This window comes from Mixophyes fleayi, chromosome 5, assembly GCF_038048845.1.
Source record: "Mixophyes fleayi isolate aMixFle1 chromosome 5, aMixFle1.hap1, whole genome shotgun sequence".
Classification (NCBI taxonomy): domain Eukaryota; kingdom Metazoa; phylum Chordata; class Amphibia; order Anura; family Limnodynastidae; genus Mixophyes; species Mixophyes fleayi.
The window spans coordinates 274,975,715-275,047,803 of record NC_134406.1 but is presented as its reverse complement, the minus strand read 5'-3'; the positions used below and the strand labels follow the sequence as shown (position 1 = coordinate 275,047,803).

The following is a 72,089-nucleotide window of genomic DNA, read 5'->3' as shown; positions in this document are numbered from 1 at the left end:
ATTGCCCTTGTTGGATGAAAGCACAGACTGTGTGTAAGGAAATTGTGGAAATTGACTGCACACATACATAGCATTTCTGTTCCCGAATGGGTAGACAGCAGCAACATTTGTAAGGTATGTAAGAAATTTTAGAAACATCTTTTAAATTGGACTGAAAGTCGATCAAAATCATCCACAACTTGATTTATCCGTGATCCAGAACATTTTAGATTTGTAATATATTCCCTAAGAGAGGTATATTCTCCTGGGCCTATTAAGGCACCCAGTCACCCGGAGGCAATCAGAGAAGTTTCATGACCGCTGGCTGAAGTCTTTGCAGGACTTCCTCGGCTAGCTGTTGGCCATGTTGAGCCCCTTAATCAGGGATGAGAGTTGGTCTTATGTGAGTTAGCTTTTATGGGTTAAGAAATGGGTGTCCACTGTTCTTCTCCAGCTTTAGCCAGACCTCCCGGAGTCTCTCTCCGCAGGGCGCACTGTGGCCACCATCCATGATGCAGGTTTTCAATTCAGTGGGGATGTGAAGCCCAGCTGAGGCCACACCACCGGAAACAAGAGCGGGTTTAAAAGAAGGAGCCCGGCTGCCCTACAGGCTTCCACCTTCTACATTCTGACCAGGGGGTTAGGATTCCTGTTCTTCTGGGATTATGGTGAAGATTGTATCTGTGAAAACATCAGCGGCCAAATGCAGAAGGATACGGGCTTGGTCCCTGCCTTGTGGTGGGCAGTGAACAGTGTGGTTTGGTGGCCGAAACAGCGCTCCAGGGGGACAATGACTATAGCCCCGATATGGTCTGTCGACCATATAGCCCCGGAATATAGCCCTGGACTATAGCCCTTATATAGGGAAGTCTAGTACGCTCTGAGTAACTTTTAAATCAAAGACGGTGCCGCGCCAGTCAGCAATATCAGTCGGCACTTTCTGCCCTGTAGTGGGAGCAAACGATACAAGAAACCCAAGACTTGAATTGGCAGCATCGGCATTGGAACACCACGTTTTAACGGTCCATGGCTTACGTTAGTCGGCCCTTTCCAACCCCTGTTCTGTCTCTCAATTCGTAGGAAGTTATACGTGTCATTTTTCGTTGAGACATGAATTGCGTTCAATGACGTAATGTCCGTTTATGGGTGCGCACTAAGCTATTTCAATCAAGACATATCTAGTAGGATCGGTTCCAGATTAAGCCCCTTCTTAAGGTCTGGGGGCAGCCAAGTACCTGTGAGCATCTATCGCTCTAAGGAAAAGGAAGCTGCTAAAGACTGTCTGATTCCTGGACACCTGACATCCGGCATCACGTTATGTGAGTGAGGGGAAATTATCACCTTTATTTCTTGTGTCACTTTGTTCATTCTCATTATTTAATTACATTGCTTTTTCGTACATATAAATGTGCACTCCATTGTACAATGTGCTTAGGTATCCAATTTAAATTATAAGATGGGCAAAAATCAAGATATTTTGGTGTTCCTAAAGGAGCACTGTACTTTGGATGTACTTCTGAATATCTATCCACAAGACAAGGTCACGGTTCTGCATGTGGGTACAGGATCCGGCTCATTACGGAATTTTGTGCCGTCTTAATGCACTAAACCATCGCCGCACCCATATAAAAAGACAGGAGTAATAAATCAAACAGAGTAACGTGACATAATGACAGAGGAAACGAGCAGATCCACATTTTTCTGAATTTGAAAATAACCCTTTGTGTTACATAGATTTGAAAGAATGTAATGACATAGAAGGAAATATGAACATTATTTTGGAGTCTTTCTATATCTCCAATCTTTCTTTGCTCAAAGATTGACCATATAACTATTATATGGGCGTTACGGTGCTCAGTCAGTGTATAGTAAGATAAATATTTAGTTTATTTTGTTGTGTTTTAATGTCTCCCATACTTAGTACATCATTTATATTCTCCATATCGCAGGATAAATGTGCTATACAAGGTTCAGTTTTCATTGTCCTCTGCTCACACCTAAAGAATAACAACCGATATAGACAGCGAACACCATAGTTGTTGCCATTCCACAACCTCTTCAATAAAAGGAGAAACATTCAAATTAAAGTGACATTGTGGAACAGCACTTGTTCTAAATGAATATGTTAGGAGCAAATGTTCTTACATTGTAATAATAAAACACTGTACTAAGGTAGAAAGTTTTGAATAATCTTTTTTTAAGAACTAATTGTAAACAAGAGGCAACAGTATAACACAGCAATAATTATAATACTTTTAATTTTCTATGCACCACTGTTCGATGAATTGTATTCTGCTAGATTTTAATTCTATGTAGCAGGAGATCTAATCATATTACTTATACTTGTGGAACTTGAATAATTGGATGAAGTTGGCTAAATTGATTAATATTGTTTTGCCGTGCGATTGCCATTAGTATGCTATGGTTAATAACGCAATCGCACAGGTATACAACACACACTTAGATTAGTAAATAGTAAACATTTATTAAAGTTCCAATCCATTTATTCATTTATTAGTATTAGAGATTATTTATACATATATAATACTACAGTAAAGGTAATTATGGGTCAGGTCCTCAAAAATGTGTGGAGTTTGGTCTCGTATCAATCTATATTTTACCAGCAGAAATCCTGTGTTACTTGTGTGCGAACCCTAGTTATAAATAATATCACTGTTTCATACACCAAATAACCAGTACACAGGGGTCATAAAACCAGTTATACAGATCTAGAGGCGGAGCCTGAGGAAAGGACATCGGGCAGTTTGAAGAACAATGACCAGAGGAATCCACCAATATCACATCGAGTACCTGAGAGTACAAGAACCTTCGACCTATGAATGAAGACCTTACACCTGTAACTATGTATCTCTGTGATGTAGTTACTTTTACGACTGTACAGTGTATAAATTGATGAGCTCTGTGTTTGGACCCCAGAGTGTTCTGACTGAAGTTTGAGTTGGTGCCAACTGCCGCTTGCGTAGTGTATTCAGTTATACTTTCCTGTATCTTGTTATACCTTTTATACATCATCGTGGTTTGCTGGAATCCTGCTTAATCTTATGTTATTAAATCTCTTTGTGCTTTGGAACCACATTCATCGCATCGGACAATATTTATTGGCTATGACAATACGAACATAACATACTAATAAAATGTAAGTTTTAAGACAATCATTTTGTGTTCAAAGTAAAATTATTTGCACAAAATAATTATGCTCATACATTTTACTAAAACATTTAAAAAAGTGAACCTACAATTAATTAATTTATAATCCTTTAATTTAATACATATTAAATCCTAAGCATAACTGATCTAGTGATCTATGTAATCCCAACTTACAAATTACAGTCTACTAATCACTAATCTATTGTCACCAATAAACTGTGTTGGATATGAATTGTATATTAGCTAAATGATTTGACTTTGTTAAATGTTAATGATAATTAAGACAGGTATTTCCACATTTCTGGCAATGTTTACCATACATTGTGGACACTGATTTCAAATTAACAGACACCATATATTAGTTAATTAGGGAGTGACTCTCGATCTCCTCAATCCACAGCATGCAGTCATCCTGAAGAATGGATAACAGTTACTGTCAGATGTCTGCCTGGATGACTCAAATAGTTTATCCCAATTATGTTTAAGAATGGAATCTGTGGAATGAGCGATCATAATACAAATAATTGAGACAACATGATTAATTACTGTAATTTTCAAAACAAAACACACATTGGCGTTCACTTCTAATTGTGTGGCGATTTTGTGAACATTCCATTACTGTACTCCGTCTTGGTCGTCCTCGCTTCCCAAGGACTTATTTTATGTGATATCTTAAGGTGACATTTGTTCTTTCTGTTTAGTCCTAGAAATATACATTCTCAGTATATGTCCCTATCTGATACCAGCAAGATACAATTCCCAAGCAGTACACTATATTCCGTAATTCATCAACCTAGGCAACTATTTATTTCTTTATTTCTTAAGGTTTTATTGAAAGTTTTCAGTTACAATAAGTACAAGGTAAAAAGTCATTATAATACACAAAGAAGTAACAGAACAATGTGTGTACAAACTTGAGGATTTTTTTTCAGTGTCTGTGTCAAATGCTAGTAAGTTTTATGCTTTATAAATTGTTTAGCTTTTTGAAACTTTATTCAGTTCTGGGACAGAGTAACAATTTCAGTAAAAGTAATCCTATGGGCTCCGACAGGTCAAAAATAGATTTCACAAAGTGTTTCATTTTGGTCATTGGTTGGATAAACCCACCGCTTGAGCGCTCTACCACGAGACGCCTCAACAGTCTGGAGAGCTCTGGGGAAATTCTCCATCTAATCTTTTAATTCACCATTTGTATTAGCAATTTTCTTGATACATGTACCTCTGTGCACATCCTATAAGAGGTCATAAACCTATAACCAGTAAGGATCAGATGAACTCATATGTACATGTCATATATAAGAAGCCAAAAAGAAAAAGTTAAAGCAAAAAAAACCAACAAATAAAATGTTATCGGCAACAATAACTAGAGTTAGACCAAGAGATCTCAACTCTTCAGTTTCACAAGAAAAGTGGAAAAGAGAACAAAGAATAGGAAAGTTCCATAGATGCAAAACTAGACACTGGATGAACTCAGGTCTTTAGAAGTAGATCTTTGTATAGACTCAGTGCTTCCTACTTGACCGATAATATGAATAAAATGTCATCGGGGGAGACTTCCAAGCAACGCTGGTGAAACCCGTTGAGTGAAATTCCCCATCTCCCTCTTTCAGAGATATCAAGTAGTAAGAATACATTGGTGACCTTGGTATGACACCAGCACACGCTAAGCATCGCGGCCCTGAGGAATGATTATTCTGAACCAATGGTCGGCCATCTTGTGTCCATCCATCGCTCCTATCCTCTCGTTTTCTTCTGCTTTTGTCTCCTGTCTCATGTCCTGAATTCGCTTTATTTATATTATTCTGTAGTAAAATAAATTATAATATATTTAAATAAAATGGTAATAAAACAGCAGTAGAATAAGCAAAATAAATCTGAATTAAAAAAAAAATCAGAAAAGTGTCACTTCTGAGTTGCTACCATCTCATTCCTGTCCTGTCAATGAGCTTGGTGCTTCATGTGACATAATACTGCTTGAATATAAAATAAGGAGAATTGTCATCCTTTATCTCAGCTTTAAACCAGTAACAGGAAATCACTACTGTATAGATCTTCAGAATGTAACCCATAACCACTTCAAACGCACCCTCTTATGAAAAGGAGACAAGACAACCAGCATGGGTGATGGTTAGGGCACAATTCTTCTTGCCATACAATATAGCTGTCACTATTATTCAATGATTAATCAACAACAACACAATATATACATATATTCAGTTGATGCCAACCACTGATTTATCAATAGCCATAATAATCCAACCACTAGATTAACATTCCCTGATCGGCAAGAATATTGCTTCCGGCTATGACATGAGAAAGAATATAGAGGAGACACGTATCTTACTTTGTATCCAAGGTGAGAACCCACCTCTTTCATCCAGTTTAATAACCTACACCGTGGCCCCACAAAGCTCCCAGCTGGCTAAACCTTACCACCCCCTCTAATCTCAGTGAACCCCCATTAAGGTGCACAGCACAGAATGATTTTAACTTTAACATCCTGAGCTATTCACAACTAAACAAATCCAAAATTTGTCAAAAAGTATTACAGGAACCACTCAGTTCAGTATATAGAGAATCAACTTTACATCCTGCATTAGTGGCTACATATGTTAGTACAAAATAGACTATTTTTCAACATTAAACACTAGAAGACAAAATTCAGCATTTTCAGAATATAGTGCCTGTGATAGAACAACAATAAAAAGTCATATTTCCTAATCTGGTTTATAGTGATTGCATTTAAAAGTTTAATGACCTTATGGAGTTTCACTGTATATTTATCTCACAATCTATGTTATATGATATAAATGCTGCCATTTTTTTCATTTAAAATATACAATTTTGTTTTATATTAAAGTCTTTCTCGCCTCTTCCAATCAGGCTTCTGCCCCCAACATTCCACTGAAACTGCTCTCACAAGAGTGACCAATGATCTACTAACTGCAAAATCTAATGTTACATTCTCCATACTCATTCTCCTGGGCCTCTCTGCTGCTATTGACACTGTTGATCGCCCTCTTCTCCTACACACCCTTCACTCCATTGGCCTTCATGACACAGTTCTTTCCTGGTTCTCTTCCAACCTATAGAACCGCTCCTTTAGTGTTTCAACCTCTGGCACATCCTCCCCTCCACTCTCAATATCTGTTGGGGTCCCACAAGGCTCTGTTCTTGGCCCTTTACTTTTTCATTGTACACCTCTTCTCTTGGAGCACTAATTCGCTCATTCAGCCTGTAATACCACCTCTATGCTGATGACACCCAAATCTATATCTCTTCCCGTGACCTCTGTCCTTCTTTACTATCTTGTGTAACCAACTGTCTTTCTGCTATCTTCACATGGATGTCCCAACGCTACCTAAAGCTCAACATGTCCAAAACAGAGCTTATTATCTTCCCTCCTGCCAGAGTCACCACCTGCCCTCAAATCTCCCTCACTGTCAATAACACCACAATTTCCTCAGTCTCCCAAGCCCGCTGCTTTGGTGTCACACTTAACTCCGCCCTCTGCTTTATTCCTCACATCCAGACTCTCTCCTAGTTCTGTTGACTCCATAAAACCATTGCCAGAATACGCCCTTTTCTTACCTAACATGCTACCAAAACTCTTATCCATTCTCTCATCACCTCCCATCTTGACTATTGCAACCTCCTGTTATCTGACATTCCTGACACCCATATGTCCACACTTCAATCAATCCTAAATTCTGCTGTAAGACTGATCTTCCACTCTCACCACTCCACATCTGCTGCACCACTTTGTAAATCCCTACACTGGCTCTCTGTGTCCTTCAGAATCAGATTCAAATTACTCACATTTACCTACAAAGCCCTCAACACCACCACCACTGCATACATCTCAAATCTCATATCAAAATACTCTCCCTCCTGTCCTCTTAGATCTATCTCTGACCTACATCTTGTCTCGTCTCTGGTAACGACCTCTCACTCCCGTCTACAAGACTTCTCCAGTGTGATTGAGCGTGGTAGGTAATTTCATAAGTGGGGAGCCACTTATGGAATTACCTACCATGCTCAATCACACTTTCCCACAGCCTTCAAACCTTTAGATGCTCTTTGAAAACCCAGCTCTTGTTTAAAGGGGACCTTATCCCCGATAACACTATTCACACTAATGCACCCTCACAACTTTCCCAATCTCCACTCTGAGCCACACTCACTCCTCTTGTTTCAGCTGTGCCCTCTTCCAGAATATAAGCTCTCTAATGAGCATGGTGCTCAACCCTTTGATTTCATGTCTGCATTCATTCTGTCTACCTTGTATTTCCCTGTTTTATGTATGTACAGTTTTCCCTACTGTACGGCGCTTTGGAGCACTGTGGCGCCTTTACAAATCTATGACAATAATAATAATAGTATTACAATGTATTTTTTTTCTGGTGGGCATAAAACTACAATAATGTTGTCATGTTTCCTAGTAATGGCTGAGGCATTTTTCAGGACCCATGACAAAGAGTTTGGAGGCTGATTCTTCCCTCTCCCTTTTTGGGCCATAAGAGTTCCAGTGCTTCTTATGGTCAAACAAAAATGTCACTTAGTCCTCATTATGTGCTTTTGAATTGAAGGTCAGAATTTTTGGAAAGCAACTTAAGCTTTACATACACAATGTTAACAAAATGAGGATGAGACAATCCCTTCAGAACTAGCAATGTGAAAATGGCTGATACAGTTTATGATCTTACCTCAGGCATTGTTGTACGAGGTTCCATACTGTTCCACGGGTGTTCCTGGGGTGGACCAGTAGATGGGGAACGTTGCACCTGTCTTTCCATGGTGTCTTTTCCTAGAGTTATGCTGAAGCTTCTAGGTTTGTGCTTTATATACAGTGTGTCCTTCCTCAATCACCCTGCTGTGATCCTCAGCTCCTCTTCATGCCAGCTACATAAAAATAACTCCACTGCCTTATAGACATGTCTATAAATGCCTCAGCTTTTGTGCAGCACGTTAACTGGCTTTTAATTATATTGTAGCTTACTTAAGGAATTTCTCAATGAACAAAACCATGATTTTACTTTTATAGTGAGATATATGCTAATATACTTTGTATCTGTTACACGTGGCACAATGTGATACAATGCAATAAGCAATTTCAAACATTCAAAAATACGCATATAAAAGTGTCCTTGTTATGACAGACATAAAATGTTGTACATGTGAGATATGAGTTTGTGAGTGTTAGTGGCTGCTTCATATAACATGACTAGTTTATTAGGTTTAGTAGTTCTTAACGTAACACCCCCTCACTCCGGCCCTGAGACGGGTGTTGCAGATGTGTTGTGTGTGCGTTACTGACTTCTTCTCTCTCGCTGGCTCATGCCTCCACGCAGGGATGTGTGTAACTTGTCCGACTAGCGGACGGCTTAGGAGACCCCCTGGAATCCACAAAGACCTTTTAGGAATAACACAACGCAACAAATATATAAAAACACCCAGGTGCATTTATTAAAGGGAAAAGATTATCGGAAAATAGATGTAAATTTAACCGGAGTAAAAATATAAATGGTTTGATATATACAGAATGCAATATACAGTTTAATCTCCAATCAACCAATTTGTCACAATAGCAATGCAAATAGACAAATACACTTAAACCAACAATTTACCAATCATGTTACTAACTACGTCAACTCTCAATATTCAGATTACATATCCTTACAGTCCTGGCATTCTGACAGTCACATAGGGCTTTAACTAGGGCTGTGCGATAGGGACGACCGCCCAGGGCGCAACGCTGAAGGGGGGAGCAGTTTATAAATATTTTAGGTTAATTTGGTTAAAATTAAAGGCTAGTGAGCGGCAGTTTTGTTTCTCGCCCCAGGCGCTAAAATTTTAAGTTACTGCTCTGCAGTCACAACTATCTTGACCTGGTTGCCTGTCAGTAATGTGGCAGAATGGCATTATATACAATATCAAGCAGCAGATAAAGTAGAATAGAATTAACTGGAATGAGACTGGATTCAATCGGATTTAATTAGATTAGTACTCAATGGGGTTATACCCCCCTCACAAACTGACAGATTAAATTTGCAGCCTCTTAAAGACAATTATTGTGCCTGCTATGAGTAAAAGGTGGACTGAATGTCATCCCAGCTCAGTCACTAAATGCTGGGACATAATTGTGCATAGAGGAATACGCACAATATTATTAGAGCATGAGATTACAGTGTGCACCATTCTCACTCTCCCACCAGAAACCTCACACTGGCTGATTAATACACACAACTCTGTACCAGTTAGGAGCATTGGGCCCCTTTGGAGCATTTGGTTGGTGACCTTGAATCAATGAACTTGGCAGCAAGTACTTAGTACTTTCAATGAATATCTTTAACATTCCACCAGAAGAGAAACCACTTAGAGGTTGACCGTGTCCTTGTATGAAGATCAAGAGTAATACAGCAATTACCTAACTCAGAAACAGAATGGATCTACACTTATGTCTCAGTCTCTATAGTACATTGGTGTATATGTGTGTATGAACTGTGAGCACACTTCTGTGTCACCATAGAGGTACGACTGTAATCTGCAGGGAAAAGACCTCCTCTTGCTGTTCTTTCTTCTCACCCGCCATTCACCCAGGACAGGAGGCTCCCTCTCTAGCCAGGGACTAGCTTTGAATGCCCACAGCAATAGATCTTCACTGGGCTTCCCTGGAGGTCTACTGGCAGAGATCACTTGTAAAACATGTCCCTCATTCAGAGCAATCTCCATACCTGTCTGCAGACTGAGACTCTCTCTCCAGCCCTCCTCTCTGGCTGGACTCCATGGAGCTGGGATGTTCTAGGGTGGTCCCATTTATCCCCTGTCCCCCAACGTGGAAGTGTCCTTGGTAACCGAACAGCCTGCTGGAAGGAGCCATGACTCACGGTGGTAAATGGGATCAGGGCCTGGAATGAGCGGAAAAAAACCCCTGGGGTTTTGGATCATGTGCCTTTGTGACATTCAAAAATATTATGAGAGAATGGTCAACATAATATTTGTGGGATTGGAAAAAGTAAGGATCAATTTAAATCAATTTTTATCTATTTATTACTTTGTTCTGTTTTAAACTCTTAGTTGCTACTGGGAATCAGATCTATGCAAAATGGACTAATCTATGTCATAGATCATGTGTAATAGTGTTGGAGCAATTGGAAAGGCAGGGGCGCACGCAGGGGGGGTTTCTGAGTCTCCAGAAACCCCCCCCCCCCCTCCGCAGATCAGTCAGGCAAAAGCATGTGTTAAAACATGCCAAAGATTTTTTCTATTACAGCACCGCCGCGACGCTTCTGTCACAGCGCCGCCGCGACGCTTCTGTCACAGCGCCGCGGCTGCTGTATAACCCCCGTTCGGCGAGAAGGAGCTGCTGCGCATGCGCGAGCGCAGCAGCTCCTCCCTTGAATACCCGGCATCACTGGCTGGCTTCCCTGGGGCACGGTAGGGCTTGATGTTTCAAGCGCTATTTCAATTATTAAATAATAAAAGCGCTTCAGATACTGGCCACAATTAATCTGATGTACTGTTTTATTAATAGACCAAAGACTCCATTTCTGGGCAGCCTGCAGGTTATACAGAGCTGTGTGATTATATATATAAATATTGTATTATAGGATTAAAAAAGTAGAGGAATCCTATAACACAATATTTATATATAATCACACAGCTCTGTATAACCTGCAGGCTGCCCAGAAATGGAGTCTTTGGTCTTTTAATAAAACAGTACATCAGATTGATTGTGGCCAGTATCTGATTTCACCCTGTAACCCAATAACAAATCTATTTAAATATATATATATATATATATATATATAAATATTTATATATATATATATATATATATATATATATTATATATAGTCCAAACGTGTGTCATGTTATAAATGTTTTTTGTTTGTTTTTGTTGTTCGTTTTTTTTCATATACATTAGCAATGTTAGTTTTAATGTGTGTTATCAATGCTATTTTGATGTGCGGTACCATTGCTAGTTTTAATATGGAGTTTCAATACTCATTTTAATGAAGGGTTTAGATTGTTTTAATGTACAGTATTTTAGCGTGTGGTAGGAATGATTTTTTTATGCTTTATTTTGCTTTGTTCCGAATTCAACTATTTGGAAACCCCCACTTAAAAACCCTGCGTTTGCCCCTGAAAGGACTGAGCACAGAATGATTTACAGCACTGCCATCGCCTAACTGATGTGTGATACACTTTTCATTTTCAAATAGTTGACATCTATTCGCTTCCAGCGCCCTCATTCTACTTTGATATTGTCAGAACTTCATTGTCTTGACTTCGCCCCCTCAGCTGAAGTTCCTGGTGATGTCAAAATATTTAGCAGACGCTCATAAAGTAGCTGAATATCTAAAGTCCACAAAAGATGGAGTCCAAGCTAATATCAACTAGTACAATAAATGATTACTAAAATAAAATGCGGTAGTGCAACAGGACAAATAAGTCTATAGATGTACAGTTTACAATAGTAACTATATACATACTGCTAAGAGAATAATCAACTTCCCATATTTGTTGATCCTTCTCTATGTTCTCGGGAACCCTCCTTCTCCTTCACCCAAATTCATGTCCGATATGTCAGTCTGGGATGATGAAATGTGTGTTGATTTGTGGTGCTAAATTGCTACAAATAATAGTCATTCTATTTATTTATTTGTTAACCTCTATCTTTATAGCACCAACATACTCCGTAGCGCTTTATAATTGGAAAAAGACACAGCAATAAAACAAGACCTGGGGGTAAATGTATCAAAGTGCGATTTTGCAATTCCAGCGATTTTCTCGGGGGAGTTGAAACTCACCGATGTATGAAGCTGAGATTTCATGCAAAATCGCCAGAGTTCTGCTTCTGTCAAAATCGCTACTTGCAAAATCGCCAGAGATCAAACTCACCTCTGCCTGCCACTGCAGCTATACAGCTCTCAAATGTATGAAGCTGCGAGTTAGCAAACTCAGGAGAGTTTGCTTCAAAACACGCCAGATACAACACGCTGCCTGATAGCAGCGTGTTGTACAAACACATCACTGTTACCCTGCCCTGGTAGTGTTAAAATGGTAAAAAATCGATAAAAGTTGAAAAAAAAAAAAGCGTGGGATCCCCCCGCTATTCCAGCTTAACCCTAGCACTGCCTGACTAGTGCTGGTCCCGTGAAAATCGGGGAAAAATTTTGCGTGGGGTCCCCCCGATTTTCACTTTACCAGCACTAGGCAAACCAGCCAGGGTTGGCGGCACTATAGCAGGGGGACACGCGGCAGGGGTCCCCTGCCATAATGACTAACCAACCCTAGACTGTTCAGCGCTGGGCTGGATTCCCTAGGGAGTGGGGTCCGCCGAAAAAACGAGCGGGCCCCTTCCCCTAGACACAACCAGCCCAGTGCTGATAGCACTAGGGCTCTTCCTACTACCCCTGGGCTGTGGGTAGTAAGGTAATACGGCGAAAAAGTATAAAAAAAATAAACAGACGCCATTTTGTTTTGTGGAACTACAAGTCCCAGCCAGCCAGGTTGCAAAAAACAGTGTGGCCATGCTGGTGCTTGTATAACTACAAGCACCAGCATACCCACGGCAGCCAGGGCATGTTGGCACTTGGAGAACCACAAGTGCCAACATGCCCTGACATCCCTGGCTTGCTGGGACCTGTAGTTCCACAAAAAAAAAGTTAAATAAATAACAACACCCTTGTAAATGCCACACATATTTATTAAAAATAAAAACCCCACAATAAATACACTAACCACCCTCATTAAAACCACATCTATTTATTAAAAATAAAAACACCCCAAATACTCACCAAAGATGTCTTCTTTCTTCTTCCAATAGTCTGTGCTTGCCCCAGTCCCAGCAAATTATACTTCCAAAAATGATTGCTTGTCCAATATCTTCATTGCTCGGCCAGGAGGGCCCCATATTTGTAAGATCCCGAATCTTTGTTCTTGATTGTAGAAAAATAAAAAAAGTCTTTACCCGACGCAAACACCTCCTACTAGGTAGGAGGTCCTAACCGCAATGAACTTACGTTCATTGCGTAAGCTATAACTACAGTATTATGTGATTTTCCCACGCTAGTGGGGGAATCACATAATACTGTACCTGGAGCTTACGCAAGTAACGTAGCTCATTGCGCATGTGCAACGTTACTTGCGTAAGCTGTATTTACTGTATTACCGCCATTTAAACACGCTGGCAAACTCGCACTTTGATACATTTACCCCCTGGTATCAACGGAGCGAAAAAGTGGTAAAAGGGCGCTGAGACAACCTTACAATCTGTAAGGAAATAAGAGTTGGATACGTGAGGTTATGCACCACATATTGTAGGTGATATGATCCAGTCACACGATAACGTTGGTTGTACATAGGAAGAGAACAAAAACGTAAGCTTGTGTGAGCTGTGTACTGTGGGAGCAATCAGGTAGAATTGTATAGAGGGGGTAAACCATTAGATTAGCCTGTGGAGGGTAAGAAGCTGGTTTTGGATTTGATAAGCTGCTTAAGCGGGGAGGTTTCTGGGAACGTTTGAAGGTTTGAAGGTGGGGAGAGTCTTCTTATATGACAGAGAAGCTGCAGCCCGTATGAGTCCAATAGTTACAGCTTGTCAGTGTCTTGCGTGTAATACGTGGAAATTCCAGAGATATTTCTTAGATGGATGTTACAGGATTTTAGAAAGATTCATTGAAGAGAACAAAGGACAGTTCTGAGTCACGGATGACACCAAGGCAGCGCGCTGGAGCTGGAGGGTTTATTGTCAACAGGAACACAGATGCCAGGTAAGTCGCTTTTGTTAATTGGTGGGAATATTATTAACTCTGTTTTTGAAAGGCTGTATCTGAGCTGGTGAGAGGACATCTGAGATGAAATGGTAGAAAGACATTTAGTAAGAAGGACTACAACTCCCAGTGGACCAACATCAGCGGGAAAGATGCAGATTATCCCTCCAGTCTACAGAGACTAGCACCTGGGGGCACTGCGACACCATCTCTTTTTTTTAAACTATTTTTATTAAAGTCTATAAGCATCATATACAATCATTCAAAAACATTGCATGATCATTTAAACTTAAAGTTTTTACTATAAAAAAACAAAACAAAAACAATAAAACATAATAGCAAAAAAGGAGAAAAACTGGGGGGACAGGGAATAACAAGGAGAGTGACGGTGGGGGGGGGGAGTGGGGGCACGGTCTCTGATACCATTTTAACGCTAAAGTCCACAGGACAGAGATGTGGTACAGCTTCGACTTACACACCGCATCCACTAAATACTTCTACATCTAGTAAAACATGAATCCCGACCACGTGAATCACTCATTACTTACACTGAGCACGTTTCCAGCCAGAGGCTGAAGTTTTGTTCTTAAATTAATACTCATTAAACTACAAAATATAGCAATGACAAGTGAATATTTTATTGCCTTAAAAAAACTCAATCATTTAGTGCGACAAGTGCTCACATAGCCATGATCATCATCATCCTAGTGCTTGTAGAAGTGACCACGTTCCTACAAACAGCCCACGCTGTGATATAACACAGAGCCCTATAGTGAGTTCCAGTCTCAGTCTATGATTGGCTGATTTACACGCCGAGAATGACATCACTCCCTGTTACAGAGAGGTGGCCGCCTGCCAGGGAACCAGCAGCTTTTCCAGGTATAATAAATCTGTAAAGAATAACAAAGAAGTGGTGCCAACATAATGACGTATTGCTGAATGGTAACCTACGTAGACAGGTGAACACGCACCTAATGCATCATAGGCAGCAATGCCGACCACTGTGCCACCATACTGCCCTATATTATAATATATTAGATCACACTCTGAAATCTTGCCTATCAGATTCTGCCACTGACAGGTAATATTGTTTTGAGTGTAATATATTAAACTAATTTGCAGCAGTTTCCTCACCGCTTTTGCTTCTGTGCCCCATGTAATATTAAGTATTAGTAAATAGTCAATATCATCTGAACCCCCGCTGCAGCCTATGATGCCTGGTGCTGCCAGTCTTGTCTCTCTCAGGGCAGCGCCTGGGATCCTGGGACACGTCCCTGTGATTGACATGTGGGAAACTGTAAATATCCTCAGCCCCAGCTGCGGGGGCTGATAGCAAGGGCCAGATTAAATGCCCATCTATCTCTTCTGACGGGCAAGGGTAGTGAAAGGAGAACGGAAGAGCCGCTTCTACAGCACTACAAGTCTCAGCCGCCACAGACTGTGCCACACATTATTGTTGCATCTGTGGTATATAAACAAGGTCACGTGAGAATGATGATTTGGAGCAATGTCAGATCCAGGGAGCTGGTAGATCCAAGTTCATCCGAGGTTCCACATAGATATGTAAAAAGCTGATGTGTTGGATTACCGCCAATTCGGGCCGCTCATCTGTAGTTTTAATAAATACTGTACACTGGCTGAAATTGCAGTGAGTTGCCTGTGTATTTCTACACTTAGTGAGATATTAGTGCCAATTACAAATGTATTCGTTGCAATTAGTGTGTTGTAGTGAGAGTGTGAAATGTGTACGAGATAAACAGGTGAAGATGAATCCTCCATTGCTGATATAAATATATATACAGATATATATACAGTACCAGGGGTGCACGGAGGATTGTCCCCCCCGAGCCAAAAAAAACCCCAAAAAAACAACCCGAGAGAGTGCTGCTGCGCATGCGCAGCAGCTCCGTTTCGTCAGCTCTGTCCTATACAGCAGCCGCGGCGCTGTCTAAGAAGCGTCCGCGGCGGTGCTGTATACACTACAGCACCGCCGCGGACGCTTCTTTGACAGCGCCGCGGCTGCTGTATAGGACAGTGGCCACTTAGTTAGCGCAGGGGGGTTTCTAGAGACTCAGAAACCCCCCCTGCGTGCGCCACTGAGTACTGTGCAAAGGTTTTAGGCAGGTGTGCAAAAAATGCTGCAAAGTAAGAATGCTTTCAAAAACAGAAGTGTTAATAAGTTATTTTTATCAATTAACAAAATGCAAAGTGATGACCAGAAGAAGAATCTAAATCAAATCAATATTTGCCTTCAAAACAGCATCAATTCTTCTAGGTACACTTGCAGACAGTTTTTGAAGGAACTCGTCAGGGATGTTCTTCAAAAAAACTTTTGCACAGTATTGTATATATTTCATTATAGCTCAGCATTGTTATGTTTTGTTACAAACCTATTTATCCCTCTAAGATCTAAGGCTGTAAATTCTAGTATTTGAGCCTTGCGGACTCTCGTAGTTAAGTGTAATACATACAGTATATGTCAGTGATTGCTGTATTATAGATGTCTGACAAATAAACTTTTATTTAATGAAGATGGAATCCAAGTTATTTAATGCAGAGGGACAGGCTGCAGTCTGTGAACAAAACCATATACGGTACATTTAAACAGAAAAGAAAAGGACAAGGGCGCCTCCTAGTGGAGTAGTTAGTTACTACACGTGTTCTTGCATATATTAAAAATGTGTACCAGATAAAACTTATTGAACGGCTAATCTGTAAGTCTTTAAATCTTGGACCACTTTCAAACAGCTTTCAGCTTCACAAGTCCATATTAAAAAGGAAATTAGATAATAGGGCAATATTGCCATATAAAACACACCTGTGTAAGCACACACAGTCCCACTCACCTCAGGAACCCGATCGTCTCATCCTTAAATAAAATTAGGTTTATGGGCGGCATTCATTAAGGCTCGGAAAACAAATGTAAATTACGCTTTTCTCTTTTAATTTGTTTTAAAACACACGTAAATCGGGCACACGACATCTGTATATGTCTCTTGTTGAATACGGGTCTAGGTCCGCTCTGCTGTAACAGACAATACACTGCAGGATACGTCCAACACATATGTGGAATATAAAGTCACAAGAGAACGCACAGAAAAAAAAAGTCAATTATTGTCATCTTTTACTAATAAAGTCATGAAAAATAAAAATTTTTGTTCTTTGTTTTTCTGTACATAAAATGCATTTTTAAATTTCAAACACATGCTCTAGCTGTATACACAGCCGTCATCACTAGTAATCGGCACTTACACCAGACCTGTAGCTGGTGATACGACAGAAAAACAGGTGCCTTTGAGATGCCCAAAGCTTTAATAAGACACTGCTACGTGCACTCAAGCTAGGCACGCCCTTACTGTGCATTGATTATGTTCATATGCCCCGTCTACTCCTCCGTTCCATCCATGACATCGTATACTGCAGTAAGTGTCCTTTGCACTCGAAGATCAATTGATAGTTGTTGCGTATGCTCCAGTTCTGGACATGCAAAGATTTCTTCGCAAAATACGGCACGTATCGGCATTCACATTCCTTAATGAGTCAGGCCCTATATTTCATGATAATGAGATTTCTCCTGCACAGTACCACTTATATACACCAGGTGCAGTGTCTGTTATTAAATTCTTGTTCTGTATCTACTCAAAGGGCTGCAATATGATTTTTAACTTCTATATCTCCTTCCAGGAAGCAATGGGAAAGTCCTATAACCGCCCACCTAGTAATGCATAGATCACACAACAAGCTCGCTCTTACTGGTGGGAAAGGTGCCACTAATAGCATAACTCACAATAAGTAATAGGATAGTGCTGCCCTCTAGTGTCAGACATGCAAAATGCGTATTGTAAACTGAGCACACTGGAAGAGTCAAATCGCAGCATTATGCCAACACAAACACTCGAACACAGATAAATAATAGTTCATGTCCCCATAAGAGGAAATGTACATTTTTAACTGATGTGTAATTTCAATCCACGTCTCAGAGCGATGAGCGTCTCATCCTCTGATGTGAAAAGAAGGATATTTCTATAACAGGCAGTAATCTACATGTGGGAAGCCTGAATTATTGCAAACTTGTCGGGCGGCAAAACTCGATTGAGCAGCCTATTAGGGACATTTTAAAGGAAAAAAGAATGCAGGTGGCCTAGGGACCCAGCCCAAGTTAGTCCCCTATGGGGCGGGCCCGGGGGGCAGATGTCCCCCTGCCCCCCAGCCCAGCCTGCCCCTGCTGTAGGGGTGTAAAAATGATCCTCTGATCAGCGGGTTTCTTGCTGAATACGGGATGCAGGAAGCACCAAGCTCTGTGTATTATCATTAGCAACACAACCTGATCTGACACATCCTGGGAGGTAGCAGAGATTGGGTATTGACCTGTACCTGGAATAAGATGCCTTTTACACCAACCAAGTGCACTGTGTACTGGAATGCACACTTTTATCTGTGTAAATACTACTCTCAGGACTTTTTAAAAAATATGAGGCTTGTACGAGCAGATAAATATTGAAATATCTAGTCCCACGAAAAATAAAACATAAACATTTATATAAACATAAAATGAGCCACACAAGTGCGTCTAACCTCCATTTATTTGTCAGTGTTTCTGATCCATCCAGCTCCATCCGTCAGACCGTATAACATGCCGCTCCCAGTGGACTCTTTTACATGCAAATTCTGTGCACTTATAATAAAATCAGGAACGTTTGTGCACAAATAGGTTCTTCTCGTTGCAAAGCAGCGCTTGGGGTCCCACAGTTTTGCACCTTCAGAAATTACACTTAGCGGCTTATATGTTAGTGGGAGACATATCTTTCCATAATTGCTGTGTATTGAGCAATGATATGCCTGAGTGTATATTTACAGAGCGCTATCCATATAGTATATAGTGCCGCAGAGTCACTGGGTTGATACTGAATAGCAGGAATCCATGTACCAGGCTCTCTGTCTTAAATGCCTTTAAACCCAGGGAGATTACTTTGTATAGGAAGGAGATTCCAAAAGAGTTTGCTCAGCTTCAGGAAAAGCTGGTATGGGTCCCTGGTGTTTTGTACAGAGAGAGCAGGGTGGGCTCCATACATAAGGCTCAGTCCGGGTCTTCTGGCCTCCCTGTCTCACAGCAGGCTAATCAGGAGTTACACCTGGGGAGGTGGTGTTAAAATGCAGCTAGACTGTGCACTCTCTCTATGACCCGGGGAGGAGGCTGGATGTCTCCTGAGAGAATATGCTAAGGGTGAGCAAATATGTTTGAGTTTGGTTTGTGTCTGGGCAGGGCCTTCTTAACAACGTTATGGGCCCCGGGGCAAAGCAGTGCACCGGGGCCCCTAGATATAGATATAGATATATAGATGTGTACAGATACAGATATATAGAGATAGAGATAGATAGATGTACTTGCTCAGTGACCCTTGTAGGTTTTTTTTCTTTTGCAGGATTATTTATTCTCATTAAGAGCTGTGCCTATGGGGCCCCCTTGCCCGTGGGCCCCATAGGCAGCTGCCCATCGTGCCCAATGGAAAAGATGGCCCTGTGTCTGGGACACAAGGTCCCACACTTGAGAGAGGGTGTTGCTGAATGTATAGTTAGTGAAGGACAGGCAAGGGTTTTATTTTATGTTTTGTTTTGAATGCATAATAAACCTGGCTGAGGTCAGTCATACCGAAAACCCTCGACTTGCGTGATTCATTCCTGCTGTTCGCTGCCATCTACCCCAGGAGATGGTACCTATTCCCCTTATTAGCTCACAATATAAACATTGAATTGTGGCAAGGGCAGTATCATGATTCTTTCTCTGTACAATAATATACAGCTGGAAAATATTTTATATAACATTTGTAGGAGGCACATAATCCTGGTATACAGAAAATCCTACTGACATGTCTGAACCTTTATAAGTATTTTACAGAGGCCCTGTGCAAGCAACCAACACTGCCCCCTGCTGTGTATCCCCCGCACTGCTAGCCTGGCACACAGGCTGTCTGTACAGCTTGATGTCCGGCTTCCTCACTGGAGGGAGACACTGGAAAGGGAGTGTGTGAGTGGCCAAGCCAGAGACTTGGTTAACAATGGCACTGTACTGGGAATAAAACATTTCTATAACTTCCAAATGTTTCTTATAATGTGTAAGTGGAGATATAGCAATGAAAGGGAACGCTCTGATCAGGAAGACGTTTTATTGCAGAAAGTTAAAGAAAATTAACAGCAAAACATTGCAAAATGCTAGATATGTAGTAAATTAAGTTATACGTATAAGTCAAACTCCAATAACTTCTCCTGTGGTACCAGTGCTGGTTACAATGTGTCACGGCTCTGAGGGTGTTTTGCAGATCCCTTGCCTCTATTATAGAGGATGGTGGAGGCAGAACACAATGATATTCTCAGGATAAGTTCACGACTTACAAGCATCAATAATAACACAGGAGAAAGTAGTAGTGCTGCATGTTGGTACAACAGGAATGGAAGGAATTATATATATATATATTGGCAAAGATGAATACACGGCAATTCATTGTAATGCAGACATTAATCACTTCATAGTCGGTAACCCTTGGCAACAGCATGAGATGAGATGATATACAGTTCAACGCAGTGATGATAAACAAGAACACTAGGATCCAATAGAGAACCACACAGCAGATGAATGTGAATCACTGGTACAGCTCACAGTCCAAACAGAGTAGTATATAGAACTTAGCTGATCCGAGAGTAGAGATGACTCAACATAGCAGGTGGTACTGGAAACACTGTGATTCTTATTAAGTAGAGCAGTAAGCGTTAAACATCACCCAAGGACTTGGATGAACACTGACACATGCAGTAGAATGTTGCCTAGAAGTAGCAGAGACGTGAGTAGTATCTGAACCGTGCGTGGAACTACAGGTAGCAGGATTCGTTGTAACTGCAATGGTAGGTTCGCTGTAGTATGGAGCAACTGAACAGGGACACGTAACTTGAGCCCAAGTACTAGCCACCGGCACAACAAGTAGTTCACAATAACAGTCCAGTAACCAGGTAACAGCAGAGTAAGGATAACCCGTGTCAGGCGTGGAACTACAGGTGACAAGTAACTTGATAGGAGCTCTAACAGCGATCTAGCCGGCCAGATGTAAAGTTGAACCAATAGATAAGGCACAGGTTTAGCAACAACTCACGATACTCGTTCAGCGTGCAGATAATTAGCGGAGAGGAGTTCCAGCTTGCAGATGAACAGTGGTGATGAGTTTGCAGCTTTCAGATGAACAGCGGTAAGGAGTATAATCCAGCGAGCAGGTAACGGACACACGGAAGGAAAAGGTACACAGCCAGATCCAAATGCAACCAGAGTAACACGAAGAACAAGCAATTGGGAGGTTAATATAGTGCTCCAGGACCGATGAGGTTCAGGAGGAGGTCCAGATCACAGTAGCCAGGAACACCTATAAAAGTAATGTCTCTGAGGCAGAAGCAAGCAGAATCATGGTTCTTAAAGGGAAAGTCACAGCGCCGGCACCTAACTATGGGACCGGCGTGTGATATAATGGAAGAACAAACGTATCTCCTTCATGTCTCTCACTTGGGCGGACGGCCAGGTGACAACGCTGATAACTGGTTAACGATTCCTTGGAAGAAGCGTAAGGACGCACGACAGACAAGATTCTTTGTGGATTTTCAGCAAATCGTTATTTATTTGGTTCTTGTCTGATAAATCTCTTTTGAAAGTTTGCTGGGAAAAGAGTATTTTGACATATAAATATTTCAGTCATTTTAAATCTATAAAAAAATATAACCATTTATTGAGGCAAACTTTTTTATTATTATTATTATTATTATTAATTTTTATTTATAGGGCGCCACTAGGTGTCCGCGGTGCCGTACAGGGACAGACAAGATTACAATACGAGGTGAGACAGCACAGAACAGTAAACAATAATCACAGTAACTCAGTGAGCTCAAGGCACAGCTAGAGGGGAGGGGAGAGGGGAAGGTCAGCCAGCAATGGCACCTAGGAGGGAGGGCACAGATGAGAGGGCACAGATGAGAGGGCACAGATGAGAGAGCACTTTTGATAATAGAAGGCAGAGGCGCACGCAGGGGGGGTTTCTGGGTCTCCGCTAAAAAAGTGCTCTACATAGTGGCACTGTTGTATACAGCACCGGTGCAGACGACTCTTTGACAGCGCGGTGGCTGCCGTAGTACAGTGCTGCCGAAACTGAGCTGCTGCGCATGCTCTTTTGTTTTTGTTTTTTTTTGGGGGTGGAGGGGAAACCCCCCCTTAAAAATCCTCCGTGCATCCCTGAAAGGGAAAGAAAAATGAAAAATGTTTTCTCAGATGTATCAAAAATAGAGCAGTTTCCATAGAGGTCACTTGTAGAACTATGTACAAACTTTAATCTGCAACATTTGCTGTATTTTGCCTTTGGGTCATAAGAAGCATCTATGAAAACTCCACTAAAGGTAGAATTGGCTTTTAAATTATATTAAGACATTGTTGAAGCTGTTTTAAGCTATTCTAAAGTAGCTAAATACCATAAAAAATCCTATTGCTGTTTAATATATTGTTCATGGTGGAGGATTTATTTCATATTATACCAGAGTCCATGGGGCAGATTCTGTTAAGTAGGACATTCCTATGGGGCAAGAGGTTAATATACTGTATCTGCAATTAAGGTACAGAAATATTTGCTTATTTTTGCTTTCATATGTATGAGATGCGAGTGAAAATTAATGAAGATTTTAACCCCAAACATCCCACGTAGGAACACTTCTATGGGACTTTTCACGTAATTGACCAAACCTTTACTGTAACTCCCACCAGCTATTGTCAAATAATCACTTAGTGTCCACTGGCGACTTAAAACTACACAGAGCCTCTGGCAATTGACCGATCAGGGTCGTCGTCATCACCCGCTGAATTCTAAATGATGGCAACAGACCGCAAAAGCATCTCCCAAGATCATAGCAATAGACAGCAAGTCTGTCACGCCAAGGATACTGTATCTTCTCTTAAGGCTAAACAATAATCATTAGGTTTCAAAAGAGAAACTCTGGGTCCCCTTCCTTCCTTGGGCTCCCACCCAAATTGCCCCTATTATGAAACATTCTTGCCTATTCCGGCTCTGTGCAATTAGCCCCTGTGTCAGAAACTACCACGAAGGAGCTTGGTCCTCCCCTACATTCTCCCTCTTGTTAGTTAGAGTGGAATGAGGGGGGTGATTGGTGGGCTTCAATGACGAGTCTGATTGGACATCAGTGTGGAGAGGGTGAAGTCTGTGATGGGAGCGGAGCGTTGGTATCAGTGGGGGGTCGAGGTGTCAGTTATTGGCAGAGCGGAGAGGGCGGGATTGAATGTGCCATGAGATGAGCTGTTCACACTGGCACAGGAGTGGAATAAGTATTATCACTTGGGATAATAAGTATTAGTACTTGGGATAATAAGTATTAGTACTTGGGATAATAAGTATTAGTACTTGGGATAATAAGTATTAGTACTTGGGATAATAAGTAGTAGCACTTGGGATAATAAGTATTATCACTTGGGATAATAAGTAGTAACACTTGGGATAATAAGTATAATAACTTGGGATAATAAGTAGTAACACTTGGGATAATAAGTAGTAACACTTGGGATAATAAGTATTAGTACTTGGGATAATAAGTATTAGTACTTGGGATAATAAGTATTAGTACTTGGGATAATAAGTATTATCACTTGGGATAATAAGTAGTAACACTTGGGATAATAAGTATAATAACTTGGGATAATAAGTAGTAACACTTGGGATAATAAGTAGTAACACTTGGGATAATAAGTATTAGTACTTGGGATAATAAGTATTAGTACTTGGGATAATAAGTATTATCACTTGGGATAATAAGTAGTAACACTTGGGATAATAAGTATAATAACTTGGGATAATAAGTAGTAACACTTGGGATAATAAGTAGTAACACTTGGGATAATAAGTATTAGTACTTGGGATAATAAGTATTAGTACTTGGGATAATAAGTATTAGTACTTGGGATAATAAGTATAATAACTTGGGATAATAAGTATTATCACTTGGGATAATAAGTAGTAACACTTGGGATAATAAGTATAATAACTTGGGATAATAAGTATTAGTACTTGGGATAATAAGTATTAGTACTTGGGATAATAAGTATTAGTACTTGGGATAATAAGTATTAGTACTTGGGATAATAAGTATTAGTACTTGGGATAATAAGTAGTAACACTTGGGATAATAAGTATTAGTACTTGGGATAATAAGTAGTAGCACTTGGGATAATAAGTATTATCACTTGGGATAATAAGTATTAGCACTTGGGATAATAAGTATAATAACTTGGGATAATAAGTATTAGTACTTGGGATAATAAGTATTAGTACTTGGGATAATAAGTATTAGTACTTGGGATAATAAGTATTAGTACTTGGGATAATAAGTATTAGTACTTGGGATAATAAGTAGTAACACTTGGGATAATAAGTAGCAACACTTGGGATAATAAGTATTATCACTTGGGAAAATAAGTAGTAACACTTGGGATAATAAGTATTATCACTTGGGATAATAAGTATTATCACTTGGGATAATAAGTAGTAACACTTGGGATAATAAGTATAATAACTTGGGATAATAAGTAGTAACACTTGGGATAATAAGTAGTAACACTTGGGATAATAAGTATTAGTACTTGGGATAATAAGTATTAGTACTTGGGATAATAAGTATTAGTACTTGGGATAATAAGTATTATCACTTGGGATAATAAGTAGTAACACTTGGGATAATAAGTATAATAACTTGGGATAATAAGTAGTAACACTTGGGATAATAAGTAGTAACACTTGGGATAATAAGTATTAGTACTTGGGATAATAAGTATTAGTACTTGGGATAATAAGTATTATCACTTGGGATAATAAGTAGTAACACTTGGGATAATAAGTATAATAACTTGGGATAATAAGTAGTAACACTTGGGATAATAAGTAGTAACACTTGGGATAATAAGTATTAGTACTTGGGATAATAAGTATTAGTACTTGGGATAATAAGTATTAGTACTTGGGATAATAAGTATAATAACTTGGGATAATAAGTATTATCACTTGGGATAATAAGTAGTAACACTTGGGATAATAAGTATAATAACTTGGGATAATAAGTATTAGTACTTGGGATAATAAGTATTAGTACTTGGGATAATAAGTATTAGTACTTGGGATAATAAGTATTAGTACTTGGGATAATAAGTATTAGTACTTGGGATAATAAGTAGTAACACTTGGGATAATAAGTATTAGTACTTGGGATAATAAGTAGTAGCACTTGGGATAATAAGTATTATCACTTGGGATAATAAGTATTAGCACTTGGGATAATAAGTATAATAACTTGGGATAATAAGTATTAGTACTTGGGATAATAAGTATTAGTACTTGGGATAATAAGTATTAGTACTTGGGATAATAAGTATTAGTACTTGGGATAATAAGTATTAGTACTTGGGATAATAAGTAGTAACACTTGGGATAATAAGTAGCAACACTTGGGATAATAAGTATTATCACTTGGGAAAATAAGTAGTAACACTTGGGATAATAAGTATTATCACTTGGGATAATAAGTATTAGTACTTGGGATAATAAGTATTAACACTTGGGATAATAAGTATTAGCACTTGGGATAATAAGTATTATCACTTGGGATAATAAGTAGTAACACTTGGGATAATAAGTATAATAACTTGGGATAATAAGTATTAGCACTTGGGATAATAAGTATTAACACTTGGGATAATAAGTATTATCACTTGGGAAAATAAGTAGTAACACTTGGGATAATAAGTATTATCACTTGGGATAATAAGTATTATCACTTGGGATAATAAGTATTAGTACTTGGGATAATAAGTATTAGTACTTGGGATAATAAGTAGTAACACTTGGGATAATAAGTAGCAACACTTGGGATAATAAGTATTATCACTTGGGAAAATAAGTAGTAACACTTGGGATAATAAGTATTATCACTTGGGATAATAAGTATTAGTACTTGGGATAATAAGTATTAACACTTGGGATAATAAGTATTAGCACTTGGGATAATAAGTATTAACACTTGGGATAATAAGTATTAGTACTTGGGGTAATTAGTATAATCACTTGGGATAATAACTATTTGCACTTGGGATAATAAGTATTAGTACTTGGGATAATAAGTAGTAACACTTGGGATAATAAGTAGTAACACTTGGGATAATAAGAATTATCACTTGGGATAATAAGTAGTAACACTTGGGATAATAAGTATTAGCACTTGGGATAATAAGTATTAGTACTTGGGATAATAAGTTTTAGTACTTGGGATAATTAGTATAATCACTTGGGATAATAACTATTTGCACTTGGGATAATAAGTATTAGTACTTGGGATAATAAGTATTTGCACTTGGGATAATAAGTATTAACACTTGGGATAATAAGTATTATCACTTGGGATAATAAGTAGTAACACTTGGGATAATAAGTTTTAGTACTTGGGGTAATTAGTATAATCACTTGGGATAATAACTATTTGCACTTGGGATAATAAGTATTAGTACTTGGGATAATAAGTAGTAACACTTGGGATAATAAGTAGTAACACTTGGGATAATAAGAATTATCACTTGGGATAATAAGTAGTAACACTTGGGATAATAAGTATTAGTACTTGGGATAATAAGTATTATCACTTGGGATAATAAGTAGTAACACTTGGGATAATAAGTATAATAACTTGGGATAATAAGTATTAGCACTTGGGATAATAAGTATTAACACTTGGGATAATAAGTATTATCACTTGGGAAAATAAGTAGTAACACTTGGGATAATAAGTATTATCACTTGGGATAATAAGTATTAGTACTTGGGATAATAAGTATTAGTACTTGGGATAATAAGTATTAGTACTTGGGATAATAAGTAGTAACACTTGGGATAATAAGTAGCAACACTTGGGATAATAAGTATTATCACTTGGGAAAATAAGTAGTAACACTTGGGATAATAAGTATTATCACTTGGGATAATAAGTATTAGTACTTGGGATAATAAGTATTAACACTTGGGATAATAAGTATTAGCACTTGGGATAATAAGTATTAACACTTGGGATAATAAGTATTAGCACTTGGGATAATAAGTATTAGTACTTGGGGTAATTAGTATAATCACTTGGGATAATAACTATTTGCACTTGGGATAATAAGTATTAGTACTTGGGATAATAAGTAGTAACACTTGGGATAATAAGTAGTAACACTTGGGATAATAAGAATTATCACTTGGGATAATAAGTAGTAACACTTGGGATAATAAGTATTAGCACTTGGGATAATAAGTATTAGTACTTGGGATAATAAGTTTTAGTACTTGGGATAATTAGTATAATCACTTGGGATAATAACTATTTGCACTTGGGATAATAAGTATTAGTACTTGGGATAATAAGTATTTGCACTTGGGATAATAAGTATTAACACTTGGGATAATAAGTATTATCACTTGGGATAATAAGTAGTAACACTTGGGATAATAAGTTTTAGTACTTGGGGTAATTAGTATAATCACTTGGGATAATAACTATTTGCACTTGGGATAATAAGTATTAGTACTTGGGATAATAAGTAGTAACACTTGGGATAATAAGTAGTAACACTTGGGATAATAAGAATTATCACTTGGGATAATAAGTAGTAACACTTGGGATAATAAGTATTAGCACTTGGGATAATAAGAATTAGTACTTGGGATAATAAGTTTTAGTACTTGGGATAATTAGTATAATCACTTGGGATAATAAGTATTAGTACTTGGGATAATAAGTTTTAGTACTTGGGATAATTAGTATAATCACTTGGGATAATAACTATTTGCACTTGGGATAATAAGTATTAGTACTTGGGATAATAAGTATTTGCACTTGGGATAATAAGTATTAACACTTGGGATAATAAGTATTATCACTTGGGATAATAAGTAGTAACACTTGGGATAATAAGTTTTAGTACTTGGGGTAATTAGTATAATCACTTGGGATAATAACTATTTGCACTTGGGATAATAAGTATTAGTACTTGGGATAATAAGTAGTAACACTTGGGATAATAAGTAGTAACACTTGGGATAATAAGAATTATCACTTGGGATAATAAGTAGTAACACTTGGGATAATAAGTATTAGCACTTGGGATAATAAGAATTAGTACTTGGGATAATAAGTTTTAGTACTTGGGATAATTAGTATAATCACTTGGGATAATAACTATTTGCACTTGGGATAATAAGTATTAGTACTTGGGATAATAAGTATTTGCACTTGGGATAATAAGTATTAACACTTGGGATAATAAGTATTATCACTTGGGATAATAAGTAGTAACACTTGGGATAATAACTATTTGCACTTGGGATAATAAGTATTAGTACTCGGGATAATAAGTAGTAACACTTGGGATAATAAGTATTAGCACTTGGGATAATAAGTATTAACACTTGGGATAATAAGTTTTAGTACTTGGGATAATTAGTATAATCACTTGGGATAATAACTATTTGCACTTGGGATAATAAGTATTAGTACTTGGGATAATAAGTATTTGCACTTGGGATAATAAGTATTAACACTTGGGATAATAAGTATTATCACTTGGGATAATAAGTAGTAACACTTGGGATAATAACTATTTGCACTTGGGATAATAAGTATTAGTACTCGGGATAATAAGTAGAAACACTTGGGATAATAAGTATTATCACTTGGGATAATAAGTAGTAACACTTGGGATAATAAGTTTTAGTACTTGGGGTAATTAGTATAATCACTTGGGATAATAACTATTTGCACTTGGGATAATAAGTATTAGTACTTGGGATAATAAGTAGTAACACTTGGGATAATAAGTAGTAACACTTGGGATAATAAGAATTATCACTTGGGATAATAAGTAGTAACACTTGGGATAATAAGTATTAGTACTTGGGATAATAAGTATTATCACTTGGGATAATAAGTAGTAACACTTGGGATAATAAGTATAATAACTTGGGATAATAAGTATAATAACTTGGGATAATAAGTATTAACACTTGGGATAATAAGTATTATCACTTGGGAAAATAAGTAGTAACACTTGGGATAATAAGTATTATCACTTGGGATAATAAGTATTAGTACTTGGGATAATAAGTATTAGTACTTGGGATAATAAGTATTAGTACTTGGGATAATAAGTAGTAACACTTGGGATAATAAGTAGCAACACTTGGGATAATAAGTATTATCACTTGGGAAAATAAGTAGTAACACTTGGGATAATAAGTATTATCACTTGGGATAATAAGTATTAGTACTTGGGATAATAAGTATTAACACTTGGGATAATAAGTATTAGCACTTGGGATAATAAGTATTAACACTTGGGATAATAAGTATTAGCACTTGGGATAATAAGTATTAGTACTTGGGGTAATTAGTATAATCACTTGGGATAATAACTATTTGCACTTGGGATAATAAGTATTAGTACTTGGGATAATAAGTAGTAACACTTGGGATAATAAGTAGTAACACTTGGGATAATAAGAATTATCACTTGGGATAATAAGTAGTAACACTTGGGATAATAAGTATTAGCACTTGGGATAATAAGTATTAGTACTTGGGATAATAAGTTTTAGTACTTGGGATAATTAGTATAATCACTTGGGATAATAACTATTTGCACTTGGGATAATAAGTATTAGTACTTGGGATAATAAGTATTTGCACTTGGGATAATAAGTATTAACACTTGGGATAATAAGTATTATCACTTGGGATAATAAGTAGTAACACTTGGGATAATAAGTTTTAGTACTTGGGGTAATTAGTATAATCACTTGGGATAATAACTATTTGCACTTGGGATAATAAGTATTAGTACTTGGGATAATAAGTAGTAACACTTGGGATAATAAGTAGTAACACTTGGGATAATAAGAATTATCACTTGGGATAATAAGTAGTAACACTTGGGATAATAAGTATTAGCACTTGGGATAATAAGAATTAGTACTTGGGATAATAAGTTTTAGTACTTGGGATAATTAGTATAATCACTTGGGATAATAAGTATTAGTACTTGGGATAATAAGTTTTAGTACTTGGGATAATTAGTATAATCACTTGGGATAATAACTATTTGCACTTGGGATAATAAGTATTAGTACTTGGGATAATAAGTATTTGCACTTGGGATAATAAGTATTAACACTTGGGATAATAAGTATTATCACTTGGGATAATAAGTAGTAACACTTGGGATAATAAGTTTTAGTACTTGGGGTAATTAGTATAATCACTTGGGATAATAACTATTTGCACTTGGGATAATAAGTATTAGTACTTGGGATAATAAGTAGTAACACTTGGGATAATAAGTAGTAACACTTGGGATAATAAGAATTATCACTTGGGATAATAAGTAGTAACACTTGGGATAATAAGTATTAGCACTTGGGATAATAAGAATTAGTACTTGGGATAATAAGTTTTAGTACTTGGGATAATTAGTATAATCACTTGGGATAATAACTATTTGCACTTGGGATAATAAGTATTAGTACTTGGGATAATAAGTATTTGCACTTGGGATAATAAGTATTAACACTTGGGATAATAAGTATTATCACTTGGGATAATAAGTAGTAACACTTGGGATAATAACTATTTGCACTTGGGATAATAAGTATTAGTACTCGGGATAATAAGTAGTAACACTTGGGATAATAAGTATTAGCACTTGGGATAATAAGTATTAACACTTGGGATAATAAGTTTTAGTACTTGGGATAATTAGTATAATCACTTGGGATAATAACTATTTGCACTTGGGATAATAAGTATTAGTACTTGGGATAATAAGTATTTGCACTTGGGATAATAAGTATTAACACTTGGGATAATAAGTATTATCACTTGGGATAATAAGTAGTAACACTTGGGATAATAACTATTTGCACTTGGGATAATAAGTATTAGTACTCGGGATAATAAGTAGAAACACTTGGGATAATAAGTATTAGCACTTGGGATAATAAGTATTAACACTTGGGATAATAAGTTTTAGTACTTGGGGTAATTAGTATAATCACTTGGGATAATAACTATTTGCACTTGGGATAATAAGTATTAGTACTTGGGATAATAAGTATTAACACTTGGGATAATAAGTATTAGCACTTGGGATAATAAGTATTAACACTTGGGATAATAAGTATTAGCACTTGGGATAATAAGTATTAGTACTTGGGGTAATTAGTATAATCACTTGGGATAATAACTATTTGCACTTGCGATAATAAGTATTAGTACTTGGGATAATAAGTAGTAACACTTGGGATAATAAGTAGTAACACTTGGGATAATAAGAATTATCACTTGGGATAATAAGTAGTAACACTTGGGATAATAAGTATTAGCACTTGGGATAATAAGTATTAGCACTTGGGATAATAAGTATTAACACTTGGGATAATAAGTATTATCACTTGGGATAATAAGTAGTAACACTTGGGATAATAACTATTTGCACTTGGGATAATAAGTATTAGTACTCGGGATAATAAGTAGTAACACTTGGGATAATAAGTATTAGCACTTGGGATAATAAGTATTAACACTTGGGATAATAAGTTTTAGTACTTGGGATAATTAGTATAATCACTTGGGATAATAAGTATTAGTACTTTGGATAATAAGTATTATCACTTGGGATAATAAGTATTAGCACTTGGGATAATAAGTTTTAGTACTTGGGATAATTAGTATAATCACTTGGGATAATAAGTATTAGTACTTTGGATAATAAGTATTATCACTTGGGATAATAAGTATTAACACTTGGGATAATAAGTTTTAGTACTTGGGATAATTAGTATAATCACTTGGGATAATAAGTATTAGCACTTGGGATAATAAGTATTAGTACTTTGGATAATAAGTAGTAACACTTGGGATAATAAGTATTAGTACTTGGGATAATAAGTATTAGTACTTGGGATAAAAAGTAGTAACACTTGGGATAATAAGTAGTAACACTTGGGATAATAAGAATTATCACTTGGGATAATAAGTAGTAGCACTTGGGATAATAAGTATTAGCACTTGGGATAATAAGTATTAGCACTTGGGATAATAAGTATTAGTACTTGGGATAATTAGTATAATCACTTGGGATAATAACTATTTGCACTTGGGATAATAAGTATTAACACTTGGGATAATAAGTATTAGCACTTGGGATAATAAGTATTAACACTTGGGATAATAAGTTTTAGTACTTGGGATAATTAGTATAATCACTTGGGATAATAAGTATTTGCACTTGGGATAATAAGTATTAGTACTTTGGATAATAAGTAGTAACACTTGGGATAATAAGTATTAGCACTTGGGATAATAAGTTTTAGTACTTGGGATAATTAGTATAATCACTTGGGATAATAAGTATTAGCACTTGGGATAATAAGTTTTAGTACTTGGGATAATTAGTATAATCACTTGGGATAATAAGTATTAGCTCTTGGGATAATAAGTTTTAGTACTTGGGATAATAAGTATTAGTACTTGGGATAATAAGTATTAGCTCTTGGGATAATTCTGTGGAATATATTAGAGTTTTAAAATAATATAAACGGCTGCTAATATTCTGCGTCTGGCTCAGCAGAGAGGAATGCGGGAAGGACAGGTCTCGATGTCTCAGTGTACACAGGTAAACCTGCTGTCTCACACTGTTGATGCATTTCAAGGTGAGTCCCTCATTGTTTTCATGCTGGTTCATTGATCTGTAATGCGGATATAATTCACAGCACTGGTGAAACATTGTGTCATCTCAGGGTTAGGAAACAATGGAACAAAGTTGCTGATCCGAAGATGTTACAGATGAATCAGGTTTGGTAACATTCTAGGTGAACTGTTATAAAGTGTTTATATGAGGTGCCCCTTATATCTAGGGGTGCTGGCTCTTATCTCGTTCTTAGTCCTATCTGGGTCATGGTCCTGCTAGTGGGAGGGGCCTATTTCTTGCAGACAAACTGAACGATGGACTGGACATTTTTAGTAGATTTTGATGACATAGTAAAGGACACATAAGAGATGGATGAGAACATTACAATCCTCCTATTGCCACAATGACTTTAATGCAGCGAGATCTATGATTTGTCACCAATACATACGTCCTCTCACTGGTATAAAGGGTGTAGCAGTAATCACTAGAGAACATATAGAACAGTTACTTAGTTTGCACTATATCTGTTCCTCACAGTAGATATAATGGAGCAGGATGTGATGGATAGCGGGTGATAAGCATGCATGGTACACAGTTACTTATTTTGGGCATATTCACTCCACAATGCCTGTCTCCTGGCACTGCCAAGTCTTTAAGATGTTGCTTCCGAAGTTACAATATTAAAAGTAAAAAAAATATCTCTTATTCTGTATGACTATTTGGCCACCAGGGATCTAAGGATGATACATTATCTAGTCCTGTGATAGCCCCACCCAATAATAATATATTAATGGCGGCAACAACTCAAGTGACACTTAGGAGCCTAAATTGTACATATCCTGGAGTTTGTTCCTCGAATTGAGCTTTATCGTAACCTGTTCATACGGTTGGAAGATGACGGCACACACAGACAACAGATCATCTTCTGACAGGATTTCCTTCAGTCTGATAATGATCGGAGAGATTGTGAGGGCCAGATATGGTGTCATACTGGTCCCACTGCAGGGTGTGGTCTGGGTCCAGTTTCAAGAATATTTATAGGAAAATATATTTATTAGCTAAATAATATAATTAATGTAAAAAAATAAATCATTGACTCTTTGTAGCATCCTGTCTGTTCTGTCAGAGAAACCAGTCTTTTCCTATGAGGGTGGAGCTTCTCTTTCTGTGTCTAAGTTGGAGCTTGTGTGATTGGCTAGAAACTCTCCTAGGTAGCAAAAATGGAATTTGGTGGATCCATATGTACAGAGCGCATTTCCTTATCAGCCGACCCCTGAACCATGAAACATGTGCCCGATCCCATCATTAAGGTTAAGTTCAACGATGCAAATAACACACTGAATGGAAGGTGCCGTTTCACAAACTCAATTGTGCTGTATTTGTAGGGGTATTGTCAGTGATATTATATCAGACATCACTGACATGCTGTGCTTTGTATTATAACTTTTTGTCCTGTATCAGATCCCATAAGAAAAATATCTTACAGTTGTGGAATCTGGCTTCAACTGTCTGAATTGATGGGGAAACAATTGCTCAATTTCACTTAATTTTTTAATGCAGTAGAATGTCAATATAAGGGTATGTCAAAACTTGCTCATAGGTGTTTATAAGCATTGTATTATTATTATTATTATTATTATGATTATTTTTTATTTTCTTCATGATTTATTTAATTATAAAGTGCCCAAATATTACACTGGAACATATGACTGAATCAGACGAACTCGGAGCCATCTAATATGTGTCTGATCATAAAGTTCCAACATATTACGCAGTGTTGGACATTGAGGGGATCATGACACAAACACATTACACACATTGGCAAGGAACAGGAGGTAAAGATGGTCCTGCCCTAATGAGCTTACAATCTAATAGGTGTGGGGAACAAACGAGCAACAGTGTAGGGGAACAACACTTTTAAGTAACATGCAGGTGTATTACGATCGTATTAAAAGCACGAAAGTGCTTCAGTTACACTCCCAAAAAGTCCATCTGTCCGAATGCTAAAACTGGGTCATGTTTTTAACTTAATGTTTCATCAATAAATATGTAAATTTTTGGATTGAGTTGTCCTTGAAAACATGTAGGACCTACGTCAGTTTTCTTATCACCAAAAATACTTCTGAATGCAGATTTTGCATCGTACACTTGTGATTTGTTACGTCTAGAAAGGGGGCAATGCAGAGTGAAGGGGCAGCAAGCAAAGGCAGAGTATAGTGAGGGCATATTCCTGTAAGTGCCACTGGACTAGCCCTGTATGCAGACACATATACAGCGGCGCATCTCTTGCGGTTGCTGAAGGACTCATGTAACAAGATGATGTTGATAATTAGCAGCACTAGACAGTTGCTTCTGATTGACTCAACTGATATTACATTTAGCCTCAGTTGGAAATAAATTTTAAAGTGGAAAATAACAGGTTTGTATCCAGTTGAATTTCACTTATTTAATTAAATTTATTTTGTATTTGCATTTTTATTTAATTATTATTATTATTATTTAATTTTACATGGTAATATGATTTTCACATTTATTAATAATTGTCCAGGCACTAATCTCTCTTGTGTATATTACATTTCAGTACATTATTATATTGTGTATAAATCGGGTAATGCGACTTTAGCATTTACTACTTCCACCATCATGCGACATTGCTACAATGTCCGCTACACTTGTTGCTGGTGACGTAAACCTGGCGCGTATGCTAGTATTGTTGCGCTTTTCATGTGCGCCTCTTTTCTTGTTAACACTTGTGGCGCAAAGTGTCCAAATCCACATGACCCCTGAATCTCCATGTTATAACCGGGTTCCTTGCACCCCTTTCCTTACCTCGTTATCCCTTGTGAGAGTCGCCGGCTCACAATGTCCCGTGATGAGCTTTCTATTTTCCTCCTTAGCAATAACTGCCTCACATCTCATTTCCACCTGTGTAATATAAGACACAAAAGTATTAATGTGACATTGATGTGTTACATAACACAGTGTGAGATACAGATGGAGACATGAGCCAGGCCCTCCTGAAATACGATGACACGACGAATGTGCGCAACAACCCCGCCCCCTTTATTGCATCTCAGTAGCGACAGAATGGGGTTAGGTGCGAGAATTGCAACAGACACACAGTGTGACTACCGTGGAATTGCTCTGTCCGTCTCAAATGCTCATTCTCCATCTGATAGCATAGAGATGTGGCTCAACAATGTCTATATCTATAGGCTGGATAATACATGGAAATATAGAAGAATAAGCCCTGACAATACTAAACAGCAGACTAGAAACTGCAATACATACACATCAAGGTATAACTAAACAGAAGTCAACGTGATTAATAGGCAAGAAGAACTGTAACAATCTGAAGTGAGTGCAAATGGAAAATTAGAGTAACTGAGACAAACTGAAGTCAGGGCAGGCAGCAGACCAGAATATCCTTTAACAAGCTGAGGTCAGTTCAGGCAGCATCTAAGAGTAAACTAGCAGGGTCAAACCACAAGAAGACTAAAATAATACAGAGTATGAAAATCAGTGTAGCAAATACTATAAACAAGCGTATAATAAGAGTGGCCTATATCTGACATCTGTATGTCTAATTATATTGCAATCACTTGAACATACTGTGCCCAGCTTATGCTTGGCTGCAGTTCCACTTCTCCGGGTGTGAAGGGGTGTACGTTAGTGACATATGAAAACCTATGTACTGACAAATATGCGCAGTACAGAAATAGTTATCTTATACAAATTATTGACGCAAGTCTGTCACTAAATGAGCCCCAGCGCCTCTGAACAGAATCAAAGAACTGGGGAGGGGGTGATTTTGCCTGGTTTCCAGATGCCAGAGAGAATAGGGAATATATGAGCCAGGGTTTGGGTTATATTACAGTTGCTTCCATTTGTTTCATCCTTGGAGGACATGGTCACAGTTGCAGCTGGTTTCACCTCTTAGAAAGCCAAGAGCTGTCATCTGTACCAATCTCTCATCTCAACTCTTAGCAGCATCTCCAGCTCCTCTCTCTGTCACTGGGTTCCAGAACCACATTTTCAGGATTTAAGTTCAGTCTGGCATTCACCACTTACAGTCAACATCTCTGGTCCTGATTACAGTGGAAGGGGTCCTGTGACAAGTATCTTGAATGTACGCTCTCGGGCCAAGAAGGCTTTATTCTTGGCACCAAATCTTGTATTTAAATACTTTTGTCTTGCTACTACTCTTCATCACCCCCATAATACTACAATCATGGCCAAAAGTTTTGAGAATCATTATCAGCTATTTATATAGCTAATTCCACAGCACTGTACAGAGAACTCCCTCACTTCAATCCCTGTAATTTATGTCAAAGTCCCTCTTTGCCATGACAATGAACTTTATTCCAAAAACATAATTTCCACTGCATTTCAGCCCTGCCACAAAAGGACCAACTGACATCAGGACAGTGATTCTCTCGTTAACACAGATGAGAGTGTTGATGAGGACAAGGCTGAAGATCACTCCGTCATGCTAATTGAGCTAGAATAACAGACTGGAAGCTTTAAAAGGAGGGTGGTGCTTGAAATCATTGTTCTTCTTCTGTTAACCATGGTTATCTGCAAGGAAACATTTGCAGTCATCATTGTTGTGCACAAAAAGAGCTTCACAGGCAAGGATATTGCTGATAATAAGATTGCACCTAAATCAACCATTTATCGGATTATCAAGAACTTCAAAGAGAGAGGTTCAATAGTTGTAAAGAAGGCTTCAGGGTTGACCATGAATGTCCTGCAAGGACCAGGACAAGGACCATCTCCTAAATTTGATTCAGCCATGGGATCGGGGCACCGCCAGTGCAGGGCTTGCTCAGGAATGGCAGCAGGCAGGTGTGAGTGCATCTGCACGCACAGTGAGGCGAAGAATTTTGGAGGATGGCCTGGTGTCAAGTAGGCCAGCAAAGAAGCCACTTCTCTCCAGAAAAAACATCATGGACAGACTGATATTCTGCAAAAGGTACAGGGATTGGACTGCTGAGGACTGGGGTAAAGTAATTTTTTCAGATTGTTTGGGACATTTGGAAAAACGCTTGTCCGGAGACAGAAAGGTAAGCTCTACCATCAGTCCTGTGACATGCCAACAGTAAAACATCCTGAGACCATTCATGTATGGGGTTGCTTCTCAGCCAAGGGAGTGGGTTCACTAACAATTTTGCCTAAGAATACAGCCATGAATAAAGAATGTTACCAAAACAGCTTCCAAGAGCAACTTCTCCCAACCCTCCAAGAACAGTTTGGTGACGAACAATACCTTTTCCAGCATGATGGAGCACCTTGCCATAAGGCAGAAATGATAACTAAGTGGCTCGGGGATCAAAACATCGAAATGTTGGGTCCATGGCCAGGAAACTTCCCAGACCTTAATCCCATTGAGAACTTGTGGTCAATCCTCAAGAGGCGGGTGGACAAACAAGAATCCACAAATTCTGACAAACTCCATACATTGATTAGACAAGAATGGGCGGCCATCAGTCAGTATATGGCCCAGAAGTTGATTGACATCATGCCAGGTGCATTGCAGAGGTCTTCAAAAAGAAGGGTCAACACTGCAAATATTGACTCTTTGCATAAACTTAATGTAATAGTCAATAAAAGCCTTTGACACTTATGAAATGCTTGTAATGTTACTTCAGTATACCATAGCAACATCTGACAAACAGGTCTAAAAACACAGAAGCAGCAAACTTTGTGAAAACCAATACTTGTGTCATTCTCAAAACTTTTGGCTATGACTGTATACCTTCATTCATGCATTACCCAATGGCGTCACTCATTCACCTGTAACCAAAGTATTTTGTCAGAAGGGGTTTAAAAGGGCCAAGCTAGCCCCAATATAACTCTACTGTAGCTTTAAGCTCCTACCCAATACAAACCCCAAATCAATGAAATTCTGAAACTGTAGTCTCATCCCCAAGCTTAAGCTTAACCCCTTGCACTCAGTGATTCCCTACACATAACCTAAACCTAAGGGTGTTTAAATAACATAATAAAACAAAGGAGCCCAGTAACATGGAGGGAATCGGACAGTTGGAGGAAACGAATCCACAATCTTTAAGGGGGGAAAAAAGCCGCAATTAGGGGAATGTGCAACAAAGGGGAATTAGGAAACCGGACAGGATGTAACATTGCTACACTTTATAGTTATTATTATTATCTATTTATTAAACGCTAACATATACTGCAGAGATGTACATTGATTGGATCAGGACATGACACTCACTGTACAAGGACTGACCTTATTATATGTCAGTCAACCAACAAACCACAGTGTAGAGATAATGAAATGGTACTTACTCCACCCGGAATAAAAGGACAATTTACGACTTGGGCAGAAGTTGATTTCAAACAGACGGTTTCTTTTATTGAAAATGTCAGGTTTGTCCGTCGCACAGATTTACCCTGAAATATAAATAGATATATACAGTTATAAAACAGAGCAGAGACTGGATGAAAATAAAAATTACTGTATGGATCCATTGGTGACGTCTTTCAGTGCAAAATTTCTTTAAACCTACATAGCTGAAATTAGATAAGAAACTAAACAGAGTGTTTTATGGTGGGAAAAATAGACAACATTTGTAAGATATTTAATAAGGGCTTTTTATTATTATTTTTATAATTATTATTATATTTATTATTATAATTATTATTATTATTATTGTCATGTATTTATAAGGCCCCACAAAGGGTCGGCAGCGCCGTACATGACATATACAGAAAGCAGTGATCCATAATACACGAAGAACAAAAACAAAGACCAGACATACTGAATGAAATATACAGGTAACACTATAATGTAGATCAAATTATATGAGGGACAGTGAGTGAGAGGGATGGTAGGAATCAGCGGGAAGTAGGACTGAGCTTAAGAAAACAGGGCTAAGGAAGCTGCCATGAAGACCAGACAGATTGGAGTCTGCGACTATATAGAAAACGATGACCCTATAGTGCTTTTCGGTAACCGACTGAGTTGGTAAGTGGCGTCTGGTGGAGAAGTAGGTTGGAATCTGGAATGTTTTTTGCTACATTTTAGTACCAGTACTTCCTATTAGAATGAATTTCTGATTAAGTTTGTGTGTGATTGAGAATTTCAATATTTGATAAAGCCGTTCCCAAAGAATGCAAATGATGTGCAACTGGTTTAACAGAATCAATGCGTGCGGACCGCCTAATTGTGGATATATTATGAAGTGAAGCAGGTAGATGCTCTTTCAGAATTTCCCACCTTTGTAAAGAGGAGCTGAAGATACTGTACAACTGTTGCACAGTTCCAAATTAAGTAATATAGGACTCAGCGTGGTCAACACCCACAAGGTTTAGTGTGTGGTTTCCACAGCTGGAGAAAATACAGTATGAGTTTTGCTCAAGCAGAATTCCTTGTACTCCATTGTATTTCCCAGCCATGTTAGATCCATTGTCGTAGGCTTGGCCAATGCATGCTTGGGGATCCAGCTTTAATCCTACCAAATTTTCCAACACTTGATTAGCAATTTCTTTGTGACATTATCAAACATGACAAACAGCTCTTCAGCTGAAAATTTTGAGCATTCTACAATATTTACATAATGACTCACCTGTGAGGTTGTTCCTCATGAGAACTATCAGGAGTGGTATCAACTATGATAGTAACTTGCAATTCTAACTTCATCAAGAAATGTTTCTTGTACAAATGACCCACACAGCTCAATAAATTTGTTTTGTATGCGTGTTGATAGGTAATGAACTTGCAGGTGTTTTGGCTCCTGCAATTCATGTACAAATTCAACATGCCTGGATAAAATTATACCTAGAAAGTTTTCGTTATTACGGTCACCAATGCCAGAGCTGGAACCAAAGAATGCTAATTCCTGCTCAGAAATATAAAGAAGGACATGCTTCTGTAGTGACTTTTGCAAACAGTAAACTGTCAGTTAAAATTTCAGGTAATATTGCTCTGTAGGCTCAATTCCATGCCACATAATTTTTCTTGTGCAGTAATGAACTCTCGTGTGATGGTATTTGGTTGTACAATTTCTTCCAACCTTTGCTCAAAATCCATCTGTATTAAGCATATAAAACTGAAGCGTTTGCTGCACTTTTATTAAAAAAGAAGCAAGTGGAGAGATTGTTTTGCTACATTCCAGCATAACCTCTCATGGGGAGGTCTCACCATTCAGTAGGTTTTTCTTAAGTAGAAGATAAGGGTTACATGGTTACTAGCATCTCATGGAATGTTATTTGGTATTTCAAAACAAGGAAACTCACACTTCCACATCACACCTCACAGCTCACACTGCCCCCTCACACCTCACAGCTCACACTTCCCCCTCACACCTCACAGCTCACACTTCCCCATCATACCTCACAGCTCACACTGCCCCCTCACACCTCACAGCTCACACTGCCCCCTCACACCTCACAGCTCACACTGCCCCCTCACACCTCACAGCTCACACTGGCCCCTCACATCTCACAGCTCACACTGCCCCTTCACACCTCACAGCTCACACTGCCCCCTCACATCTCACAGCTCACACTGCCCCCTCACACCTCACAGCTCACACTTCCCCATCATACCTCACAGCTCACACTGCCCCCTCACACCTCACAGCTCACACTGCCCCCTCACACCTCACAGCTCACACTGCCCCCTCACACCTCACAGCTCACACTGCCCCCTCACACCTCACAGCTCACACTGCCCCCTCACAGCTCACACTGCCCCCTCACACCTCAAACTGCTCTCCTCACGCCCTTGATCTTTTCTAGCGCTCAAAAGCATTTCTCTCATTACCCTAATTTATCTCAGCACCTTAATTGCCTCCCCCCACACACTTACAGTAATTCTACCCCAGCAATCACACACCCAGGGCTGCTAAGAGGAATTCAGGACCCCGGTAGCACAGTTTCATGGGGCCCCCCTTATAGCTGAGCATTTAAATACCCCCTCCTCCTCACTATCCCCTCCTCCTCACTATACCCTATCCTACCCCCACCTCCTCACTATACCCTATCCTATCCCCTCCTCCTCACTATACCCTATCCTACCCCCACCTCCTCACTATACCCTATCCTATCCCCTCCTCCTCACTATACCCTATCCTACCCCCACCTCCTCACTATACCCTATCCTATCCCCTCCTCCTCACTATACCCTATCCTACCCCCACCTCCTCACTATACCCTATCCTACCCCCAACTCCTCACTATACCCTATCCTACCCCCACCTCCTCACTATACCCTATCCTATCCCCTCCTCCTCACTATACCCTATCCTACCCCCTCCTCCTCACTATACCCTATCCTACCCCCACCTCCTCACTATACCCTATCCTATCCCATCCTCCTTGCTATACCCTATCCTACCCCCTCCTCCTCACTATACCCTATCCTATCACCTCCTCCTCACTATACCCTATCCTACCCCCACCTCCTCACTATACCCTATCCTACCCCCACCTCCTCATTATACCCTATCCTACCCCCACATCATCACTATACCCTATCCTATCCCCTCCTCCTCACTATACCCTATTCTACCCCCACCTCATCTCTATACCCTATCCTACCCCCACCTCCTCACTATACCCTATCCTATCCCATCCTCCTTGCTATACCCTATCCTACCCCCACCTCCTCACTATACCCTATCCTATCCCATCCTCCTTGCTATACCCTATCCTACCCCCACCTCCTCACTATACCCTATCTTACCCTCTCCTCCTTACTATACCCTATCCTACCCGCACCTCCTTACTATACCCTATCCTACCCCCACATCCTCACTATACCCTATCCTATCCCCTCCTCCTCACTATACTCTATTCTACCCCCACCTCCTCTCTATACCCTATCCTACCCCCACCTCCTCACTATACCCTATCCTATCCCATCCTCCTTGCTATACCCTATCCTACCCCCAGCTCCTCACTATACCCTATCTTACCCTCTACTCCTCACTATACCCTATCCTACCCCCACCTCCTTACTATACCCTATCCTACCCCCACATCCTCACTATACCCTATCCTATCCCCTCCTCCTCACTATACCCTATTCTATCCCCACCTCCTCTCTATACCCTATCCTACCCCCACCTCCTCACTATACCCTATCCTATCCCCTCCTTCTCACTATACCGTATCTTACCCTCTCCTCCTTACTATACCCTATCCTATCCCCTTCTCCTCACTATACCCTATCCTATCCCATCCTCCTTGCTATACCCTATCCTACCCCCACCTCCTCACTATACCCTATCCTATCCCATCCTCCTTGCTATACCCTATCCTACCCCCACCTCCTCACTATACCCTATCTTACCCTCTCCTCCTCACTATACCCTATCCTACCCCCACCTCCTTACTATACCCTATCCTACCCCCACATCCTCACTATACCCTATCCTATCCCCTCCTCCTCACTATACCCTATTCTACCCCCACCTCCTCTCTATACCCTATCCTACCCCCTCCTCCTCACTATACCCTATCCTACCCCCACCTCCTCACTATATCCTATCTTACCCTCTCCTTCTTACTATACCCTATCCTACCCCCACCTCCTCACTATACCCTATCCTACCCCCACATCCTCACTATGCCCTATCCTACCCCTACATCCTCACTATACCCTATCCTACCCCCTCCTCCTCACTATATCCTATCCTACCCCCTCCTCCTCACTATACCCTATCCTACCCCCTCCCCCTCACTATACCCTATCCTACCCCCACCTCCTCATTATACCCTATCCTACCCCCACCTCCTCACTATACCCTATCCTATCCCCTCCTTCTCACTATACCGTATCTTACCCTCTCCTCCTTACTATACCCTATCCTATCCCCTTCTCCTCACTATACCCTATCCTATCCCATCCTCCTTGCTATACCCTATCCTACCCCCACCTGCTCACTATACCCTATCCTATCCCATCCTCCTTGCTATACCCTATCCTACCCCCACCTCCTCACTATACCCTATCTTACCCTCTCCTCCTTACTATACCCTATCCTACCCCCACCTCCTTACTATACCCTATCCTACCCCCACATCCTCACTATACCCTATCCTATCCCCTCCTCCTCACTATACCCTATTCTACCCCCACCTCCTCTCTATACCCTATCCTACCCCCACCTCCTCACTATACCCTATCCTATCCCATCCTCCTTGCTATACCCTATCCTACCCCCACCTCCTCACTATACCCTATCTTACCCTCTCCTCCTCACTATACCCTATCCTACCCCCACCTCCTCACTATACCCTATCCTATCCCCTCCTCCTCACTATACCCTATCCTACCCCCACCTCCTCACTATACCCTATCCTATCCCCTCCTCCTCACTATACCCTATCCTACCCCCACCTCCTCACTATACCCTATCCTACCCCCAACTCCTCACTGTACCCTATCCTACCCCCACCTCCTCACTATACCCTATCCTATCCCCTCCTCCTCACTATACCCTATCCTACCCCCTCCTCCTCACTATACCCTATCCTACCCCCACCTCCTCACTATACCCTATCTTACCCTCTCCTCCTTACTATACTCTATCCTACCCCCACCTCCTTACTATACCCTATCCTACCCCCACATCCTCACTATACCCTATCCTATCCCCTCCTCCTAACTATACTCTATTCTACCCCCACCTCCTCTCTATACCCTATCCTACCACCACCTCCTCACTATACCCTATCCTATCCCATCCTCCTTGCTATACCCTATCCTACCCCCAGCTCCTCACTATACCCTATCTTACCCTCTCCTCCTCACTATACCCTATCCTACCCCCACCTCCTTACTATACCCTATCCTACCCCCACATCCTCACTATACCCTATCCTATCCCCTCCTCCTCACTATACCCTATTCTATCCCCACCTCCTCTCTATACCCTATCCTACCCCCACCTCCTTACTATACCCTATCCTATCCCCTTCTCCTCACTATACCCTATCCTATCCCATCCTCCTTGCTATACCCTATCCTACCCCCACCTCCTCACTATACCCTATCCTATCCCATCCTCCTTGCTATACCCTATCCTACCCCTACCTCCTCACTATACCCTATCTTACCCTCTCCTCCTTACTATACCCTATCCTACCCCCACCTCCTTACTATACCCTATCCTACCCCCACATCCTCACTATACCCTATCCTATCCCCTCCTCCTCACTATAGCCTATTCTACCCCCACCTCCTCTCTATACCCTATCCTACCCCCACCTCCTCACTATACCCTATCCTATCCCATCCTCCTTGCTATACCCTATCCTACCCCCACCTCCTCACTATACCCTATCTTACCCTCTCCTCCTCACTATACCCTATCCTACCCCCACCTCCTTACTATACCCTATCCTACCCCCACATCCTCACTATACCCTATCCTATCCCCTCCTCCTCACTATACCCTATTCTACCCCCACCTCCTCTCTATACCCTATCCTACCCCCTCCTCCTCACTATACCCTATCCTACCCCCACCTCCTCACTATATCCTATCTTACCCTCTCCTTCTTACTATACCCTATCCTACCCCCACCTCCTCACTATACCCTATCCTACCCCCACATCCTCACTATGCCCTATCCTACCCCCACATCCTCACTATACCCTATCCTACCCCCTCCTCCTCACTATATCCTATCCTACCCCCTCCTCCTCACTATACCCTATCCTACCCCCTCCCCCTCACTATACCCTATCCTACCCCCACCTCCTCATTATACCCTATCCTACCCCCACCTCCTCACTATACCCTATCCTATCCCCTCCTTCTCACTATACCGTATCTTACCCTCTCCTCCTTACTATACCCTATCCTATCCCCTTCTCCTCACTATACCCTATCCTATCCCATCCTCCTTGCTATACCCTATCCTACCCCCACCTCCTCACTATACCCTATCCTATCCCATCCTCCTTGCTATACCCTATCCTACCCCCACCTCCTCACTATACCCTATCTTACCCTCTCCTCCTTACTATACCCTATCCTACCCCCACCTCCTTACTATACCCTATCCTACCCCCACATCCTCACTATACCCTATCCTATCCCCTCCTCCTCACTATACCCTATTCTACCCCCACCTCCTCTCTATACCCTATCCAACCCCCACCTCCTCACTATACCCTATCCTATCCCATCCTCCTTGCTATACGCTATCCTACCCCCACCCTCCTCACTATACCCTATCTTACCCTCTCCTCCTCACTATACCCTATCCTACCCCCACCTCCTCACTATACCCTATCCTATCCCCTCCTCCTCACTATACCCTATCCTACCCCCACCTCCTCACTATACCCTATCCTATCCCCTCCTCCTCACTATACCCTATCCTACCCCCACCTCCTCACTATACCCTATCCTACCCCCAACTCCTCACTATACCCTATCCTACCCCCACCTCCTCACTATACCCTATCCTATCCCCTCCTCCTCACTATACCCTATCCTACCCCCTCCTCCTCACTATACCCTATCCTACCCCCACCTCCTCACTATACCCTATCCTATCCCCTCCTCCTCACTATACCCTATTCTACCCCCTCCTCCTCACTATATCCTATCCTACCCCCACCTCCTTACTATACCCTATCCTACCCCCACATCCTCACTATACCCTATCCTATCCCCTCCTCCTCACTATACCCTATTCTACCCCCACCTCCTCTCTATACCCTATCCTACCCCCTCCTCCTCACTATACCCTATCCTACCCCCACCTCCTCACTATATCCTATCTTACCCTCTCCTTCTTACTATACCCTATCCTACCCCCACCTCCTCACTATACCCTATCCTACCCCCACATCCTCACTATGCCCTATCCTACACCCACATCCTCACTATACCCTATCCTACCCCCAACTCCTCACTATACCCTATCCTACCCCCACCTCCTCACTATACCCTATCCTATCCCCTCCTCCTCACTATACCCTATCCTACCCCCTCCTCCTCACTATACCCTATCCTACCCCCACCTCCTCACTATACCCTATCTTACCCTCTCCTCCTTACTATACTCTATCCTACCCCCATCTCCTTACTATACCCTATCCTACCCCCACATCCTCACTATACCCTATCCTATCCCCTCCTCCTCACTATACTCTATTCTACCCCCACCTCCTCTCTATACCCTATCCTACCACCACCTCCTCACTATACCCTATCCTATCCCATCCTCCTTGCTATACCCTATCCTACCCCCAGCTCCTCACTATACCCTATCTTACCCTCTCCTCCTCACTATACCCTATCCTACCCCCACCTCCATACTATACCCTATCCTACCCCCACATCCTCACTATACCCTATCCTATCCCCTCCTCCTCAATATACCCTATTCTATCCCCACCTCCTCTCTATACCCTATCCTACCCCCACCTCCTTACTATACCCTATCCTATCCCCTTCTCTTCACTATACCCTATCCTATCCCATCCTCCTTGCTATACCCTATCCTACCCCCACCTCCTCACTATACCCTATCCTATCCAATCCTCCTTGCTATACCCTATCCTACCCCTACCTCCTCACTATACCCTATCTTACCCTCTCCTCCTTACTATACCCTATCCTACCCCCACCTCCTTACTATACCCTATCCTACCCCCACATCCTCACTATACCCTATCCTATCCCCTCCTCCTCACTATAGCCTATTCTACCCCCACCTCCTCTCTATACCCTATCCTACCCCCACCTCCTCACTATACCCTATCCTATCCCATCCTCCTCACTATACCCTATTCTACCCCTACCTCCTCACTATACCCTATCTTACCCTCTCCTCCTTACTATACCCTATCCTACCCCCACCTCCTTACTATACCCTATCCTACCCCCACATCCTCACTATACCCTATCCTATCCCCTCCTCCTCACTATAGCCTATTCTACCCCCACCTCCTCTCTATACCCTATCCTACCCCCACCTCCTCACTATACCCTATCCTATCCCCTCCTCCTCACTATAGCCTATTCTACCCCCACCTCCTCTCTATACCCTATCCTACCCCCACCTCCTTACTATACCCTATCCTACCCCCACATCCTCACTATACCCTATCCTATCCCCTCCTCCTCACTATACCCTATTCTACCCCCACCTCCTCTCTATACCCTATCCTACCCCCTCCTCCTCACTATACCCTATCCTACCCCCACCTCCTCACTATATCCTATCTTACCCTCTCCTTCTTACTATACCCTATCCTACCCCCACCTCCTCACTATACCCTATCCTACCCCCACATCCTCACTATGCCCTATCCTACCCCCACATCCTCACTATACCCTATCCTACCCCCTCCTCCTCACTATATCCTATCCTACCCCCTCCTCCTCACTATACCCTATCCTACCCCCTCCCCCTCACTATACCCTATCCTACCCCCACCTCCTCATTATACCCTATCCTACCCCCACCTCCTCACTATACCCTATCCTATCCCCTCCTTCTCACTATACCGTATCTTACCCTCTCCTCCTTACTATACCCTATCCTATCCCCTTCTCCTCACTATACCCTATCCTATCCCATCCTCCTTGCTATACCCTATCCTACCCCTACATCCTCACTATACCCTATCCTACCCCCTCCTCCTCACTATATCCTATCCTACCCCCTCCTCCTCACTATACCCTATCCTACCCCCTCCCCCTCACTATACCCTATCCTACCCCCACCTCCTCATTATACCCTATCCTACCCCCACCTCCTCACTATACCCTATCCTATCCCCTCCTTCTCACTATACCGTATCTTACCCTCTCCTCCTTACTATACCCTATCCTATCCCCTTCTCCTCACTATACCCTATCCTATCCCATCCTCCTTGCTATACCCTATCCTACCCCCACCTCCTCACTATACCCTATCCTATCCCATCCTCCTTGCTATACCCTATCCTACCCCCACCTCCTCACTATACCCTATCTTACCCTCTCCTCCTTACTATACCCTATCCTACCCCCACCTCCTTACTATACCCTATCCTACCCCCACATCCTCACTATACCCTATCCTATCCCCTCCTCCTCACTATACCCTATTCTACCCCCACCTCCTCTCTATACCCTATCCTACCCCCACCTCCTCACTATACCCTATCCTATCCCATCCTCCTTGCTATACCCTATCCTACCCCCACCTCCTCACTATACCCTATCTTACCCTCTCCTCCTCACTATACCCTATCCTACCCCCACCTCCTCACTATACCCTATCCTATCCCCTCCTCCTCATTATACCCTATCCTACCCCCACCTCCTCACTATACCCTATCCTATCCCCTCCTCCTCACTATACCCTATCCTACCCCCACCTCCTCACTATACCCTATCCTACCCCCAACTCCTCACTATACCCTATCCTACCCCCACCTCCTCACTATACCCTATCCTATCCCCTCCTCCTCACTATACCCTATCCTACCCCCTCCTCCTCACTATACCCTATCCTACCCCCACCTCCTCACTATACCCTATCTTACCCTCTCCTCCTTACTATACTCTATCCTACCCCCACCTCCTTACTATACCCTATCCTACCCCCACATCCTCACTATACCCTATCCTATCCCCTCCTCCTAACTATACTCTATTCTACCCCCACCTCCTCTCTATACCCTATCCTACCACCACCTCCTCACTATACCCTATCCTATCCCATCCTCCTTGCTATACCCTATCCTACCCCCAGCTCCTCACTATACCCTATCTTACCCTCTCCTCCTCACTATACCCTATCCTACCCCCACCTCCTTACTATACCCTATCCTACCCCCACATCCTCACTATACCCTATCCTATCCCCTCCTCCTCACTATACCCTATTCTATCCCCACCTCCTCTCTATACCCTATCCTACCCCCACCTCCTTACTATACCCTATCCTATCCCCTTCTCCTCACTATACCCTATCCTATCCCATCCTCCTTGCTATACCCTATCCTACCCCCACCTCCTCACTATACCCTATCCTATCCCATCCTCCTTGCTATACCCTATCCTACCCCTACCTCCTCACTATACCCTATCTTACCCTCTCCTCCTTACTATACCCTATCCTACCCCCACCTCCTTACTATACCCTATCCTACCCCCACATCCTCACTATACCCTATCCTATCCCCTCCTCCTCACTATAGCCTATTCTACCCCCACCTCCTCTCTATACCCTATCCTACCCCCACCTCCTCACTATACCCTATCCTATCCCATCCTCCTTGCTATACCCTATCCTACCCCCACCTCCTCACTATACCCTATCTTACCCTCTCCTCCTCACTATACCCTATCCTACCCCCACCTCCTTACTATACCCTATCCTACCCCCACATCCTCACTATACCCTATCCTATCCCCTCCTCCTCACTATACCCTATTCTACCCCCACCTCCTCTCTATACCCTATCCTACCCCCTCCTCCTCACTATACCCTATCCTACCCCCACCTCCTCACTATATCCTATCTTACCCTCTCCTTCTTACTATACCCTATCCTACCCCCACCTCCTCACTATACCCTATCCTACCCCCACATCCTCACTATGCCCTATCCTACCCCCACATCCTCACTATACCCTATCCTACCCCCTCCTCCTCACTATATCCTATCCTACCCCCTCCTCCTCACTATACCCTATCCTACCCCCTTCCCCTCACTATACCCTATCCTACCCCCACCTCCTCATTATACCCTATCCTACCCCCACCTCCTCACTATACCCTGTCCTATCCCCTCCTTCTCACTATACCGTATCTTACCCTCTCCTCCTTACTATACCCTATCCTATCCCCTTCTCCTCACTATACCCTATCCTATCCCATCCTCCTTGCTATACCCTATCCTACCCCCACCTCCTCACTATACCCTATCCTATCCCATCCTCCTTGCTATACCCTATCCTACCCCCACCTCCTCACTATACCCTATCTTACCCTCTCCTCCTTACTATACCCTATCCTACCCCCACCTCCTTACTATACCCTATCCTACCCCCACATCCTCACTATACCCTATCCTATCCCCTCCTCCTCACTATACCCTATTCTACCCCCACCTCCTCTCTATACCCTATCCAACCCCCACCTCCTCACTATACCCTATCCTATCCCATCCTCCTTGCTATACGCTATCCTACCCCCACCTCCTCACTATACCCTATCTTACCCTCTCCTCCTCACTATACCCTATCCTACCCCCACCTCCTCACTATACCCTATCCTATCCCCTCCTCCTCACTATACCCTATCCTACCCCCACCTCCTCACTATACCCTATCCTATCCCCTCCTCCTCACTATACCCTATCCTACCCCCACCTCCTCACTATACCCTATCCTACCCCCAACTCCTCACTATACCCTATCCTACCCCCACCTCCTCACTATACCCTATCCTATCCCCTCCTCCTCACTATACCCTATCCTACCCCCTCCTCCTCACTATACCCTATCCTACCCCCACCTCCTCACTATACCCTATCCTATCCCCTCCTCCTCACTATACCCTATTCTACCCCCTCCTCCTCACTATATCCTATCCTACCCCCACCTCCTTACTATACCCTATCCTACCCCCACATCCTCACTATACCCTATCCTATCCCCTCCTCCTCACTATACCCTATTCTACCCCCACCTCCTCTCTATACCCTATCCTACCCCCTCCTCCTCACTATACCCTATCCTACCCCCACCTCCTCACTATATCCTATCTTACCCTCTCCTTCTTACTATACCCTATCCTACCCCCACCTCCTCACTATACCCTATCCTACCCCCACATCCTCACTATGCCCTATCCTACACCCACATCCTCACTGTACCCTATCCTACCCCCAACTCCTCACTATACCCTATCCTACCCCCACCTCCTCACTATACCCTATCCTATCCCCTCCTCCTCACTATACCCTATCCTACCCCCTCCTCCTCACTATACCCTATCCTACCCCCACCTCCTCACTATACCCTATCTTACCCTCTCCTCCTTACTATACTCTATCCTACCCCCACCTCCTTACTATACCCTATCCTACCCCCACATCCTCACTATACCCTATCCTATCCCCTCCTCCTCACTATACTCTATTCTACCCCCACCTCCTCTCTATACCCTATCCTACCACCACCTCCTCACTATACCCTATCCTATCCCATCCTCCTTGCTATACCCTATCCTACCCCCAGCTCCTCACTATACCCTATCTTACCCTCTCCTCCTCACTATACCCTATCCTACCCCCACCTCCTTACTATACCCTATCCTACCCCCACATCCTCACTATACCCTATCCTATCCCCTCCTCCTCACTATACCCTATTCTATCCCCACCTCCTCTCTATACCCTATCCTACCCCCACCTCCTTACTATACCCTATCCTATCCCCTTCTCCTCACTATACCCTATCCTATCCCATCCTCCTTGCTATACCCTATCCTACCCCCACCTCCTCACTATACCCTATCCTATCCCATCCTCCTTGCTATACCCTATCCTACCCCTACCTCCTCACTATACCCTATCTTACCCTCTCCTCCTTACTATACCCTATCCTACCCCCACCTCCTTACTATACCCTATCCTACCCCCACATCCTCACTATACCCTATCCTATCCCCTCCTCCTCACTATAGCCTATTCTACCCCCACCTCCTCTCTATACCCTATCCTACCCCCACCTCCTCACTATACCCTATCCTATCCCATCCTCCTCACTATACCCTATTCTACCCCTACCTCCTCACTATACCCTATCTTACCCTCTCCTCCTTACTATACCCTATCCTACCCCCACCTCCTTACTATACCCTATCCTACCCCCACATCCTCACTATACCCTATCCTATCCCCTCCTCCTCACTATAGCCTATTCTACCCCCACCTCCTCTCTATACCCTATCCTACCCCCACCTCCTCACTATACCCTATCCTATCCCCTCCTCCTCACTATAGCCTATTCTACCCCCACCTCCTCTCTATACCCTATCCTACCCCCACCTCCTTACTATACCCTATCCTACCCCCACATCCTCACTATACCCTATCCTATCCCCTCCTCCTCACTATACCCTATTCTACCCCCACCTCCTCTCTATACCCTATCCTACCCCCTCCTCCTCACTATACCCTATCCTACCCCCACCTCCTCACTATATCCTATCTTACCCTCTCCTTCTTACTATACCCTATCCTACCCCCACCTCCTCACTATACCCTATCCTACCCCCACATCCTCACTATGCCCTATCCTACCCCCACATCCTCACTATACCCTATCCTACCCCCTCCTCCTCACTATATCCTATCCTACCCCCTCCTCCTCACTATACCCTATCCTACCCCTCCCCCTCACTATACCCTATCCTACCCCCACCTCCTCATTATACCCTATCCTACCCCCACCTCCTCACTATACCCTATCCTATCCCCTCCTTCTCACTATACCGTATCTTACCCTCTCCTCCTTACTATACCCTATCCTATCCCCTTCTCCTCACTATACCCTATCCTATCCCATCCTCCTTGCTATACCCTATCCTACCCCCACCTCCTCACTATACCCTATCCTATCCCATCCTCCTTGCTATACCCTATCCTACCCCCACCTCCTCACTATACCCTATCTTACCCTCTCCTCCTTACTATACCCTATCCTACCCCCACCTCCTTACTATACCCTATCCTACCCCCACATCCTCACTATACCCTATCCTATCCCCTCCTCCTCACTATACCCTATTCTACCCCCACCTCCTCTCTATACCCTATCCTACCCCCACCTCCTCACTATACGCTATCCTATCCCATCCTCCTTGCTATACCCTATCCTACCCCCACCTCCTCACTATACCCTATATTACCCTCTCCTCCTCACTATACCCTATCCTACCCCCACCTCCTCACTATACCCTATCCTATCCCCTCCTCCTCACTATACCCTATCCTACCCCCACCTCCTCACTATACCCTATCCTATCCCCTCCTCCTCACTATACCCTATCCTACCCCCACCTCCTCACTATACCCTATCCTACCCCCAACTCCTCACTATACCCTATCCTACCCCCACCTCCTCACTATACCCTATCCTATCCCCTCCTCCTCACTATACCCTATCCTACCCCCTCCTCCTCACTATACCCTATCCTACCCCCACCTCCTCACTATACCCTATCCTATCCCCTCCTCCTCACTATACCCTATTCTACCCCCTCCTCCTCACTATATCCTATCCTACCCCCACCTCCTTACTATACCCTATCCTACCCCCACATCCTCACTATACCCTATCCTATCCCCTCCTCCTCACTATACCCTATTCTACCCCCACCTCCTCTCTATACCCTATCCTACCCCCTCCTCCTCACTATACCCTATCCTACCCCCACCTCCTCACTATATCCTATCTTACCCTCTCCTTCTTACTATACCCTATTCTACCCCCACCTCCTCACTATACCCTATCCTACCCCCACATCCTCACTATGCCCTATCCTACACCCACATCCTCACTATACCCTATCCTACCCCCTCCTCCTCACTATATTCTATCCTACCCCCTCCTCCTCACTATACCCTATCCTACCCCCTCCCCCTCACTATACCCTATCCTACCCCCACCTTCTCACTATACCCTATCCTACCCCCACATCCTCACTATACTCTATCCTACCCCCTCCTCCTCACTATACCCTATCCTACCCCCTACCCCTCACTTTACCCTATTCTACCCCCACATCCTCACTATACCCTATCCTATACCTCTAATACTACTTTCTTTGGATGTTTTACCAGCTCCAGTCCCGTCTTCACTCCACTCCAAGTCCCACTAGCTCCTATTGTCTCAGCATTGCACTCTCCCTCTAGAGTGTAAGCTCTCAAGGGCAGGGTCCTCTTTACCCTCTGTCTCATGCCCGCTCCCCCTTACTCAGCTTCATATGTAGTTGTTGTGTTTACATGTGATTTGTATCATCTATGCTTTGTCATTCTGTCTGTCCTGTGATGTGGAATTGTGTGGCACCTATTAATAAATCGTAATGACGAAGATGAGGATGAAGATGAAGACTTTGTATTGAATTAATGAAAAGGTTCAAATGGGAAATGTCGAGTAATGAAATTTACTTTGTTTAAAAATGTGTAAATAAAAGTTAAGCAACAGAAACATATCTCTGCAACTGGCAGAATCAGACACATATTTCAAATATTTCACAATTGAAAGTGTTGTAATCACCATTACTGTTATAGAAAACAATTCATGTCCTCAGGGCGTTTCTGTTTTAAAAACAAGTTTTTTTGCTTTGTGATGTAAGCTGGATACACGACCTATATAGTCTTACTGCATATGCGATTTCTGTACGATTTCACCAAAGATTGAAAGTCCCGATGATCATGCTGATTCATACGTATACACAGCTACACAATTTACCGTCAGATCTGTGATCTTCATCTGTCATAATCATCTGCTGAAAAGATCCTGACTCTGTACACTGTACAGATATCTGCCCCCACCTCCTCACTATACCCTATTCTAACCCCACCTCATCACTATACCCTATACGGCCCCCACCTTCTCACTATACCCTATCCTACCCCCAGCTTCTCACTATACCCTATCCTACCCCCTCGTCCTCACTATACCCTATCCTACCCCCACCTCCTCACTATACTCTATATGGCCCCCACCTCTTCACCTCCTCACTATATCCTATCCTACCCCACCTCCTCACTATTTCTGCTGCTGGTCCTGAGTGCGTACACACTGCCACATTTGCCCGACATTGTTCCACCATTGACCGTGATTTTTAAGACTTTTTGAAAACCAAGAAACAGATGCGATGTGCTTTGGTACGATAAAACATGATGGTGGGAGCGTACACACTAATGGGATATCTGACCGAACGGTTGTGGATCATGTGATCTGCATGATAATTGCATCAGTCTGTAACCAGAATTAGATTTAGGTAACTGTAATTGTACAGTTTGGGTCACAGCTCACACAGTAACAAAGGGGTTGTACAGTTTTCTTAAAAACTATATTATAATACAAATACATAGACAGTTGGCATATCAATGTGTGTATATCTATAATATAAATGTCTAGTGGCGTGTGTTTGTCTGTCTGTCTGTGTGTGTGTGGAAAAAATAAAACCAAGCTGCAGCGCCACCTGCTGGGCGGAGTTATACACTGACCTACTAAATTCTTAGTGTGTGTGGAAAAAAAAATTCAGAAAGGGCTGAAATTTGGTATACTAAGATGTTTTTAATTTGTTAATTTAATTTGTTAATTGTTAAAAGTGTTTATAAAGATTTAAAAAATATATATATATATTTCTTGAAGGAGAAGTGACAGTTGGGAGTGGTTGGTGGTTGCCGGGGGTGGCAGTGGGGAGTGGTTGGTGGTTGAGGCCTGGGCTATGGCCCAAATGCATGACAAGAACCTTTTTAACACCTTAAGTAGCTTGATTTGACTAGAATGCATGAGTATCATGCACGGGTTAACTTGTATATATATATATATATATATATATATTCTCCTCCTGATGAAGTTTCTGATATGAAACAAAATGCGTTGAGGTTATTCTATGGGCTAACTGGACTGATCAGTTCATATACAGGGGATTATATTAGAGATGAGCGGGCTTGGATTTCCTAAATCCGAGCCCACCCGAACAGTGCGGATCCGACGGGATCCGAGCACTGTTCGGGAACTTCCGGGCGCCAAACGGAGCCAAACCGAGGCTATGACATCCAAGTCTCACGTTGGATCTCGCGATACTCGGATGTCATAAATACTCACCTTGCGGCCGCCATCTTCATTTCGCCTGACATCAGGGAAGAGGAAGGGTGTGTAGGGTAGTGGTGCTCCTGCGTGATCAGTGCTCTGTTCTTGCTGAGTCCAGTGGTGCTTTATGCCTGTGTCCAGTGCTCTGTCCTTGCTGAGTCCAGTGGAGCTTTGGTCCTGTGCACTGTCCTGCTGAGTCCAGTGGTGCTTTTGTCCTGTGCTCTGTCCTGCTGAGTCCAGTGGTGCTTTGGCCAGTGTCTGTCCTGTTCAGTCCAGTGGTGCTTTAGTCCTGTGCTTTGTTGTGCTAAGTCCATACAAATTGAATAATTATTAAAATCTCTTAAAAATTACTAAAAAAAATTATTTTAAAAATTATACAAAATTAATAAAAAAAAATATTTTTAAGCAGTTCCAGAGAATAGGTACTGCAATCTATATTACATTTACTACGTTCATTATTTAAGCAGTTCCAGAGAATAGGTACTGCAATCTATATTACATTTACTACGTTCATTCTTTAAGCAGTTCCAGAGAATAGGTGCTGCAATCTATATTACATTTACTACGTTCATTATTTAAGCAGTTCCAGAGAATAGGTACTGCAATCTATATTACATTTACTACGTTGATTTTTTAAGCAGTTCCAGAGAATAGGTACTGCAATCTATATTACATTTAATACATTCAATTTTTAAGCAGTGCAAGAGAATAGGTACTGCAATCTATATTACATTTAATACGTTCAATTTTTAAGCAGTGCAAGAGAATAGGCACTGCAATCTATATTACATTTAATACGTTCAATTTTTAAGCAGTTCCAGAGAATAGGTACTGCAATCTATATTACATTTACTACGTTCATTCTTTAAGCAGTGCAAGAGAATAGGTACTGCAATCTATATTACATTTAATACGTTCATTTTTTAAGCAGTTCCAGAGAATAGGTACTGCAATCTATATTACATTTAATACATTCAATTTTTAAGCAGTGCAAGAGAATAGGTACTGCAATCTATATTACATTTAATACGTTCAATTTTTAAGCAGTGCAAGAGAATAGGTACTGCAATCTATATTACAAGAGAAAGTGAGGGAGGAACTGGTAAACCATTGCGATTCCACCAAGCATGTAGCTCTTGTGGATGAAGCCCTTCGTACGCTTTGCCAGGATCCGAGGGTGGTCACTCTTTTAAAGTCAGAGGAATACATTCTGGCCACCGTGCTCGATCCTCGGTTTTAAGCGTATGTTGTGTCTCTGTTTGCGGCGGACACAAGTCTACAGAGGTGCAAAGACCTGCTGGTCAGGAGATTGTCCTCTGAAGAGGACCGTGACATGCGACCAGCTCCACCTTCATTTTCTTCCACACCTAAGGCTGCGAGGAAAAAGCTCAGTTTTCCTAAAAGACCCACTAGCGGGGATGCAGACAACATCTGGTCCGGACTGAAGGACCTGCCAACCATTGCAGACATGTCTACTGTCGCTGCATTGGATGCTGTCACAATAGAAAAAATGGTGGAGGATTATTTTTCTGACACCATCCAAATAGACATGTCAGACAGTCCATATTGTTACTGGCAGGAAAAAAAGGCAGTTTGGAAGCCCCTTTACAAACTGGCTCTATTTTACCTGAGTTGTCCGCCCTCCAGTGTGTACTCGGAAAGAGTTTTTAGTGCAGCGGGGAACCTGGTCAGTGAGCGGCGAAGGAGGTTCCTTCCGCAGAACGTTGAAAAAATGATGTTCATAAAAATGAATTATCAATTCCTCAATCAAATACAGCACTGGCCTCCAGATCCTACAGAGGGACCTGTGGTTGTGGAGTCCAGCGGGGACGAATTGATATTGTGTGAGGATGAGGAAGTACACACTGAAGGGGGAGAGGAATCAGAGGATGAGGACGACATCTTGCCTCAGTAGAGCCTGTTTAGTTTGTACAGGGAGAGATGAATAGCTTTTTTGGTGTGGGGGCCCAAACAAACCAATCATTTCAGCCACAGTTGTTTGGTAGGCCCTTTCGCTGAAATGATTGGTTTGTTAAAGTGCGCATGTCCTATTTCAACAACATAAGGGTGGGTGGGAGGGCCCAAGGACAATTCCATCTTGCAAAACTTTTTTTGGCATTATGTGACCGTCCAACAGTTGTTTGCCATGAGCACAAAGTACGACAGTAGTCATCCTATGGCAAAGCGGATAACTGCGGCCTTAACAGCTATGTTGGTGTTAGACGTGCGTCCGGTGTCCGCCATCAGTGGAGTGGGATTTAGACGGTTGATGGCTTACCCCACTTAGACTCTCCTGGGGATTTGTGGTGTCAGACAACGCCAGTAACATTGTGCGGGCATTACATATGGGCAATTTCCTTTGTGGCTCCATTATCCCAATTAAAAGGATTTTTACCTGTTGGTGTAATGATGTTATAAACACTACACTTGAAAGCTTGAGCCTTTAAATGAAAAAGTCACTCTTCATTGCACGAAGATTTGCAACAGGGACAGTTTTTTTGTTCCCAAAGTCAACAAATAACACTTCAACGCTGTCTGTCTTTGACATACTTGATGGGATCTCAATGATGAATGCTCTGTACCATGGTCGTCGAAAACAAGAGGTAGTGACGCGCTCGAACTACACCCTCAGTCTATATGCTGCAGAGGATGTAGGAGCAGCCATATGTGCAGTGGAATTTAGACCAGTTGGAGGAGGTATTGTGGCCCCGGTACCAAATTGGGTACCGGGGCCACTCTACTACGCAGTCCAGATAGATGCGTATCAGATATTAAACTACATTCAGTGTTGGGGCCAAATCCAAAAAAAATTAAAATGCACTGTCATGATCGAAAACAAGAGGTAGTGACACGCTAGAACTACACCCTCTATATGCTGCAGAGGATGGAGGAGCAGCCTTATGTGCAGTGGAATTGAGACCAGTTGGAGGAGGTATTGTGACCCCGGTACCAAATTGGGTACCAGGCCCACTCCACTATGCAGTCCAGAAAGCTACCTCGGTGCAACGTTTTGGACTAAAATCAATATTGTGAGGTGTGAGGTTTTCAGAATAGACTGGGAATTAGTGGAAATGATTGTTATTGAATGTTATTGAGGTTAATAATAACGTAGGAGTATAAAAAAACAAAAAAACTGGATTTTAGTGCTTTTTATGCTTTTTTAAAAATAAATCAGAACCCAAAACCCTAAATCAGAACCAAAACCTTTCGTCAGGTGTTTTGGCAAAACAAATCAGAACCTAAAACCTCAAGCTAATCAGAACCCTAAACACAAAACACTAAAAGTGCCCAGTGCACACCCCTAGATTATATTACCTTTCTGGTACCACCAGCTGCATTGGGGCTACTGCATAGAGGAGTTAGCAGAAGATTTCCTCTTCCCTGATGTGACACAGGATACCAGATCAGATCAATGTTATTGTTCTTTTGTAAGTACATTTATTGTGGATTTATTAAACATTTGTGGAAATTACTGCACTATATGTCTGTTTTCTGTAGATTTCTAGAGAGGTTGATAACAAATTATCTGCAGAATATATCACTATGTATCTGTCAGGGGGTAGATGGAACAGAGCAATGTTCTGCAGATCTCTAGAGAGGTCAGTAATGTAATAATCTGCAGAATATATCACTATGTATCTGTCAGGGGGTAGATGGAACAGAGCAATGTTCTGCAGATCTCTAGAGAGGTCAGTAATATAATAACCTGCAGGAGGTGGATGGAACAGAGCAATGTTCTGCATATTATAGCAGAGATTAGTAATCTAATGTTTTGCTATTTCTTAGTAACAACAAAATAGTAAAAGTTACACTCTGCAAAAAGAGGAAGGACAAGAATCTGGGAGGGTAATGTTTAGAAATGGCTGCATTTAGATCCTTCTTAATAGAAATAAAAAAATAAATCAGTCCTGCAGTTACAGCTGCCACATAAATCTGTATTTCACATTTATTCATCTAGAAGATGTAATCAGGACAAATGGAAGGAACCTGGACCAGTGCCTGCATTGTAGTGTAGGATTATTGTGTCCTATCCAATTATACTTCCCACAAGTGTCTGATACACGACCTGTCCTGTAATATCACATGGAATGTATCACATGGAATGTATCACATGGAATGTTAATGTATAAATCATCCAGTACTTACTTTAAATCAGGTCACATGTTACATTACACATTATACAATAGTCTAAAGTTCGTTTTCATTTAATGAATTCATATTTTGCACACCTATAGAAATATATTTTTTTAAAAATCTGTTTTGCGTTTTAATGTAATTGCTGAAACTTCTTTTACAATAAAAATGACAAAATCATTCAAAATTTAACCGAAACGCGTTGCGCTGATTCATACTCTGTCAAAGTGGCTGGATTGTGTGTGGACTGTCTTACACAAGTGCTTATAGCCTGAACATGTTTGAATCTGTTTCTCAATTTGTCAGTGGTTCTAAAATTCAAGAAATCGCAACTAATTTCCAAATTTTATAACCGACTTGCAGAACAGGCTCCACAATCAAACCTTGAGAATCGTTCAAGCATCTCTGGTGAAGAGACTTAAAAAAGTAAATCACAAAAATCTTTTTTAGTAATCATGAAAACTACATGACATAAAACCTGGAGTCTATTTTTGTCACCTTTTCTCACACTTATATATATATATATATATATCTATCAGAAAGTGCTGATTCATTAATGAACCTTAATGCAGGTCAATGTAAAGACCATTTTATGGCAAAAAAGTACCGTAGTGTGAGTTTTCTCCTTAATGTGTAAAATAATGCACCTACCGGGACATCTGACCAGTTTTGATCCTCAACCGTGAGCAGCTTAAATAGATTTTTTTCTGCATATATTTCATTGTAGCGATGAATGAGTTCTGAAATCACTTGATCGTTGGATGAGATTATTGGATCCGCAATAATCGCCAAAATGTGTCCAAAAAGAAGGACCGACTTCAGTGTGAGATCCATACTTTACTCTTCAACTCTCAGACTGACTTCAAGATACAACCAGGACAGGAGCCAAGAAAATTACAGCTCGTTCTCCACTTTTCCCAGGAAGATTGATGACAGAAAGGAAATGTTGCAACTGGGTTCTCTGGTCTCAGATGACTGGTTGGCAACAGCCCAAGGAATTACCATCCCAAATTCTCAGGTGGGTAAACACCAGCCCGGGAGGCGAAGAACGTTCTGAGGACATTCTGAGGCTTTTGTTCAGAATCATTCCATGGAAAAGCAGAAACAATAGTGTGTGCTCCCCCCACAAATACCAAGACATTCATAAAGTCAATGCTTACCCATTAGATTATTGCCTTCCTATTAGCATCATCGTATAAGGAAGAGGAAAGCTCAGCAGGGAGTTTATTCTTTAAACTAAAGGAAAATTGATTCATTCTACGTGTTTGCTTTTTGTTACATTGTATCAATTTAATTTTTTTTGCATCTATCTGGATAAAGGATCATTTCATATGTTAAAGACACCGACAATGTTTAACGTGAAAATTAATTTTACATATCAGATGCACTCGACCATCAAACATAATTCATTTATAAGTTACCTCTTTTATTCTGTACCTAACAATGCCAGTTAATACTGGTGAGAAAATCCATTAGGTAACACTGAAGTTTCTATTCACTGTGCTGAAATACATCTCCAGGAGTGTATGTATCTTTGCAAAGGGTGACAAGGAATAAAGGAGATGCTGTTGGTCAGTATTGGTGTTGGGGGGAGGTGGGGTCCCTAAAAACCACTTCTCATCTGTTTATTTTATAGGTGCAATAATCACTTGTTTGGATGTTTTTATCTTTCTCTGCAAAAATGGTTGTATTACCCTCTCTTAACAATAATAGAACTGTATTTAAGCCAAAACTGACTATCTCCTTTGAACACAGTACTGTGATTTTATATATATATATATATATATATATATATATATATATATACACTTACTTATATATAGTTTATATATACTTTGTTCTATTGCTTTATTTGTAATCTAATTAGGGCTCGTTTACTAACATTGCACTTAGATTAAAGCAAATTGTTGCATGGCTGCTGTGTTTTTGTGCAAATGTTGCATTTAATATGTATTGTTAGTAAACAAGCTTAGTCCTACTTATGTATTAAAGCTTCTGTGGTTTTTATGGGTTTATTGTAATTTTCTTTTTCACATATATAATTTATATTTTCACATTTCTTTCACTATGTTGTTGTCTTACACTGAACTGTTTAACATGACTAAGTGTAAAATATTAAATATTTGGTTCCATTTTCTAATCATCTTTAAAAAAGTGAAAAAGTTCAACCTCGGTGTACTAGAAACTACTGGGACACAAAGCAAAATTTTGCCGGCTGAAATTTATCACCAAAATCAGATTAAAGTTTGTTCCTAACACTGCTATGTATTTATTAATGAGATCTGGTACAGTTATCAGAACTTTATACACGTTACTTTCTTCTTCAGGAGTTATTACGGCCTGAAAAATGGAAATATTCCCTGGGCAACCCGCGTTCTTTTTCCAGCCCTTTGACTAATAACTTTGGTTGTCTCCAGCGCACTGTAATAGTCTCCTGTCCATGCTCACTGCTCCATATATCCCATATATTGGGATTCTATATTAACTTGGCACACACTGGTCTATAAAAATCCCCTTTATATAATTTCCCTATGCATACACTTTGTCTGCAGTATAGTTTGAGTACCTCTCGCTATATATATATTTTTAATTAATGTTTTCTACAAGATAAATCTGCATCTAAGTAAACACAGGGTCTGCTAATCTTTGTAGAGAAAGAAAACTATTATTAGAGAATGACAGGCATCTGACTAGTGCTATCATTCACTATATCTCTGTAAGGTAAAAAGGGTGAAAATTCTAACCACAGCCTTCACTCAAGTTCTTGTTCCCTTTCGTTTCCCTTGCAAACTAGTAAGTCTAACAAAAGATTATTTTAATCCAAACTGTAAGTGGTCAATGCTAGCGACAATATGTTGTGACAAAACCTTGTCACGAATGTACAGCAGAATAGCGAGTAGTGGAAAGAGGAGTTAATGAAATCCATACATCCCAATTAGAGTTTTTTTCTCCTCTTCAGAATGATTAAAATTCAACAAGTATTGAGCTTTTACAAATAATTTTGTTGATTGGTAGAAAAATCATGGAAAATAAATTGTGAAAAGAACTAAAATTGATTTTCTGGTGACAAGACTCACAGTTCTAGGGCTACAATGGTTGTACCTTGCTATGAAGCTACTGGGGCTGTCAGCATGATTCATTAAGGAGTGCAAATGGCGGTACGTTGCCAATTGTGCGCAGAATTACTCTGCACACGCCCAGAACCAGACCATACGCCAGACAATGCAGAAACTTCCAATTCATCCTCGAGCTCCAAGGAAACTTACTACAGCCTACAATATCATCTGTGGAATGGGGAGGGGACTGGGCGTATGCACGTAATCAATGTTCCGCAAGGGCGTGCCAAGCTGAGCGCACGCAGCAGTTTCTGATTAAAGCATTGGGCATCTCTCAGGTGCGTGTTTTCACTCGTATCACCTGCACCAGCTACAGGTCAGGTGTAAGTGCTGATTACTAGTGATGACGGCTGTGTATACAGCTAGAGCATATGTCTGTAATCAGGAGCAACTGTAACAATGTATTTTAGGAATAAAAAGTAATGCAAAAAATAACTTTTTATTTTTTTAATGTTTTGCTGTTAACAGGTGACATTCATCTTTTTTTCTGTGCATTCTTTAGTGATTTATATTCCACATATATATTGGACGTACCCTGCAGTGTGTTGTCTGTTAGAGCAGAGCGCACCTAGACCCGTATTCATCACCAGATGTTTGTTCACATCCGATCCTTAGTAAATATGGACGTGCCTATACTCGATTTACGAATATTTTAAAAAGAAGCAAGATAGATTTATGTTGCCTTAATGAGTCAGGCCGGGTGTGTCTTTATGTGCCCCAGTCCCTGGCCTCAAGTTTTTTCCATAATTACTGTGCAAGTATATGGAAATCTAACAATAGAAAGGAGTATGTGAGAGGAAAGTGATCATGGCAGGAATCTGATGGTCATACTCGGCCACTCCCATCCCGAGCAGCACAGTGGCTTAGTGGTTAGCACTTCTGCCTCACAGCACTGGGGTCATGAGTTCAATTCCCGACCATTATCTGTGTAGAGTTTGTATGTTCTCCCCATGTTTGCGTGGGTTTCCTCCGGGTGCTCCGGTTTCCTCCAACACTCCAAAAACATACTAGTAGGTTAATTGGCTGCTATTAAATTGCCCTTAGTGTCTCTTGGTCTGTGTATGTATATGTTAGGAGATTTAGATTGTAAGCTTCAATGGGGCAGGGACTGATGTGAATGAGTTCTCTGTACAGCGCTGCGGAATTAGTGGCGTTATATAAATAATTTGATGATGATGATGATGACCTGAGTGACGAGCACCAGAATCAGCTTGGTCACGCATGTAGGTGGTTATCGTATGACGTGACCTCTGCTATGTTCTCAAAAGAAGTGATTTATTATTTCATCAATGAACTTTATTGATCCTCTTTTGAACAAAACACAATAAAACCATTTCATAAGACAGCTAAACCCCCTCACACGCACACATACAAAAATAATCACTATTATTAACAGTAAAGCATCTGTTGTCTTTGTCTTAAAAATCAATGAAACCCTCCGTGGATTTAGCAGTGTCTTTGAAGATCTCTGTAGGAATCGTGCCCATCACAAAAATAATTATTACTTTACATCTATTTTTCGAATTGTTGAACATTTAATGATTGTCAAGTTTAGAAAGATCATCTTCGTCCAGTGCTCGGTTTAAAGAGGTCGATTATACAAGGTATACAGGAGGCCACAAAATGACTCTCTAATGTGCTCTTGTTACCGATGTCCAGAAAATTGGTCCCGACGGCCTTTTTACCACTGTTAAAAAGTTGAACACTGCGACGCCTCCGATCTGTTGTCTGTTCCGGGTTTTCCTCCCTTCTGCCCTGTGAGAGATTGATCTGCATAGAGAACAAAAGAATGTTGCATTTAGAAACTATTTTAATACTTTGTTGTATTGTTTGAGACTTTGCTGCATTGTATGATACTCTGTTGCATTGTTTGATTCTTTGTTAGTGTATAAGGCTGTTTTGTATGATTTTATGACCACAAATAAACATTCATCAGTGACATAGTTATGTACAGTGTTTTAATGTTTATTTTAATTTTTGCTACATTAGTTTTTATCAGAAATCATAAGTGGGGGCACAGTTACTAATTTAGGATGCTTTCACTCACAATATCAAGGGGCTGCATCCCTATAAGGAGAGTTCTGATGACCAATCCTGCAGGGCTGCATCTGATTGGTGGTGAGACGAATAATATGGCTCATGATTGCTGACAGTGGCTGATAACCAATCATATCCCACCCTCTCCAGGGCTAAACACTCCAACATACTAAACTTCTTTTATCGACCAAAAACTATGATCTACGCAGCCATTTGTGTTTCTGTTGCCTATTGGATGTTTTACAAGTCTTTTTGCATATTATTATAATAATTAGACAAACTTGGTACACACAGTGTTTTTTTCTATACAAAGTAGATTATATCCAGGGCAAAACGTTCGACATACTGAATGTATACCCCATAGTCAGGGCCGGATTAACCCTAGGGCTAACTGGGCTACAGCCCAGGGGCCTTCGGGCATCCAGGGGGCCCTTGAAAGTGCTGAGCAGCAGTATTGATCGGTCGGGGGTGGGGGCGCCCCCGGCGCCATCAATGCTGCTGAGCACTTTCACTGCGGTCCTTCCCTGACGCACTGTAGTCTCCTTACTGAGGAGATCTCATGAGTCTCACTGTCACAAGATTTCCTCAGTAAAGAGTGTACAGTGCGCTGGGGAAGGACCGCAGTGCCAGAAGGAGAAGGAGGTAAGTGCCTTGGGGGCGGCTCGGCTCACCGGGGGGCCCTCATGGGGGAATGGAGGCCCCCTTAGCCCAGGGGCCTCCATTTCCTTAATCCGGCCCTGCCCATAGTGGACATTACCCCATTCTTTATCCCCTTCGAGACCGCATCTGTTTAATGTCATATGACCAGTTTTATCTATTTGGATATTTGGATATTATAGGGAAAAGTGAGCAAAATTAGGAACAGCATACATCTAACCATGGACCACCCCTTGCTTATTTTTGTTGAAAATCCACAAATGTATTCCTAAATGTTTTCTACAGTTTGTAATGTTTATAGTAATACTTAGTAAGTGTATTTTTTTAGATTTTTACACTGACAAACAAGTGTCACAATAAGTTTTATACAGTATATAAATGGCGCGTGCATTTACTTTTATCCAATGCTTTAAGACCAATTTAATTATTTTTTAACTGCTAACAGGTTACTTTTTTTTTTTTAATTATTGTAGAATTAGCTTTTAACATGAACTTTGTTGTCATTCAAATCTAAGATACCACTTTATACCCCTTCTGATAAGGACACCCGAGGTCGGTGGTACCAGAAGAGAAACATCAAAGCAATGCTTTATTCTTAGAATAATCTCTATCAGAGCGTGTGTCCTCAATTCCTTATTTTAAGGGTTAGTTGTGCTCGCGAGTCCCGATTGAGTGATCCAGGGCTACACCTGGAGAAGGGGAGGAGATTCCAAAACCTTGAGTTGTTCTATCTACCTGTTAGTATTGACATAAAGTAGATGAAATGAGCACATAGGGCCTGATTCATTAGGGAACTTAGGCAAGAAATTTCTTACTTAAGTTTCCTGGACAAAACCATGTTAAAATGCAAGGGGTGAAAATTACTAACATAGTTGATTAGGTTGAAAAAAGACACCAGTCCATCAAGTTAAACCTATTTTGGATCTCCTGCGATCCTGCACTTATATTTGGAATGGATCCAGATTAAGCAACTGCCAATCTGTTTCAATTGTAAAAATCCCCCCAGACACAATATTTCAGTCCTATTTTTTCCCTATATCCACTACTATCCTTCATTTTAATTAATAGTCGTATTCCTGGATACACTTTTCTGCTACAAATTTGTCTAACCCTTTTTTTAAACATATCTATTGAATCTGCCATCACAACCTTCCCTGGCAGTGAATTCCATATCTTGACTGCCCTTACTGTAAAGAACCCCTTCCTTTGATGGTTGTGAAATTTCCTCTCCTCTAACCATAGGGGGTGACCGCGTGTCCTGTGTATAGTCCTTGGGGTAAAAAGTTCCCATGAAAGTTCTCTGTATTGACCCTTAATGTATTTGTACATAGTAATCATATCTCCCCTTAGACGCCTCTTTTCTAAAATAAACATGCCTAAACTGGCTAACCTTTCCTCATAACTTAATGACTAATAGAAACTAGTTTCCTATTTTGTACATAAGATAAATACTGGCTGTTTTTACATGTAACACATAAATACTTTATAGCTTATTTGTACACTGAAATTTAAAGGAGATATTTGTGTGTTACATGAAAAAACAGTCAGTATTTAACTTATGTGCAAAATAGAAAACTAATTTTGCACCCCTTGCATTGTAACATGGTTTTGTCCAGGAGACTTAAGTAAGAAATTTCTTGCCTAAGTTAATGAATCAGACCCATAGATCTTCAGCTGTGGCCATCTGCACTGTGTGACACGAATCATTCGATTTGACCATTATTCTAGTATAACAATATATATATATATATATATATATATATATATATATATATATATATATATATATATAATTTCTAGCTGGGGTATAAATCTGATTTTTCTAAAGTTCAACCCAGTCAGTTGTCACTGATAACGGTGAATCAGATTCTTTTTAATGCTCTCAGGATGCTTTGAAAGTCTATCCCAGATCAGTGTGTTCTGCAGTTATTTTCAGTTGGGGATTTGTACATAATATTCCTATCGCATATGAATATTGTTAAGGTCCCCAGCGCAGACATTGTGACATTTACACCTTCTATCATTATGACGGGTGACTGATGTAACATACCGCAGCATCTACAGTGTGACAGCTGACTGCATAACGTCTCTCTTCAGACCCAGAAAACATTGCTGTGCAGGACTTCAACACCTGGGGAACAGGAAATATTCAATAAAAACTGCAAACAATAAAATACAGTCAGGTTATATGTCTGAAACAGGTATTTTTAAGATCTCAGATGTCATGGAGGTGCTGGCCCAACTGCGCACCACCGCTTTAGTGAAGAGATTAGAGCAGTTGCATGCGGCTATTGAATATCTCAACCGGGAAGCGGCAAAGAGGTGCTGCAGCAGTTACCCACACCACCCAGAAGCAATCAGTTCCAGGTGCCGGTGAAGTAACCTGGTGGTGGCAGTAACTAGTCTTCTGCAACTGGGTACAGTACGTTTCTGTACAACTGGCACTTACAGTCGGTGAGAGTCTGGGGTGCCAAGTAACGCCAAGTAGTGGGTTACAGATGGTAAGAGGTACCCAAGACATGGTGGCAAAGTAACCCCATTCTGTCTTGTCTAAAAACACTTCAAGTGACTAATCTTTGGCTAATATCTGAACGAGTTGTATAAACCCACAAGTGCTGTAGTGCACAAAGTTTGAGTTTTTTTTTTTTTTACAAAATATATTCTTTAGTGGTCTTATATATGTATTTATAAGGTACAGTCCTTCTCTCAGATGACACCTGACGTGGGCTGAATCCATTTCGCAACCCGTTCCCTCTAATAGTCCCAATGTTCACAGGACAGTCCATACATAGTATATAGGGTTAGGCTTAGGGTGGGCATGTGACTGGATAAGCCGTATGTCTGGCCAGAATGGACGTGTGACCGGATTTGTCCTGATTTTCTTGGCCGCGATGTTAGAATCTGCGCGTAACTTCGTCACAAGCAAAAACAGAGACGTAAAACAACAGGCGGCTGCACACAGAAATGTTTAGAGAAAATTAAAACTAAAAGGAGATCTTCATGTACAACATGATTTTATATGCACATACTTCACTCTTCCTGCATTTTGTGGGCTAAACAAATATTCTTGAGAATATAGCCCATCATTTCCCAAGGAAACAGTATCACCAGCAGGTAAATCATGGCCAGTTATACCAGTAAGAGGATATCTGTATTTCCTGACATTCTGTATAATCCTTTACTGCTGTTTTCAATGCAATGTTTTATTGAATCAGTCTACTTACACCATCTTCTTTGAAGGGACATTTCTCCAGGTTTTCTGATGGCTTCAGGCAAAGAGTCTCTTTGATGATAAACGTTATAGTGTCGCCATAAAATGAATCAGTCTAGAAAAAGAGAAAATGCAATGTCCATTTAGAATATCTGTTACTTGAGATACTATTACTTGATGTTACTGTTATTTGCAGACTGGGCAAAATTTGCAAAACAATTTCTAGGTGATACAAATGTTATTTGTTTATTTTTGTCTTTTTTTTTTGCAATGTCAATAATATGTGTTAGAAAGAATAAATCTTGGTTCAAACAATAATCCAGAAAAAGCAACTTATCAATTGTCTTGGGTTCCATGTCTGGGTGATGTCACTAGTTGCTAGTGAATGTATCGACTGAACATTGCAATAGTCAATATAATGTCTAATGTCTCCAGTGTATGAAGATAACGGATACATTGTAACTTCCATTTCTGTCTGCTTCTATCTGTGTTCAATCTCTCATTGAGTTCTGACTATAAATTGTATACTTTAGGCGTTTCAGTTACACCCATGTCAGTTGCTGCAGGAATGCTGCTATATTTGTTTAGTAAATACTAATACATCCAACTTTCCCATAAAGGGGATTTATCACGTGCTTTGCTTTCTGGGAACTCCCCCAACAATACCATGTGGGGGGTCACAGAATTTGCTCTTCGTTCCCCCGCTCCCCAATTTTCTCAAAGGTCGATTAGAGAATGAAACCGATTTGCAAATCAATCAAAACAATAAATGTAACTGTAAAGCAGAAATATAAGAGATTCTTATTTGTATTAGATTATTAGTTATTTATAATCTTTACTATTTGGATAATGAGCTGAAAACTCTAGTAAATGTGCTTACTGACAGTTTAATGTAAACAGTGTGTTTTTTTTATGACATATGAAAAGATAGATGTCCTCATTATACTATTGGGTTTATCCAGAGAGCTCTGTAGAGCAATAATACAGATCCATTGTTACAGGAACAGAGGATTAAAAATGCCTCTATGACGTGCTAAAATAGCTCCAAAAATTCAACTGGAATAAACACAATAGACATTGAAAAAAATGTTGTCACCTCAAAGAGCTTACAGTCTAGGCGGGATAAGAGAACACGAAACCAGAGAACATTTCTGCACTGAAACGTTCATTAACACACATTTTTTCCTTTATTTTTGAGATTGTTGGCAAACATTTAATGATGAAATCCAAACAAAACATTTCATAAGCAGCAATGCGGAAGATTTCCTGGTGAGTGCAAAGCACATAATTTAATCACGTAACACCTACACATTTAACACTGAGATGGAATGCACTTTTATGTAGGGAATTTGTGATGCTCGATAACTACAGTATGCTACTAATACAGCTAAAACAATCAATATCTTACATAACATGTTAAAATGGAAAATAAGGACAATTTAAACCACTTCCTTGTTCCAACCTGTCGTGCCCCAAACAATCTTTGGGGTTCCGAAAAATTCTATTGTAGTAGAAAAATGGAACAGGTGCAACAAAATAATAAAAAAGAGGAGTCTATGATGTTTGGTGCTATATGCACAATATGACTGTTAATAGAAAATTCCACTAAACTGGCTTCCATTGCGTAACGGTCTGCGCTCAGGGCCTCATTGTTTCTTTCAAATATGTGAGTTGGGTGATGCTGCAAGACCCATGTACCAATCTACAACATACTTGCCCCCTTTTTGAACCTCCCACCTGGGAGATTCCGGGGGGATGTCCAGGACATATGCTGGGGAGGGCCATGGTGATGCCATGATGCATTATCATTTGCATTGTATCTTCAAGGACATTCCAAGATAGTAGGCAGTTATTATCTACATATTATCTAGATGTTACAAACAGACAGACAATCTTTTCAATAGAGAGCCATGTGAACATAGTATTTTATGCAGAAAAACCTAGAGAACCTAAAGATTCATCTAGTTTGGCTTTTTTTAATGGATGTTCATTTTCTGTTGTCGATTTATTGTCTTTTTATTCTTAATTATAGCAATATGTTTGCCCCAGGCATTTTTGAATTATTTTACTGTAAAAAGCTGCTGGGTGACTCTTGGAACTGTATCCCCTTGTTCTATATCCTCTTTTGTTTTCAAATGTTGTCTTCCTGATCCTCAACTCTATAAATATTTTTGATATATTTGAATGTTTATATCATATCCCCTCTGTCCTTCTCTCCTCTAAGCTGGACACATTTAGCTCTATAAGTCTTTCCCCCTAACTTTTGATATGCAGCCCATTTCTGTTTTATTAGCCCTTCTCTGAAGGTTTGCTGGTTTAATGATATATTTTTGGCGATAGGGCCTCCAAAACTGTACACGATGCTCAGTTTGAGGTCAAACCAGTGACC

At 40.8% G+C, this 72,089-nt stretch overlaps 1 protein-coding gene across 2 annotated transcripts; it reads right to left on the bottom strand.

Moving 5' to 3' along the window:
* Positions 1-20,451: 20,451 nt before the first annotated feature.
* On the bottom strand, positions 20,452-61,709 carry LOC142157917 (cathelicidin-1-like). Of its 2 annotated transcripts, none has more exons than XM_075211428.1 (4): positions 61,331-61,709; positions 39,031-39,135; positions 35,548-35,643; positions 20,452-21,665 (listed from the first exon to the last, which is right to left on the bottom strand). In XM_075211428.1, exons 1-4 carry the CDS (start codon positions 61,511-61,513, stop codon positions 21,660-21,662), a joined length of 390 nt encoding a protein of 129 aa, XP_075067529.1. In that variant the 5' UTR covers positions 61,514-61,709; the 3' UTR covers positions 20,452-21,659. The 2 variants fall into 2 exon arrangements, with proteins under 2 accessions (XP_075067529.1, XP_075067527.1); XM_075211426.1 differs by having other exon boundaries at positions 20,452-21,618; positions 61,331-61,707.
* Positions 61,710-72,089: the final 10,380 nt, after the last annotated feature.

Coding starts and splice junctions, on each gene's coding strand:
- LOC142157917 (XM_075211426.1), bottom strand. CDS start 61,513: ATGGATCTCACACTGAAGTCGGTCCTTCTTTTTGGACACATTTTGGCG. Junction 39,136..61,330: donor AAAACTGGTCAGATGTCCCG/GTAGGTGCATTA, acceptor TTTATATTTCAG/GGTAAATCTGTGCGACGGAC. Junction 21,619..35,547: donor CTCTCACAAGGGATAACGAG/GTAAGGAAAGGG, acceptor CTCTTTTCCCAG/CAAACTTTCAAAAGAGATTT.